The 72,089-nt window shown below is 38.5% G+C and overlaps 1 non-coding gene across 1 annotated transcript; it reads right to left on the bottom strand.

Annotated features, from left to right (window-relative positions):
• Positions 1–342: 342 nt before the first annotated feature.
• LOC131820277 (U6 spliceosomal RNA) lies at positions 343–449 on the bottom strand. Its single transcript, XR_009349571.1, has one exon. It is a non-coding gene; the product is annotated as a U6 spliceosomal RNA (small nuclear RNA).
• Between the last annotated feature and the right edge of the window lie 71,640 nt (positions 450–72,089).

Below are 72,089 nucleotides of genomic sequence, written 5' to 3'. Positions count from 1 at the left end.
GAAAACACATATTGCAAGCCCAGAGCTAATCTCATATTCAATCAAAAAAGTTTGAAAGTTTTCCCCTTAACGATCAGAAAAAAGACAAGTGTATCCACTTTCACTACTCTCATTTGACATACTACTGGATGTCCTAGCCAGAGAAACAAGGAACATAAGGAAATAAAAGACTCCAAAAAAAAAAAAGGAAGAAGTAAAATTTTATTTTTTTGGATAACATGAACTTACATGTTAAAAAATCCTAAAAACTTCACAAAAAATTTTGAATAAACAAATTTAGTAAAGCTGCCAAATACAAGATCAATATATAACAGACAAGAATTTTGTTTTGTTTCATTTCTTTTTAATATGGAATGCTTCCCAGTTTTTCATGTCATCCTTGTTTAGTGATCACGCTAATCTTCTCTGCATCATTCCAATTTTAGTATATGTGCTGCCAAAGTAAGCACAAGACAGGAGCATTTTAACACTCTAATGATGAACTATCTGAAAAAATAAAGAAAACAATCTAATTCACAATAGCATCAAAAATAATAAAATACTTAGGAATAGATTTAACTAAGAAGATGAAAGATCTGTACTCCATAAACTATGACATTGATAAAGAAATTGAAGGAGACACAAACGGAAAGATAGCTCATATTTATGAATGGCAAGAATTAACATTGTTAAAATGTCCATACTACCGAAAACCATCTGTAAATCCAATTCCTATCAAAAATCCAATGTTAGGGGCGCCTGGGTGGCTCAGTGGGTTAAGCCGCTGCCTTCGGCTCAGGTCATGATCCCAGGGTCCTGGGATCGAGCCCTGCATCAGGCTCTCTGCTCAGCAGGAAGCCTGCTTCCTCTTCTCTCTCTGCCTGCCTCTCTGCCTGCTTGTCATCTCTCTCTGTCAAATAAATAAATTAAAAATCTTAAAAAAAAATCCAATATTATTTTTTTACAGAAGTAAGTAAAGAATCCTAAAATTTATATGAGACCATAAAAGACGACAAATAATAAAAGCAGTTCTGAGAAAGAATGAAGAAGAGAAATTACACTTCTTGATTTGAAACTATACTACAAAGCCCTCATGCTCAAAACAATAAAGTATACTGGCATAAAAACAGACCCATAAACAAGTAGAACAGAATTGAGAGTCCAGAAATAAATCCTTTCATACAGTCACCTAATATTTGACAGGGGCCAACATATGTAATGGGTAAAGATAGTCTGTTCAATAAATGATATTTAAAACTGAATAGTCACATAAACAGTATGAAACTGGAACCTTATATCACTCATAAGTCTTAACTTGAAATAAATTAAAGACTTAAAGGTTATGCATGAAACTACATTACATTTCCTAAAGGAAAACATAGGACAAATTCTCCTTGACATTGGTCTTGCCAATAGTTTTCTGGATACCAGACCAAAAACACAAGCAAAAAAAGCAAAAATAAATAAATGGTACTACATCAAACTAAAGTTTCTGCATTGCCAAAAAAAAGAGAGAGAGAATGAAAACACAATCCACAGAATGTAAGAAAATACTTACAAATCTTATATCTGAAAAGAGGTTAATAACCAACAGATACAAATAGAAAAAATATATATAATTTAAAAAATAGCAAAAGGATCTCAATAGACTTTTTTTTTTCAAAAAAGTTATATAAATGACCAACAGGAGCATTAAAAAGTGCTCAACGTAAAAAACTCAGGGCAAAGTCATTATGTTGTTGTTGTTGTTGTTTACCTCTGAAAAACACAGCAAGATATTACTACCTCTTATAATACATACTACCCAAAAATTGAAACTAACAAATTTTGGTAAATATTGGGGAAAATGGGGAACTTATGCACTGTGATAGGGATATAAATTTGTATGGAAAACAGTATGGAGATTATTCATATTATTAAAAGTAAAATTACCATATGATTCAGTAATCCCACTTCTAGGTATATATCTAAAGGCAACGAAATCACTGTTCAAAGACATATCTGCACTCTTATGTTTATTATAAAATTATTAACTCTAAGCAAGAGATGGAAATAACTTCAGTATCCATTAATGGATGAAAGAATAAAATAAGTATGGTAAAAATATACTATGGAATACTACTTAACCATGAAAAATTAAGAAATACTGCCATTTACAACAGCATGGATGGATCTTGAAGGCGTTATACTAAGTGAAATATTTCAAAGATTGTATATATTTTTTAAATTTATGTATTATGATATCCCTTACATACAGAATCTGAGGAAAAGGCAAACTAATGGAAACTTAGAGTTGAGTTGACAAGAGGTGAACCTGGGTGGAATAAGGTGGTCAAAGGGTACAAACTTGCAACTATAATATGAAAAAGTTCTGGGGATCTAATGTACAGCATGATGATCATAGTTAATAATATATACATACATTTTTATTGTGCTTCCCTTTATTAAACTTTGCATATATCACATTCTTACAAGTTGAAAGTTTATAGCAATCTTGTATAAAAGAGGTCTGCTGCCACCATTTTTCTAACAACATTTGTTCATTTTGTGTCTCTCTGTCACATGTTGGTAATTCTTGCAATATTTCAAGTTTTTTCATTATTATTGTATTTGTTATGGTGATCTGTGATCAGTAATTATGACCCACTGAAAACTCAGAACTAGTTTACTTAAGGTATATACATGGTTTTTCTTAAAAAGCATAATGCTTTTGAACAGTACAGTATAGTGATTATTTTTTATATGCACTGGGAAACATAATTTTTTATTTGCACTGGGAAACCAAAAAAAAATAATAATTTGACTTAGTTTTTTGAGATAATCACTTTATTGAGGCAGTCTGGAACAAAACCCACAAGACCTCTGAAGTTTATCTCTACTATACTATATACATAAAAGTTGCTAAGAGAATAGATCTTAAAATTCCTTACGATACATGCATAAAAAACAGTGGCAACTATACAAGATAGTAGATGTATTAACATTTTTATATAGATTATATTGCAATAAAGATGTATACCAATTTATCAAATTGTACAAAATTTACACAATGTTAAAAGTTTGCAATGTTATAAGAAATCATTTCTTACATTTACAAATTATAATATGTCGTTTTTTTTCAATAAAGCTGGAAAAAACTTTTTGTAGAATTAATCTATTTTTCAAAAAAGGAAGTAAGGAAGTAGAAACTGCAACGAACTCTGAAATAATAGAATATAAAATCCATTTTCGTTATAGACACTGTGACAAAAACTATTACTTAGTTTACAATGAAGGAGTACTTATGAAGCATGAAGGATGGCCTATAAATAAGGCTGAAGGAGCTCAGTTTTAAGGTTTAAATTTAAAATCTTCTTTTGAAATACTAAACTGACCACCCATTTTTCCAAACATAAATGTCTTAACTGCATGAATTTATTTCATACAACTCTATAATCTAGTTTCATAAGAAAGCAGCATGCAAATTTTGAATTAGACAGACTTGCTTATTCAGTAAAGGATACTTCACTAAAAATAAATAGAAGAAAAATCAGCATATTTATTATGATAATTATTATTCATAATGAGATTCATATTGAATTAGGGAATATATATCCTCAGAGGGGGTAAAGTAAAATGAAATTTATTTTGGTAAATGTATCTGTGAATAGTCAATACAATGCCTCAATATAAATGAATATTACCATTTTGAACAATTTAATTACTATTATTAGAATTATTATAAGTATAAAAATAGCTATCATTTTAGCATGGAATATGAGACTCTCATGCTCCATGCTTCATCACATCCACACAACAACTCTGCATAATAAGTATTATCATCACCATTTCATGGGTGAAAAAACTGAGGCTAACACATTTAGATAACTGGTTTATGATTACATGGCTAGTAAAGATGCATCACACTAATTTAGGCTTTATGATTTCAGAATTGTATTCTTTCCACTGCACATTCTATTACTCTGTAAATACTTGGCTTGTTTTCATTTAGTTCTTTAATTTTATTCATGTGGTGATGGCTTAAAGCTTCATTTAAAGGAAGCTTAAAAAATTCATTTAACCAAAAGCTCCCAAGAATTAAAAATGTCATGGATCTAATGTAGACATGGATATCATTAGTTAATGGGTAACTATATATTTTCCACTCTAGTGAGATAACAATCAGAGTATTTTTCTATGTTTTAGACTCTCAGTGTTAAAAAGGACTTTGTTAAAATAGAAATATTTAGACAAAGGTGATCAAAAGTCTGGATCAGGTCACCTTAAGATAAATATGAGGAAACTGAGGAAACAAATGGAGATTTGAACACTGAGCTATGATATAATGAATGGTTTAAAGTATTTAGTAGAGCATAGAAAAGCCCTTTAAAGCCTGGTCTTAGCCTAGCATTGCAGCTTCTGGTATATTTGTCTATCTATCATCTACCTACCTATCTATCTATCTATCTATCTAGATATAAATTTGAAAACTTTTTTAACTTAAAGATTTTGAGAAATAGAACATAATCAGCACCATAGAAGATCTGTTTATGATAACAACCTAGCCCCTCCTCCCAGTTTGTTAATATTCTCTCTTATTTAATGTAACATTGTGCAAATAGACCACTACTGATCTGCCGTTATGAATGAAATAGCTATAATCATCTGTGTGCATATCCTGGTGAAAATATTCATTTAGTTCCATGTTGTATTTCTAGGAATGGACCAAATCTTTATTTAAGTTTTTTAAGTTTTCTAAATATTGTCCAACTTACCTCAAATGTTTTTATTATGGGCACTTTCATTCTTTCACATTCTTGCAAGACAATTTTACTGTTGCCCAATATGGTAAGTGTGTAATAGTATGTCATTTTAGGTTTTAATTTATTTTTAATTTAATTCAATTTAATTCCAGATTCATAATAAAGATAAACAGTTTTTATATATGAGTGGCCATTTGGATTACCCTTTCTGTAAAGTACATGCTCAAATCTTTTGATTTGTGTCATACTGACTTCTTTAATAGATTTTCTGAATGAACTTTTAGCTGTGTAGGTCTTCTCTATTTTATTTTGAACTTGTTTTCATTTCAAAATCTTTATATTTATTTTCATAATCTGCTTTTATTTTGCTTTGTCTATTATCTATGTATCTATCTATTTATTTGCAAGCAAGAGAGAGCGAGCAAGTGAGAGCACAGGGAGGGATAGAAAAAGAAGGGGAAAGAATCTTAAGCAGGCTCCACGCTCAGCACAGAGCCCAACTCTGGGCTCTATTTCACAACCCTGACATCATGACCTGAGCCAAAATGAAAGAAATAAAATACAATTAAGGTGTTAAAAAAAAAAGGAAAAAGAATTGGAGGTTTAATTAAGTGAGCCACCCAGGCACCCCTGTGGTATCTTAAATTAGCTGTCATATCTTTAAAGTTCTAGAGTATCCATTTGGTTCATTTATAAAACCTTTCTCAATATCATTTTTAGTTTCAGTTTTTGTTCAATTTGCTTCCCCTCTCATTTCTTTGAGCAGAGTAATCAAGCCATTTTACAATCTTTATTGATCATTTTAACATCATACTTAATCCCATTTTGTCTATCAAATCTTGTTAATGGTTTTTCTTTGTGTGGTTTGTTACATTTTGCTATGTTCAAGACATTATATTTGAAACTCTTATTGAGTAGGGATAATTAAGAGCTATAATAATGGTATGGTCCTCCTTGGCAGGATTTTATCTTATATTGGAGACTCTACAAGACAATCATACTCCAAATTCAGTGATTGACTTTCTCAGTTTACACAGAAGGCAAGGTAGGCTATAGTCTTATTTCTGCTTCTCCTTGTGCTTTGGGGATCTCAACTTAAATTTGGGTTGTACCAAAGTCCTCAAATTTGATTGCTGCTGGATTTTGAATTTTGTTTCTCTAGTATCAAGAGTCTATTAACAACACAGCTCAGTGTGTTTTAGCAGTTTCAAATGCTCTCATAGCTAAAATGGCTTCAGGGCATATATCTCTAGGCTCTCATTGTATTTCGTATTTTGGCACAGTAATCCCACCCTTGATTTTTATAATCATTCTGATATTTTTAACTTTAAAAGCTATTTTGTCTGGATTATTAGTTGTCTTAAGTAGGAGTTTTTAGATCACCATTACTAGAAGCAACAACAAATATACATGAAAATGTCTGCAGTAGTTTATCACATCTTTATGGCTTTGAACTTCCATAAGCTGAGGCATCCTTCTCTAATCACTTAGGCAAACTCCAATTTACCCTTTAAAACAACACAAGAATTGCTTCATTTAAGAACATGTTCAGGGATGACTCTTCCCCACTGTTCTTACCAACATTCCCACACACTCTTTGCTACCCACACCTTGTTTATGAACTTTCATTAGGTATATCAGCGTGACCAGAATTTTGCTCTATTGTATTTTTGTCCTTTAGAGCTTTAATTAAATATGAATTCCATAAAAAGTCTGTCCCTTTTCTTTCAAACTTGGGTTAGTTATTTCTTCTCATTCTTTGTCAGAAGTTACTTTATTAGAGAAACTTATAGCTCTATTGTGACTTTGGAGCCTTTACAGTTTTTTGACTGGAAAAATCACCCATCCCTAAGATTTTTACACAGCTTCCTAGCTGATATTATTCAGAAATCTGTTCAAAACAGACTTTTTCAGGGAGGCCCTTTCGGACCACTCAGTTAAAAAGCCTCTTCTCAATCACTGCTCTTTTTAAAATGTGCTTATTTAGTTCAAATATGCATCACTATTAAAGAAAAACCAGTACGATTTTTTTTTTTTAAAGTTGGCTTACCTATTATCTATCTCTCCAACTAAAATGATTTCTCTGTGCTGGGGTTTTGTTGTTCTCATCTTAAACCAGGCACTCAGTAAATTGTCTCTGAATGATTGAATTGTTTGACTCCCTTGCTAGATTCTCAACTTCATGAGGCCAAGGATTGTTCTATTCAGTTCTTCCTTATCCTCCATGTCTGTTATATTGCAGTCAATTACGTGACTAATGGGAAAAATCACAGAAAGAGTTAAAACAACAGAAAAACCCTGTAGGTTCAATAACATAAAGCTTTCTAAAATTATTTAGCCCAGGAATTGAATACTGGCTGCACTTTTGATTTTTTTTAAATGGTATTGAATTTAATTTAAATGGAAATACTTGAATGGTAGAATAATAAAAAAATTATAAAATCAACTTGCTCCTTAAAGTAAGAATTATATAGGGCATCTCTCCTAAAAGCAAAATTTTCAAATGTCAAACATCTGAAAGCATAGTAGGAGAAGTAAGAGTGTGAATTGTATTTCAATGCTCTTTTCTTTATATTCAGCAAACAGCTTCATTCACACCTTTCCAATTTTTTCAACTCTTTTGACAAAGCCTTAAGAGGAGTTACTGCTGATGACAACCATCACAGCCTAACAGGAGAAATTCTATAAAGAAAAATAATAGCATGTTTTTCCCAAATTGTTAAGGATATGGTGAAGCTCTGTCGGATTCAAAAGAGGAATGTGCAATTCCATGCTATATATCATAATAACTTATTTTAATAGTGGCTTTGCAATTTTTCAGATATATCCATTTACTGAAACCACTATCAAATAAACAGAAACAAACAAATTAACAGGGGTTCGAGACAGAAGTTATCTAATCTAAAAATAGCACATGTTCACAGAATACACAACACATATCCCAAGTACTACTATAGGTTTCAAGTAATAGTCAAAACAATAGTAAAAATGATTCAGACCCTACCAGTCAAATCATAAATGGGACCTTAACTGTAAATCCTTATCTTTAGATCAAAGCGCGTAATTGGGTGCTGAAGATACATTATAGAACTAATATGTTATAGAACTCCTCTGAAATGAGTCATTTATTCCATCACTTTTCCTGCACAGCTGCTGACCCATGTTTTGGTTCCTGGAAATAGCTGCTACCCTGTCATACTTCTTAAAAGCACATATATTGATAACTCTACTCATTCCTCCATTCCTCTGTGACTGTCACTGTGTTAAAATGTGGAATCAGCTGACTCACTTGGGGTGGTAATAAAGTAGATGAGTTTGCAAAGTATTTTGTTATTTCTAAAAATGCAAAAACCAAATTACATTGAAATCATAAGGGGTGTTTCAGGGAGAGCTGTAGGATGTGGTTTCTTGTGTAATCCACAGAGATTAGCTCCAACACATATTTCAACTCTCCTCTAGGAGCAACCTTAGTGGTAAAGCAAGAAGATAAACAGATGTATACGCACCCTGGCACAAAATTATCACTTATGTTTGGCTTCCTAGTCTCCTCGTGTTACTTATTTATCTTAACTTCTCTCTGAAATCAGGGAACACAGAATCTCAATCAGTTGACATTTTTCTACTGAATGACCCAATAGTGTGATCATACCCCTAAGACTTTTTTAAATTATTTCACTCATAATCCCAAATCTGCTTTGCTTCCTCATCTGAGTACACTGTAATTTGATTTCAAAATGAGGACAGTTGTCAGTAATGCCACATTCATTAATCTATTTTACAATTCCATGTACTTAGAACTATGAAGATATGTTAATAACATCCATTCCAATAAGCCACCCTAAATTTATTATCATGAAACAAGACCTCAAGTAAGAGAATTCAAAATCATCCATGTATTTGCAACTTATTGCAATAAAGCCTTTATCAATAGACTTCCCTGTGCACATGGTGGTCAAATTGCTGGTGAAAACCAGCCAGATCTATTACAAGCTTTCTCATGGCTTCTAGGTAACCCAAGTGAGCCTTTATTGATACTGGGAAGGGATAAAGCAGGGAAGGGATAAACAGTGGTGTAAGAATTGGCTAGACAAAAGTAATGACTCTCATTACAAAGTGAGTATTTTAAAGCAAAAGAGCCTGTTGGGTATATTGTTTTATAAAATAGTGGTTTTTTTTATTAACTTTTAAAAATTCAATTAGTTAACATATAGTGTACCATTACTTTCAAATGTAGATTTCAGTTATTCATCCATAGCATATAATAGCTAATGCTCAGTACTTACTGTTATAGCTTCTTGAAAGCAGAATTTTAACCCACTGAGCCACCCAGGCGCCCTTGAAAGCAAACTTTTAGATCACATTTTCTGATTACTTCCATGTAGTACAACACTTTCCTGCTAGCAACCTTCAAAACATACAGTTTGTTAGAGGGATTTCTTTAATAATAAATAAATAGGAATTTATTTAAATTTATAAATATATAAAATAAATAGGAATTTATTTAAATTTATTTAAATATTGCACACTGTTTCATTGTTCATAAATAAGGTAATGATATTATAGCCATTAGTTGGTAGCACTGATATATCACTTTCTTTTTACTCCTCAGTGCATTCTCTTTACACAAAATAGATATATATTTTAAAAGAATCTGAATCTGTGGCAAACTTTTAAAAAACCCTATACAGTAAAGTTTATCATTTTAAGTAATCTCAATTATCTTCCTCAATTGTGATAGTATATCCTTCTATCTAGGCCAGATATTGTATGAGGGATTTGAAGAGACATACTTTTCTAAATTTCACTTTTCTCATCTGCAAAATGCTTATCAGGATCCTACAATAAAATACACTTACAATTTTTAGATGAAAATTTATTTACTTATTTTAAGATTTTATTTCTTTATCAGAGAGAGTGGGCGAGAGAGCAAGCACAGGCAGAATGGCAGGCAGAAGCAGAGGGAGAAGCAGGCTCCCGGCCGAGCAAGGAGCCTGATGCGGGACTCAATCCCAGGATGCTGGGATCATGACCTGAGCCAAAGGCAGCTGCTTAACCAACTGAGCCACCCAGGCGTCCCTTTTGATGAAAATTTAATCTGTATAAACAATATATTTGCTGTAATGCGTGGTTCATGGAAAACATCTTAATTAATTGTAAGCAACAACAGTATTAGAAATTAAGTAAATGTTTCTATAATATTTAAAGTTTTAACACATAATGCCAGTGCTTTGCCTTATTTTCTCAAATCCCTTTACCACTTTCACTGACAGAGTCAAATGTACTTTTTCTACTAGTAGCCAGCTCTTTGTCTTTTGTCAGAAAGATGCCCTTGTGAATTATTTATAATAGAGATATTAGCAATAATAATAATAATAATAATAATAATAATAAGTAGCAATGAAAATGTTAAAAAAAAGTTTTCTTAACTAATTAGGGTTCTTAGACATCAGTTAGAGGGACCACCTCTGGCAAGCAAATTAATCTGCAAAACATTCCCAGAATTAACAAGTCAATCAGATACAGGGTTGTCCGTAGACTGAAAGGTGAAGCAAAAGGACTAGGTTTGGAAAATAGGTAAGGACAGTGAAAAAAATGATCAAATTTTTAGGCAAAATAAATTCTTAGGTGTCCTTTCAATGGAGTCCTGGGCATTATGTAGCAGAAACTCTGGAGATTATCTCAATCCATTGGAATCACCCCGTTTATTAGCTTGCTATTGACAAAGTTATTTACAAACTGTAGAGCAAGAGGTTATAATGTAGAAAACTGATGGTAATGCACAAGATTCTTGTTAACAATAATGCAAGTTAGTGATTTTTCATTAGAAAACATAAATTCTATATCCCAAATTATGGGCCCAGAGCACTACTGCTGCACAACTCTGCTTATATCCCAAATAACCATGTGAACTAGTTTTAATATCTGCTTCTCTTATTACTTTTTGAATAAAAATTATTGACACAAGTATTTTATAATTGTGTGATAATCATATTTAATTTCATGGAGAACAAAACACACTTTAGCATAGCTAGGTTCGTTCACAGAACCAGCCTTGATAACACACTTCTATAAGTTAGAAATGATGTAATAAATGTAGAATATTGGGCACTTGTTTGGTATTCTTTGCCATGTTTTGCACTATCTAAAAAGAGATCAGTGAACTTGGACTGGAGTTAGTAGACATGGAAGAAAATAAAATATTACAGAGAAGAATACTCTGTGGTCCACAACCTAAACGGGCTGGGATTCCCATCATTTGGATCCCTGTAGCTTTACAAAAGTCAATTAAATTTTTGTATCTCCGATTAAAGTTGATCCCCCAGTACTTTTTCAAACATCTCTTGTAAAGTATTGTTTCCCAGAAAAAAAAGGATTTTGCACATGTATCTGCCTTTGTCTCTGATCATGATCTCAGTCAGGATCCTGGGATCGAGCCCCATATCGGGCTTCCTGCTCATTACGGAATATACTTCTCAGTCTCTCTCTGCCGCTACATCCCCCTGCCCCACTCATGCTCTCTCTCTCTCTCAAATAAATAAATACAATCTTTAATTTTTTAATTAAAAATAAGATAAATAAAATAAAAAGTCTGGTCTTACTGCCCCATTTAGCTCCTTTTTTTTTTCAGTTGTATTTAAAGCAGCATGAGAGAACATGAGGCTCTCAAACTTAAAAAAAAAAAGGAAAAAATTGAGTTTTGTTAGGATTTAAGATCTTGTCTGCTAGACAAAAATGTTGGCTTTGTTAACATGTGAAAATTAACAAAAGAGAATAAGATAGAACTCTAATAATTTTTGTAGAAATTAAAAATTTCCTCCAACCCAATTACATACAGACCCATTAAGTAAATTCATTCCAATGTCCCAAACCGACCTTTTCTAATAGTTATGCATCCGTGTAAACAGGGTCAACCCAAGGAATGAATAAATATTATTATTTTTTTCCTGTCTCTTCCACAGTCACATCTGGGTATATTGGTAGCAAGCCAATTATCTATCTTATAAGACATGATATCATAAGGAAGGGTATTCTGTCCATTTGGAACAACTGAAAATCGTTGTAATTTTATCTTGGTGCAGTAACTTGAGATGGCACAGTGTGGGTTATGAATATATTTTATTTTTTTTACTGGGAAGAAGAGATTATAGAGATATTGGTTATCCAAGAGAAACTGACAGGTGTTGATAGTTGCCAGGTCAATATCCATTTACTTTTTCCTTTAATATCAGAAAGCACTGAGGGATTGACAACAAGGAAATTTAAAACAACATCAAATATTTTATTGTCTCTTTTCTAGTTACATTGTAACCATATGACAAAGTATCAGTCGTACAAGATATCATTCTCTTTTACCTCTATCTTTCTGCCAGAAATGTGGGCTTAATAGTGAGAACTCCAACAGCAATTTTTGCAACTGTGAATAAAAAGCCATGAAAACCTCTAAGATACTTCACTTGACTTTCTTAGGACTCTGAACCAACACCAGAAAACACTCTCTGTAGTCTTCTTGTTAAATGAAAAAATATGGTTAAACCACTTTTGACAGTCTACTACATACAGCAAAATGTAAATCTTAATTGAAATATGTCCTCTCAGCTGTGCTTAAGCAACTGAGTCCTGAGCTTTTCAGGTTTTCAGTCTGAAAGAGTACACCTCTGGTGCTCTGAAAGGGAAGAGAAAGGACACCCTGTTCTCCATATAAATTAAAGAAGAGAAATCTGTGCATTTAAGTGGGCCATATAAAATTTATCAAGCAATTATCTCCTAACTCCTTCCTATCCAAATTACCTGATATGCTCTCCCTACTCCTTTAATCCACGTTACTGCCTTTTCCAGGATTCTGTATCACATCACAACATGTCTTCTGTTATTTCCTTCTTGCAAGCTAGTTTTGTTTTCTCCATCTAAAAAAATCAACAATCATTGTGTATTTCAATTCCCATTTTCCTCAAATGCATTGATTCTTCTTATCTATTACTCTTTTCTCATACTCAGTGTCTTTGTCTTTATGGGGTTTGTACTTTGCTTTACCCCATCCTTTACTGCCCTTATATAATCAAATCTAATAACTTCTTAGAGAAAGTTAAAAATTCCTGCATAGCCACACGTGAACACAAAGTCACTGATTTTTAGCAAACCTATAAGATAGTCAGACATCCATTCAATTTCTTTTTTTAAAGATTTTATTTATTTATTTATTTGACAGAGAGAGATGACAAGCAGGCAGAGAGGCAGGCAGAGAGAGAGGAGGAAGCAGGCTCCCTGCTGAGCAGAGAGCCTGATTTGGGGCTCGGTCCCAGGACCCTGGGATCATGACCTGAGTCGAAGACAGTGGCTTAACCCACTGAGCCACCCAGGCGTCCCTCCATTCAATTTCTTAACTGAGTCTCAAATGCATCCTGAGTTCTAACCTAAACCTAAGTTCTACTTCTTACACGTTGTTCTATGACCAAATTCTTTCAGTTCAGTATTTTGTAACATGTAAATATTACTCAATTGATGCTTTGTTTGTGTATTTCTATGAAAATAATTTGAATGATTTATTGTTATATTTATAGATTTATAATCAAAGTTTCATCAGTTGAAGTTTTTGGAAATTTCAGATATAATGATTAACCTAAAATGATACTGCCTCAAATCCCTCTGATATCAAGGCCCAACACCTGATTATAGCCAAACCTGTGGTGGATAGTTCCATGGGAAATTGCAGCTACTTAACACTGATAGCATCTCATGTTCTCTCTCTCATTTTAGAATGTCTCCAACACAACCCAAAAGTGTAGGAGAGTTAATGTCCTCTGAGGACAGCTCTCAGTGAAGTGGAAATAAGAACCATAGGTAAAATTGTCAGTTTTCAGGTCTTCATGAGGACAACTTAAAGAAGTTTCTTAGGACCTTTCAGTAAAAGCAAGCCTTCATTTTCTATCCACAACAATTATATCAACAATGTACCTCTTTGACAAAGTTGCTTCTTCACTGTATCACTTTCCCATTCTTTTCTACCTTGGGTAATCTCCCAGATAAACTAACAGTACTCAAATCCTTTGTCCTACTCTTTGCTCTCAGGATAAATGGAGCCAAAAGTCTTAGATTAATATCAAGTTCTGAATGGGATCTTAGAGCTATTTCTGTCCAGATTTTCATAAACATAGGGACCTTTGAATTATCAGGCTATAAGTAAGTTCTAAATGGAGGGGGCAAAAGCAAAAAGTAGAAATTTTTATGTTTGATTTTTAATCATGATTAATTGACTTTATTGATTATTAAAAATACTAACATTATAAAAGCGTGGATCTTTGTAAAACAATGTCATTATGTAAGAAATAAGTTGCATAGTCCTTTTGAGAATATTAAACCAAGTGTTCAGGTGCCATCTAATTTCTTGTTTAATCCAGAACTTTGGTGTGCATTATCTTGAGGAATAGGATTTTGAAGTCCAGACAGACTAACAGAAAACTGATCGAAATGTGTGTGTTTATATTTCTGCTTTTGTTGTAAAAATCAAAGTGTGATTGCTGGTTTAAAATGGTAAAACTAATAATGTTCATGGACTCTATTATAAATTTTCTAATTGTATGGGAAGAATCCAATAAACATAGAATTAATTGATTTGCAAATCCTCAAAGAGCTACAGGATCAGGTAGTGGTATGTTCTGATTCAACAGCATCATAATGCAGCATTTTATATGTGTGGCTAATAGATATTTTCATGAGTGTTTGCTAGCTAGTCATCCAATACAGAGAAATATTAGGTAGGGTAATTACTCACAGTTCTGTTTAATAAAATGAGAGAAAATTATCAAATGACACTAATAATAATAATCCTATAGCAGGCTAAATAATTCAATGATAATTACAAGTATTAATCCGGCTTTCTTCCCTGATTATGACTCTTCTCTCCTTTATCCTAATGGGAGTAGCAGATTGTCTGCAATGAATTGTGAAAACCCAGCAGTGACTTTGGCAGTGAAGGCCTCCCATCAATTTTGATAGGTTAAAATGATTCTGGTTGGTCTTGAGCAAATGTGCCAATTTTTTTTTCGGTGTGTGTCAGAAAAGAAAGAAGCAATAGTAAATTCTTGCTGTTATTCCATGGAGCCAATAAAATCATACTGCCAACAAGAGGCTGTTGACACCGTAACTGTAGTTAACTGTCTTGAATACTAGGCCTGGAAATAAAATTCCAATATTTCACATAACCTCTTTTTTTTTTTAAAGAAAAAAACAAAACAAAACAAAACAACTATACAGCTTACATATAGGGCCCTGCTATTGTGTAACTATTTTTGAACATGTCTACTGTGTGTGTATATATATATGTATTTTTTTTCTGTGCAATAAATTCATTTGGAGATAAATTTGGATTGCAAATTATTTTGGGGGAGGCATGGTATTTGTGGCTAGTCTTACAAGTAAAAAGGACTAAAAGAAAGAAGAAAAACATTGTTTATTACAGCATATTTACATCTGTCCAAAGTACTTATTTACTATAATACTGACTAATGTATAATACTGTACACAAAGAAAGAAGTTAAATGAGTTATAATTCAGTTGAAGTATAGCTGGCCATTTTAAAACTTACCACTGAATCTTTCTGGTATGAAATGTGATATCTGGCAATCTGGTCCAGTTCATTACATCAGGTCATTTGTATGTTCTTATTACCATTTTGATAGCATAGCACATTTTATAACCCAGACATTTTACAATGGAACTATGATGCATGTATTTTCAAAAGTATAGACATACATGAAGCTAAGAGGTCAAAAAAGATGAATGTCCGTAGTACCATATAGACTCAACAAATAAAAGTGTCCAAGGCTCTGAGTGAGATTTATGAATATTGTATAAGATTAGGCCAACATGTGGTTTTGATATAAATAATCTGTTCTTAAATTAGAATTACAGTCGTTGAGTACAGTGTTGAAAATGGCAGATAGATTTTAGCTATCTTTGCTCACTAGGGAAAATGGAAAAATGTTTAGTTTGGTCAGATTTTCACTTAACTTCTGAAAAATCTTAAGTTTGAGAGAACCCTTCTGAAATAAGAATCGTTAAAGACATAACCCCTTTGGCACAAGTTTTCAAGAAACTTGTTGGATGTTGTAGACAATTATATGGCACGCGTACTGCTCTAGATGTTTCATGCCAATAATATGTAATCCATACCAAGGCGACATATACATATAGAGATGTTCCTCAGCTTACAAGGGGGCTATGTACAGAGAAACACATAAAAAATTGAAAATGCATTTAATACCCCTAAACTATCAAATATCATAGCTTACCTTAAGCTTATTTAAACATACTCAGAACACTTACATTTGCCTGCATTTGGGAAAAATCATCTTAAGCAAAGCCTATTTTATAACAAAGTATCAAATATCACATGCAATTTATTAAATATTACACTAAAAAAAAGAAGAATGGTTATATATAGAATGGTTGTAAGAATATCAGGTGTTCACCCCTGTAATCTTCTAGCTGACTGGGAGCTGTGGCTCACTGCCGCTGCCCAGCATCACAAGATGGCACCACCACATGTCACTGGCCCAAATTTATAAAGACCCAAATTCAAAATTCAAAGTACAGTTTCTACTGAATCACTTTCACTTTCACATCATTGCCAAATATATCATAAGTTGAATCACTGTAAATCAGGAGCCATCTTATTTGAAAGGTAAATCACAGTCACCCATATACACACAAAAAAAGGCCTTCATGTAGGGCCATCTATGGATCTCTAAACAACATAGCATGACATATCAACGTCAAAAAATGGACGTGAAGGGGACAATTGCTTTGCGTCAGTACTCTGAGCAGTAACATACATGGCCTTACTCACCTAGCAGAACTCCAGAGCTAGCTGATGGCAAGGAATTTTACAAATGTTTGCTGAACAGATGAAGCACTATTCTTTTTAAATTAGTGTGCATATCTGTTTTCTAAAAATATGTTAATTTATTTTATTGACTTATTACAAAACCAAATAATTTCCTCTTATTTAAGTGGCAGGTAAACAGAATTCTTTTTAATTTAAATCAAATGGCTTTTTAGGGAAAATATACTAAAAATTCTGAAACTTGTATTGCTTATGAATCTTTTATTGGAATCCTTATCAAGTTGTATTTTTCAAGTTTTTCCTAAATAATCTTCAATGAATTGAAAATATTTTTTGGATTTTATTCAAGGCTATTAACACACAATTTCACTTTGTTAAATATAGTGCTAAACTTTCAACCAAAACGTTGTTTCTTTTTTTTTCCACTACCACATCCTCCATCTACTGACTGGATTCTCTCCCCAACTAGCACATATATACCATTGTCTATCTTTAGGATAAGTAAGGGTCATCTTTTGTCTTTATTCTATTCCTCGTATGCTTCTGAACTTGTTGAATTTTAATATAGTCACACCATAAGCATCACATATTTGATTCCGCTTTAAATAGTAAACAGTGCACAACCAGAGCATACCTTCAAAGCTATCAATAGGCTTACTCTGATATATTATTTTTGTATTTTTGTAAATTAAAATAATTAAATTATAGAACAAGAGTTTCAGGTGGTAGGTATTGTAAGTTTTACCCAAACTGACTTTTGTCAAACTCGTTTTTGTCATCATATATGTCAAGTAGTTTTCTCGGGTTTATTTTTAGAATATCCTTGTATAATGAATATTTACACTGATATCTAGTATAAAAATCTTGCAATTTATTTTAGAAACATTAAGATATTGAAAATCAATCTATTTCTTTAATTCATTGAAGACATTTTTGGCTTGTTTCTAGTACTTTCTTACTGGTTAAAAAATAAATTTGAAGTAGTCTGAATTTCATTATCATATGGCACTTGCCCTTTGAAGAATACAAAGACGATATTCTATATTAGCTATCTGAGAAGAATTTATTTTTTTAATTTTATTTATTTGTAAGAGAGTGAGTGAGAGAGAGCACAAGCAGGGGTAGCAGCAGGGTGAGGGAGAAGCAAACTCCCGGCTAAGCAGGGAATCTGTTGCAGAACTGAGTGCCAGGACCCTAAGATCATGACCTGAGCTAAAGGCTCAGGCGTTTAACTGACTGAGCCACCCAGGTGTCCCAGTCTGAGAAGAGTTCTGTATGTTATTCCTATTAATATGCAGTTTAAAGTCTAGGTAATTAACTTAATATTTAAGTGGCTATTACATAGATAGCACTATGTTCCAGGCAGAGGGTAAGAAAGAAATATTAAATCAACCATATTCTATGCATTCTAAATAAAAATAATTAATCAATCATAATAAATCCTTCTATTTATGGAATATCAACTTATAAGCTTTCCTCCATATGAACAATGCCAAATACCAGAATAAAGGGTCATCTAATACAAATAAAGGATAGAATTAAAGAATTCTGGTAAGCCATTTAATTTTGAAAAATGGTGTTCTATTGTTGCTGAGTTGTGGTTTTCAGTTACATAATATCTGATAAGTGTAGAAGTAACATGAGTGTTACGTGAGATGAGAAATGGTATATAATTAAGATATTTTTAAATGTACAGATAAATACAAATTTGTAAACATAGCATTATGGAGGAATAAAAATAAATGATAGCTACACACTCTAAAGTGAATAAATCTTGGAAAGCTAATAGAGAAGTAAAACAAGGACAGTGCAAAAAGTATGGTACATTTTTATGAAGTTCAAACAAATTCTGTGAAACCATAGATGGACTTAAAGATACTATTATGTATCAAATATTGTAAAAATTAAGCAAGGAAATAGCAAACATAAAATAACCAAAGCATACAAACTTGGGTAGATACAATAGGTGTGATCATGTTCTACTTCATAAAGAGATGAGTTAATAGATAAATAAAAGTAACTAGACTTTTTAGAAGTTAATAAAACTTTGCCTGTTATTTCTTAGTCATATAAAATATATGGTTTTCTAACAAAAACGTTTATCTTAAAAATATTTAAAAATAAATTTCAGGCTACTCATAAGGTTATATTTACTTTTCCACTGAAGGAAAAGCTGGTTGTTGTAGTTGTAGTTGTTTGTTTGTTTTAGTCTCCTTCTAGTTTTTATTATTATAATGTGGAATGAGGAATGTTAGATTGAAAAGGGAATTATTTTATAGACAAAAATCATTACTTGATTCACCTCCTGGTACAGCAGATGGAACTCCTGAATATATGCCCTTTTGCCTTACGGAAGAGTAACAGTTACGCTTACTTCTGAAACATACTTGGTGGTGGCCCTAAATAGTGACACCATAGTAAACATTTTGAATATTTGCAATTAATTTTTATAGTCATAGGGCTCCAAAAGGCACTGCTGGTATCGTAGCAGGTATTTCAATAAAGCTTAAAGTTGCCTGACTGTTAAAAATATTAACAAGGCACAAAACATGGCAGAAGTATTGTCCTCAGATATTATTTTTTCCATATGCTCCTGATTCCAGACATGACAAGTTATTTTTTAAAAAATTTTTTAATAAAAGATTTTATTTATTTATTTGACAGAGATCACAAGTAGGCAGAGTCAGGCAGAGAGAGAGAGGAGGAATCAGGCTCCCTGCTGAGCTGAGAGCCCGATGTGGGACTCGAACCAAGGATCCTGGGATCATGACCTGAGCCGAAGGCAGAGGCTTTAACCCACTGAGCCACCCAGGCGCCCCCATGACAAGTTATTTTTGATAGATATATATACAATGTATTTTCCAGTTATAAGAAAAATGGTTCTGCTATTTTAAACCTTTTTTTAAAATTACATAATTTTTTAATTAAAATTTTATTTTTTAATGTTTTACTTTTCTTTTCTTTTTTAAAGATTTTATTTATTTATTTGACAGACAGAGATCACAAGTAGGCAGAGAGGCAGGCAGAGAGAGAGAGAGAGAGGGAAGCAGGCTCCCTGCAGAGCAGAGAGCCCAATGCGTGACTCAATCCCAGGTCCCTGAGATCATGACCCGAGCCAAAGGCAGCAGCCCAACCCACTGAGCCACCCAGGCGCCCCAATGGTTTACTTTTCAATATACTACTTAGAATATAAAACCTATTCCATTTTGTAAGAAGTTTAACCATTTAAAAAATGGTAATTTTCTCATTGTGTCTTCCCCTCACATTGCTTTATTTTGAAAAAAAATTTTCACAATAAACATAACTGATGCTTTCCTTCTGATGGTCCCTCTGTTGGTCATAGTGTATATGAGCCATGACAATTAGTTTTACAAAATTTATTGATGTTTGTTGATATGTTTTATCATAACTAATTTTCCCTCCCTTATCTAGATTCCCCAGCTTTCAGACAGGTGGACACTTCAATAAACCATACCCAAGGGTTGTATCAAGTACTTCTTAGACATTCTCTCAGATCCTTGAGGTCTAATTTTGCCTAGGGATTTGCAATAGGTTCTGCCAGAGGCACCACTGTGACAACTGATGTCCATGGTCTATCTCCTGCTAAGCTAAAGAGGTCACTGGTTTCCAAGTTTATCTATACAATTAATGCATTCCAGCAAGTTCTTTTTTTTTAATATTAACAAACTTATTTTAAAGTTTATATGGAGAGGCAAAGACTCACAGTAGTCAACATAGTGTTGAAGGAGAACAAAGACTGAGGACTGACTTAAAAGTTTACCATAACGATGGGGTGCCTGGGTGACTCAGTGGGTTAAGCCTCTGCCTTCGGCTCAGGTCATGATCCCCAGGGGCTTGGGATCGAGTCCCGCATTGGGCTCTATGCTCAGCAGGGAGCCTGCTTCTCCTCATCTCTCTCTCTGTCTGTCTCTTGCCTATTTGTGATCTCTATCTCTGTCAAATAAATAAATAAAATCTTTAAAAAAGTTTACCATAACGATAATTGTAAGCAAGATATTGTAATACCACAGAAAGACTAGATTAAAGCAACAGAATATATATTATCAATTATATTTTATATTTAATATAAAAGCAAAAGCAATACAAGAGAGCAAAATACAATCTTGTAAACAAATGGTTCTGGAGTAATGGTGAAGCTAAATGTAAAAATATAAAATAAAATAAATTAAAAATATAAAATAAATCCAGGCAGATATCATACACTCTTCACAAAAATTAACTCAGATTGGATTATAAACCTAAACATGAAACATGTAGAAGGTAATATAGAAGAAAATTTAAATGACCTTGGTTTTGGCAATAACTTTAGCTACAAAAGCACAAGCCCTGAATTTAAAAATGTCTACTCTGTGAAACACAATGCCAAGAGAATGAAAAGGCAAAGCACAGACTATGAGAAAAAATTTGCAAAATACACATCTGGCAAAGGACTGTTAATCAAAAATACACAAAGACCCCTTAAAACTCAACAATGGGGGAAAAACCTGATTAAAAATGAGCCAAAGACCTTAGCAGATACCTCACAAAAGAAAATATTACAGATGGCAAATAAGCATATAAAAAGATGCTTCACATCATATGTCATCAGGAAAATGCAAATTAAAACAAAAAAGAGACACCAGTACATACCCAGAATCCAGAGCACTGACAACAGAACACGAAATGTTGGTGAGGATGTGGAGCAACAGGAATGTTCTTCCATGTCTATTGAGAATAAAGAATGGAAAACAACTTGGCAGTTTCTTAAAAAACTAAACATATTCTTGCCAGATGATTCAGCAGTAGCAGTTCTTGGTATTCATCCAAAGAAGATGAAATCTATACCCACAAAGATGTCTATAGTAGTTTTATTCATAACTGACAAAAGCTTGGAAGCAACCAAGATATCCTTCCATAGGTGAAAGGAAAAATAAAGTGTAGTATAGGCAAACAATGGAATATTATTTAATGCCAGAGAAATGAATTACCAAGCCATGAAAATATATGGATATAAATATTTAATAAATATTTGATTTTAGGCTTCTACCAGTCTATCAATAGTATTAGTATATTTTAACAGTGAATGCTCAGCATTCATGAATTTACCTAATAAAATATTTTGGTCTCAATATTTTAAATACTTCAACCTCTATGATTATATTCCTAATAATTTTGAATTGGGGTAAATAAACCTTAATTTTTTGTAACTTGTTTCTTATTGCAAAAGAGATCAATGAAATTTTAGAAAATACAAATTTACAAAAAAAAAGTTTAGTTTACTATTGCCAAATAATTTAAAACTTTATCTTATATTCAAATACATATATTTTTCTAAATTGATTTATATGCTACTAAAACCAAAAACTTTTAGTTATACTAGATTTCATATCATGCAATCAATGCCAGAAATCCATCTGGCAATGATTTGTCTTAAATAGAGTTAAGATGGGTGTTATTACAATGCAAGATGGAAACAAAGATAGTATAACAATTGGTGTTACATAACTTTTCCGTTTTGATCAAGTTACTAATCTACAAAAGGCTTTTATCAGTGACAGACTTGGGAATTTAACAAAACTTTTAAACTAGCATGTGCGACTCATTCCTAGAAAACAACACAAGAAAACAACACTTTATTTAGATTAAATCATGACTATTTCTCCATTTGAATAAAAAAGGTCGCAACCCCAATAAGTTTATTGAACATGAAAAGTTGAAATGCTATAATGCTCCTAAGGAATTAAATGATCCAGTCATGAATTACAAAAAAAGGATATAAATTACCAAAGTGTTTGTATAATTGGAATGTACAACTGCCCATTATCGTTCAATAGTGTAGGCTTGTACAAGAACTCTATAAAAGAACTCCACTTCTAAACTGTGGAACATATGTTCCCTTTCCCCCTATATACAACTATTAAGCCATTCATTTAGCTTTTAAAATATCCACTTAATACAGGCTTTTTACACATTTGAACAGGCAGCAGGGCTCTATTCTTATTGCTTACATCTGAAGGATAGACGTCTAGCGTAAGAGGTAAAGCCCATAAAGGAGCCCAATAATAACAACAAAATACAGTTTAGTGAGCCCTTACAATCTGCCAGCTACCTTTCTGAGAATACTTCAATTAATAAAACATATAAAATACCTGACCACAAAGAGCTTACATTCTTTTGAAATATAATAGTGAAATAAACCAATAATAGAGGGGCACCTCGGTGGCTCAGTCCATTGAGTGACTGCCTTTGGCTTGGGTCATGATCTCAGGGTCCTGGGATGTAACTCCCCAGCACGCTTTCTAGGCAGTGGGGTGTTTTCTTCTTCCTCTGCGCACCCTCCCAATTCTCTCTCTCTCTGTCTCAAATAAGAAAATAAACCAGTAATAGAATAATGATTGATGGTTGATGGTGATAAGTGTTACAAAGAAATACAAGAAAGGGAAAAGCCATTGCAGAATGCTGGGATGAAAGTTAATTTTATTTTGTGTTGGGTGGTTATATCTCATTTAGGAGATATTATTTGCACAAAGACCCAGGAAGTGAAGGAGAGTTTTATACAAATATTAAAGGAAAAGATTGCTCTAGGCAGAGCAAGTAAGTATATAGACTTTGTGTGAACAGCTTGTCTGTTGCTTTTGAGGAAAAGCAAGGAGGCCAATGTGGAGTTCATACTGGTAGAGAGAGGAAGAATGTATTGATGTATGACCTTCTAGTACATTGAAACGCCTTCAGTTTTTATTTAATATGAAAGGGGAACATACCAAAAGACTTTCAACAGCAGAATAAAATCATCTGACTTGATTTTTAGGTTAAATTGCTGTACCAAAATAAATTTGCAGGGAGAAAGGAGTGCAGTATGTGTGGAAGTGGGGTTATCAATCAAGTCAATAATTCAGGAACATATGATGGTGTTTTTAGCATGCTGGGTGTTAATAGAAGTGGTGAGGTATGGTTTTCATTTTGTATATATTTGGATGGTGAATATTCTGGTGAACGGGATGGGGTATGTGCAGGACAGACAATATCAACATTTATTTTACCTGCACAAACAGAAGGGTGGAGTCTTCATTTCCTGATATGGAGAGAACTCTGAGTTCAAATGTTCTTCCTCATTAAATGGCATAGTGATGATGAGGATTTAGTCAGACAGTGAAAGAGAGCAGTAAGCAAAGTGTTAAGCGGTAAGACATTATAATACATTTGAACATCAAAAAACGTTGTGTTGGATCATCTGTTTATGTGAGTAAATAAATAAATAAAGCTTCCTGGGGTTCTGATAGAGGTAAAGAAGACTGCTATATGATCCAAAGGGGCACGTGCACCAAATGTTTAAGGCAGTAATATCCACAATAGCCAAACTATGGAAAGAACCTAGATGTCCATCAACAAATGAATTTATATATATATATATATATATATATATATATATATATATATATGCGATGGAATACTATGCAGCCATCAAAAGAAATGAAATCTTGCCATTTGCGTTGACATGGATGGAACTAGAGGGTATTATGCTTAGCAAAATAAGTCAACCAGAGAAAGACACTATCATATGATCTCCCTGATATGAGGAAATGGAGGTGCAATGTGGGGGGTTTGGGGGACAGGAAAAGAGTAAATGAAACAAGATGGGATCGGGAGGGAGACAAACCATAAGAGACTCTTCATCTCACAAAACAAACTGAGAGTTGCCGGGGTGGTGGGGAGGGTAGGGAGAGGGTGGTGGGGTTATGAACATTGGGGAGGGGATGTGCTGTGGTGAGTGCTGTGAAGTGTGTAAACCTGGCGATTCACAGACCTGTACCCCTGTGGCAAATAATACATTATATGTTAATTAAAAAAGAAGAAGAAGAAGAAGACTACTATAAATCATATGCTCTGGTGTTCAGCAAAGAGTGTGTAATCAGGCATATTTTATTAAAGTAACCAAGTAAAATGATGGTCGAAAATTGGAATAACAGAAAACATAAAAATCAGAGATTTTAAAAAAAATATGGGACAGTGTAGAGAATATAGTGAATGATATTATAATAGTGTTATATGGTGACAGATGGTGGCTATATTTGTAGTGATCATAGAATAATGTATGGAGATATTGAAAACCTGAAACCAATGTAACACTGAATATCAACTATACTCAAATGAAAAAATAGTAAAAATTAAACATTTTAATTTAAAAAGATAAAAAGAGGGACAAGAATTTGAAAAGTCAATTTCAAAAAGAGTAAGATGAGGCTAAGACATACTCTGAACCTTGAGGAAAACACCATTTTGAAAATTCTTCCCATTTTGAGAAAACTCAAATGAATCAGTACCATAAAAGAACCCATTTTAACTGAGAGATGTAATGAATGCTCAAGAAATAATTTTATGACAGGATAATTCCTCCCTCTGAAACAGCATACAGAAACCAGGGGAAACACCTGGAAGCAAAATAAGCTATACTGAAAATAAGAATTAGGAAAAAGATAAATGATGAAAGATAAGAAAATTAGACCTGCGACAAAGACCTAGTGAAGAGAATTTTTAGCTTGTGGTTTAATGTTTTTGAGGATAATCTAGAGTTCATAACTGCCTTTAGGCAGACTGGTTGTAGGCAGTTTGGGCAGACCCCTAAGACAGGCCTACTTTGGGCAGGTGGTGTTGGAGGAGGCCATTGGGCTGGACAAAGACAAATCCAACCATTTGACTAAAGTGTCTGTGAAGATGTTGAAGTCAGATGCAACAGAGAAAGACCTGTCAAACCTAATCTCAGAAATGGAGATGATGAAGATGATTGGACAGCACAAGGACACCATCAACCTGCTGGGTCCTGCACACAGGACGGTCCTTCGTACACTCTCATGGAATATGCCTCCAAAGACAACATACAGGAGTACCTGCAGGCCCAGAGGCCTCCTGACCTGGAGTACTGTTACAATATCAGCCACAATGCAGCAGAGCAACTCTCCTCCAAGGACCTGGTATCCTGTGCCTACCAGGTAGCCTGAGGCATGGAGTACCTTGCCTCCAAGAAGTGCATACACCAAGACCTGGCCACCAGGGAAGTGCTGGTGACAAAGGACAACATGATGAAGATCTCAGACTTCAGCCTTGCCAGAAATATCACCACATCAGTTACTATAAAAAGACAACCGACAGTGGACTGCCTGTGAAGTGGATGGTCCCTAAGGCCATGTTTGACCAGATCTACATCCACCAGAGTGACTTCTGGTCTTTTGGGGTGATCCTGGGCAAAATTTTCACTCTGGAAGCCTCCCATATCCTGGAGTGCCTGTGGAGGTGGTTTTCAAGCTGCTGAAGGAGTCATTTGATGGATAAGCCAATAAGTGCACCAGAGAGTTATACACAATAATGAGGGGTGGCTGGCATGTGGTACCTTCGAGCTGCTGGTAGAAGACCTGGATCATACTGTGGCCTTGACCTCCAACCAGGAGTACCCGGACCTGTCCTTGGCCCTGGAACAATACTGTCTATGCTTTCCCAACACCCAAAGCTCCACCTGCTCCTCAGAGAAGAATTCCACCTTCTCTCATGTGCCGTTGCCCAGGGAGGCCTATCTGCCCTGACACCCAGCCCAATTGCCAATGGTGGACTCAAATGACTAGTATCCCTATTACTCCTGTCCAGATTCTGTCATAAGCTGTAACCCTTACCCCCCACCCTCCCTGAAAGACTCACTGCCTTCTCCTTTGTCCCTTTCCTACTGGCAGGAGCCGGCTGCCTACCTGAGGCCTCCACCCGTTGAAGTTCACCTCTCTTCCCCTTTCTCTTCCTCCTCCTTACAACCTGCTCATGAAAGAAAGGCACAGAGAGGCAGGTACTTGCTCGTGGCTACTTCCTTCCCTCCCATATGTTGGACCAAGACCCCTCCCTGTCATCTGGTACTGCCTGGACGTCGAGGGAGTTGGAGATGAGGCATGCCAGTGAAAGCTGTCGGAGCTTTCCTGTTTTGGTTTTGTCTGCTTAGCATAACATGTAAGACTGAGTTCTGGTGGCAGGGACCTAGTCCTTGGGGCTATAGCACTAGCGAGGGGAGGTCAACTGCTCTGGGCCTTGGCTAAGAGCAACCCCTGCTCCAGAGATATGGTGCCAAGGGCTTATTAATTTTGATACTAATTTGCTTTTCTGACCAAATACCTGGTATCAAAAGATGGGAAGGCAAAGACTGGAAGCAGTGTTGTGACCATTGGGTCCAGCCCCAAACTATGAAGAAAACACAAAGTGTATAAATCTGAGTAAGTATATATTTACACACCTTTTTAAATAGGTTGTTATCAAAGATTTAATCAATGGGTAATATGCTTCTCGTGGCTGGGAAGCATCAGTTGCCATATATTAAAAACAAAGAAAAGAGGTGTCTGGGTGGCTTCCTCCATAAGTGTCCCTTCTTTTCAGGTCATGATCCCAGGGTCCTGGGATGGAGCCCCACATCAGGCCCTATGCTCAGTGGGAAACCTGCTTCTCCTTTTCCCTCTGCCCTGCTTATAGTTCCTCTTCCTGTCTCTCTGTCTGTCAAATAAATAAAATATTTAAAAAAATACAAGAAAGAAAAAAATGTTTTTAAAAGGTCTTTTTTTTTTTTAAATTTTCTAGGGGTGCCTGGAAGACTCAGTTGTTTAAGCAGATGTTTGCCTTTGGCTGAGGTCATGATTCCAGTGTACAGGGATCCAGCCCTGCATGGGACTACTTGCACCCCAAGGAGCTTGCTTCTTCCTCTCCCTTTGCACGTGATTCCCCCTGCTTGTGTGCTTCTTCTTCTCTCTCTCTCTCTCTCTCTCTCTCCTGCTGTCAATAAACAAAATAAAATCTTTTACTAAATAAATAAATAAACAAACAAACAAATAAATAAATAAATAAATCTACTTTCACTCTAGGTCCCTTAACAAAAATTGGTACTGCTTTATTTAAAAAAAAAAAAAAAGATAATTTAGAAAGATGCTTCCAGAGTTAAAAAGCTGTTTTGTTTCTTTGTCAGGATTAAATATATAAGTGCTTTAAAAAGTAAAAGAAAATATATGCTATATTAACACTAATCACACTATAACTTTGGTGGTTATATCAAGATAATGAAAAGTGATTTTAAAGCAAATTTCATTATCAGACATAAAGATCAATTCAAAATTACAGAAGAGTAAAAGGATGAATTCATCAGGGAGTATAATAATTCTTGACTTTTAATACTTAATAACAGGGCACCTGGGTGGCTCCGTGGGTTAAGCCGCTGCCTTCGGCTCAGGTCATGATCTCGGGGTCCTGGGATCGAGTCCCACATCGGGCTCTCTGCTCAGCAGGGAGCCTGCTTCTCTCTCTCTCTCTCTGCCTGCCTCTCTGTCTACTTGTGACCTCTGTCTGTCAAATAAACAAATAAAATCTTTAAAAAAAATACTTAATAACTGATTTGGGGATATATAGGGAAAAACTAAGAACAAAAATCATAACTTCTACCTTAGAAGAGAAATGGAAAAAAATTTCAACACCCTTATTTTAAGATTATATAAGATTATATAGACAAATGGTCATCAAATTGGTAAGATATGTAAGACTTGAACTAAATTATCAACTAACTAGATATGCTTGATATTACAGAACACTCCCAACAACTGCAGACTACATATATCTTAATCCATGATTTTCTTTGCAAAATCAACATTGATAATGTTCTAGTCATACCGCCGTGTACCAGGAAAGAAGTAGCATATTTCTTGAAAAACACAGCTATCAAAGCTCCATTGAGAAACCGTAAAGATGGAGAAGGGATTTGCAAATTATATATCTGATAATGGACATCTACTCTGATTATTAAAAAATGAATAAAAATAAAAAACCTTACTAATAACCAAACAGAGTATCCAATTTTACATGTGAAGAACATTATTGAAGAGACATGTCACCAAAAGTATATGGATGGCTTATAAGCACATGACAAATTTCTCAACATTTAGACATTGAAGAAATACAAATTAAAATCATAATGAGACATGCTTACATATCTATTAGAATGGCTAAAATTATGAAGGCTAATTGTACTTCGTCTGAGCTCGATTGGGAAGCAACAAAAAATCTAAACTGTTGTTGGCATATATCATGATACCACCACTTTGGAAAATAGTTTGAAAATTTTTTTAAATGCAAAATATGTTGCAGTTACACAAATAGCCATTTTACTTCTAGGCATTCAACCAAGAGAAACAAACCCTATGTTCATACAAGGACTTGTATATGAATTTCATAGCAGCTTTATTTTTAAGAATTGAAAACAGTGGAAATGTTCATCAATGTCCATCAATAGAGCAAAGACAAATTATGATCTTTTCATTAAAGAGATTACTGTTCAACATCAAAATGAACTATTTACAATTGGAGATTCTCAAAGTAATGATGCTGAGAAAAGAAAAGCCAGACAATGAATAGTATATACTGTGTGATTCCATGACTATAAAAAATCAAGAAAATACAAATTTATATATAGTCACAGTCATCAAATATATTGGTGTGATTTTAGTGCCTTCTTCTGTGCTCCCATAGCTTCCTCCACTTGGATCTCCGAGCATTTGTTACACCATGTGAAAATATGAACTCTTTTTCTTTATTCTGTATTACTAGAATAAGAATCCTTGAAATTTTATGGACATTTGAACTCTCCGTTATTAGCAGAAATTCTATCACACAGTAAGTTTCCAAATATAAAAGCCAGAGTTTTACAATGACTTCTAAGCTTTTACATGATCTAGCCACTCATTTAACCTCTGTGACCTCTTTCCCTGCTACTCTTCAGTCACTCACAGTGGCCTCCTTGCTATTCCTCAGATATGCCAGGCATGATCCAACCTTATGGCCTTCAAGATAGCCAATTCCTTTGTCTGGAGTGACCTTATTGCTGATAGTTCTGGGCAAATTCATCACCTTTCCATACCTTTGTTCAATTGTCAGCTTCATTGTAACTACCCTGATCTTCCTATTAAAAATTTTAACTCCCCATCCCCTGCCTAGCAATCTTGATTTTTCTCACCCTGATCGAATTTTTCTTTTTCCCCATTGTACTCATCATTTTTGAATGCACTATGCAATTTTTATTAAGGTGTATAGCTTTTGATTGTCTCACCCATTAAAATAAAAGTTCTACAAAGCCAAGTATTTCATTTACCAGTGTAGTCTGAAGTAATATCTGCCATATAATAGGTTCAGTAGACAACTGGTAAATTTCAAAATAAATTAATGTTGAGAGTATACTGAATTTCATAAGTCATTTCAATATTTTTTCCAAAAAATAAACTATGTAAAACATACTTTATATTTACTTTCAAAATATTTTATAGCATATAATGGACAATATACATAAGCCTTAAAGAAACAATCATATAAATAACCATTTCATACCTGCTTAAAAATTGCATAATACCACACTCCTAGATCCTCTCTGAACGCTCTAAAATAACCCATCAAAGGAAATACATTTTTAAAAATAACAGAGTTTTTGGCAAATAATTTAATAAAATTAAAGTTTCATTCATCTATGTAGATCATAATAAATGTTTTTAATAAGCATGAAATTATAACTCTGAAGTGTGCTAAAATGAAACCACCTGCGAAGGGTGAGAGAACAAAAATAAACATCATTTTTCCAAATAAGAGGAATTTATTGCCTTTGAATCAAAGCATGTGGATTTGTTCAAACTGGCAATAAAGGATTATGGAAACACAAACCATAGAAAGTCAGATTTTAGATTTCTAAAAGACTTCGAAGTGAAGAGTATACATTTTTTAAATGCTACATAATGCTACATAATGACAAGATGACAGGTTGTGACAAATAGCATTTTAAAAGCTCTACTCATAATGGAACGGAAGGTGTCATTTCCCTATAATTTTATATATATCATTAATTTACTATATCTGGATACAACATATTACCAAACAGATGTTCATCAAAGACTAAATCATTTCTAATGGAACATAATAATTTGAACCTACATGTATTAATCATTTTTTTCGATCTAACATTTATAGTCTCGCTAAACATTTTATCAGTTGTCGACAAAATTCAAATAAAATAGGATAAAAAGTCGTGTTTGGAAAAGTAGATTTTTTTTCAAATTTGCATTTAAATGAAAATATTTGCTGATATTTTTAAAACTTTAAATGTAATTTTATATATATCTGACCTATCAGATGATATAAAATTCTTAGAGAAAATATGACATATTTTTTTATCTTGGTTGAAGGTATTAATAAAGAGCAACTGTTTGTATTATTTGTATTGTGATATCTTAGTTAATAAACATGAATAACTGGTATAAAATATGTTTTTTTAAAAATTTTATTTATTTACTTGACAGAGATCACAGGAAGGCAGAGAGGCAGCCAGAGAGAGAGGAATGGAAGCAGGCTCCCTGCTGAGAAGAGAGCCCACTGTGGGACTCAATCCCAGGAACCTGGAATCATGACCTGAGCTGAAGGCAGAGATTTTAACCCACTGAGCCACCCAGGCGCCCTAAAATATGTTTTTTTTTTTATATAGAATTATAGTTCTTGCCAAAATATGGAACTAGCTGGAACTGAATGCCTCCTTCAAAGTCCGCTCTGGAGAAATTATGCAAGTGTAATATGGAACTATTTCAGATATTAACCAAAAACAAAGAAATGATGATAAATTCCTTAAAAGACTCAAAGTTGCTCTTGACTGGTATGTTTCAAGCTCTATTCCTGGTTTGAAGACAGGTTTTAACAGGCCTGTCACTGTAGAAATCAGCTGGATGTTTAGAGGCTATCAGAACTGTACAAAAACCTTAAAGGGGTAAGGACTTGAAAATCCTTTAGAGAGATTAGATCCCTAAGGCATTATTCCTCCACACATTTTCCTCCAATCAATTAAGACTGATGGATGAGGGGCACCTGAGTGGCTCTCTCATCACGTGGGTGGTGGGTTAAGCCTCTGCCTTCATCTCAAGTCATGGTCTCTGGGTCCTGGGATCCAGCCCCACATCGGGCTCTACTCAAAAGGAAGCCTGCTTCCCTCCCTGCTTGCCTGCCTCTCTGCTTACTTGTGATCTCTCTCTCTCTCTCTCTTTCTCTCTCTCTGTGTCCAATAAATAAATAAAATCTTAAAAAATAAAGGCTGATGGATGATAAATTATGAAAACTGCTCCCTCCAAATGATGCTTCTTCATAAGGATTTAAGAATTTAAAATTTTAAGAATTTAAAATTGAAACTTGATCATAGGATTTATCTTATAGAATAACATCAAGTGAAGGCAGTTATTATTAGTTCTTAAGTATTTGTGATTCTGAACTCTTGGCCTCATTAGTAAATTTATTTTTAAATTCTCCCATGGAGTGGTGATTGGCCTTCAGTCTTTCATTGATGTACATCATTGGGTCAAATGAGATGTGTGTGCCCAGAACTATATATAATCTTCTTTGTATTTCACTGGAGATGGCATTTCTGAGTTTTGTTCAATTGAATTTGGACAGATGTTTTAATAGTCACTTCTAGAGTTGGCCCTGGAGAATATCTTCCTTTTTTTCTCTTCCCGATTCTCTGAAAAACCTAATTCACATTATCACAGTGATATCACAATTCAAGTTTTTCCAAGCACTATAGCTGCAAAATAGAAGGAAGCTACTCAGAATGTAATACTATTGTGAATGATTGAGAAAGAAAACATTATTATAATTAAGCTACCAGGTTTCAATGTATTTTATTGTTGCTTAGAAAATCCTAGCATACCCAGACTTTACAGAGATTTGATGATCCGAAGAGGAGCTGAACTCATGGACCAAAATAACTATGCACATAAAAAGTACAATTACTTACCTAAAAAAGATGATGTGGTTAACTTTATATGGCAATCCAAGTGTTATTGGAACAGGAATATAAAAAAAAAGCTTAGGGGCGCCTAGGTGGCGCAGTGGATTAAGCCACTGCCTTCAGCTCAGGTCATGATCTCAGGGTCCTGGGATCAAGTCCTGCATCAGGCTCTCTGCTCAGCAGGGAATCTGCTTCCCTCTCTTTCTCTCTCTCTCTCTGCCTGCCCTCCTTCTACTTGTGATCTCTCTCTGTCAAATAAAGAAAGAAAGAAAATCTTAAAAAAAAGAATGACTGTACTTTTAAAAAATAGCTTAAAAGGGGCGCCTGGGTGGCTCAGTGGGTTAAGCCGCTGCCTTCGGTTCAGGTCATGATCTCAGGGTCCTGGGATCAAGCCCCACATCGGGCTTTCTGCTCAACAGGTAGCCTGCTTCCCTTCCTCTCTCTCTGCTCGCCTCTCTGCCTACTTGTGATCTCTCACTGTCAAATAAATAAATAAAATATTTTTAAAAATAGCTTAAAAGTATATGATAAAATAATGATATACATATACAAAGAAAAGATACTATACTGTGAATATAAATTAAGTGAAAATTGTTGAAATAAAGAATACAATAAATGGAGACTAAGATGAATATAGCTGTAAAATGAATAAATGAGTTGGGAAAAACAAACAAACAAACAAATTAATGACTTCTGCCCAAATGCAGCAGAAGAGAAAAAAAAATAAAGAAAATATTTAAATAAGTACTGAGATAAATTTTGGAGAATTAAAGAAAGATAAAAGACACCAGACTTAAAATGATGCCAAACATGAGAAATCGGAAACAAAACAAAACAAAAACCACACACAAAAAAAAACCACTCATATACATTATGGTGAGTTTTAAGAATATCAAAAACAGAGAAGAGCATAAATGATGCCCAAGAGAAGAACAGATCACCTAAAATGTACAAGAATAATACTGACAACAGAATTCTCAATAGTAATAGCATATAAAGGAGACAGCTGGGTGTTTGTATAGATGGAAAAGATATTTGAAACTAGATATTATACATCAACCCAAATTATTTTTTTTAAAGATTTTATTTATTTATTTGACAGAGATCACAAGTAGGCATAGAGGCACAGAGGCAGGCAGAGAGAGAGAGAAGGAAGCAGGCTCCCCGCCAAGCAGAGAGCCCGATGCGGGACTCGATCCCAGGACCCTGAGATCATGACCTGAGCCGAAGGCAGCGGCTTAACCCACTGAGCCACCCAGGCGCCCCCATCAACCCAAATTATTGATTAAATTTGAGAGCACAGTAAAAATACAATGAAGCATGTTAGGTCTTAGAACATTTATCACACAGCGACACACATTTTAGAAAACTTCCTTGGAGGACAGCTCAATTTAGATAGAGAAAACAGAATTATGTACTCAAAGGCACATTTTGAAGGAAGGATTGAATATAGTCTGCACTGCAAATATTCTTTAATCGTATGTTCTGAATTTCCTAAATTTAAGAAGTATTTGTTTAAATATTTATCTTTAAATAAACCCTAGGAGACTTTTTCTTGGATTCTGGAAAATCAGTCCATTGGGATACAAATCTTTTTGCCACTGATGGAAATTGCCTAATGTATTGTTACAGCAATTGTGATTTGCCAATACATGGGTGATGTGTGTGTGTTGTGTGTGTTTATTTTTATTTTTGATGGTTTTACTCTTCTATGAGATTTTTAAGTAGACATAATTTTAATAAATTATGATTTGTTGAAATTTATCTGAGGTTATATATAATAAAATGAAATTTGTGTGAACTAAAGAAGTGCGTCTCCATTTTTTTGTTTTAAGAGTAGACTGGTCTTTAAATATTGTCCAAAGAAGTACATTATATTCATTATTAAATTTGATAATATACAATAAAGTATTTATGGGCATATGGAACCATATCAAATTCTACTATTAATTCATATTAATAATTACCATAAGAGGAAAAAGGGATATTTTTCAAAATGAAAATTAGCATATTCTTCGGAATATGATATAGTGTTATTCACTGAACAGAGGGAACAAATGTCAAAGTTTAACACAGTTTACAGAATGTTTTAACATAAATTGAAATTTAAATCTGACCAAATTTCACAGTTTTAAGTAAAATGGTAGCATTTTATATCCTTGAAAAGTGGTAAGTGACCCAAAACATTGCTTAGAAAAACAAATTTAACACTACACTAGTCTGCGATGGTTAAGTGATGGTACAACTTGCCATTGTGTATCATCAAATGGTATATTTTTTTCTTTTGGTCTTGTCATTATATTTTATTTTAGCCATTCTGGTAAGTGTGTAGTGATATCTCAGTGTCATTTTAATTGCATTTCCTTGATGTCTAATTATGTCAAAATATATTATTTTGATGTTTAATGTTCTGAGCTTTCTCAGTTCAAGACCATGAAGCCACTTGGGAAAAATACAGTTGCAGATGCACTCATAGACCAACTCTTATTTAGAAATAAGAAGAAACATTACTACCCATTCCAACAAAAAATAGACTTGTTATGCAGTAGGGATTTTATAAATTACCTGACACAACTTATATAGTAAGATGAAATGGGACAGGTGGCTTCTTGCAGCTATATACAACATCATTTTAATTTCAATTTTCAGTATAATTTTTCCAAGGTATACACAGAATATATATTTAATGTAAATTGTGAACATTTTAAACTCTGTATATGGAAATTAATCAATCTTAAGTTTATAACAATCAAAATTAACGGAAGTTTATTTAAAATTAGTTAGCTTTCTCTGCATTGCAAGACAGAATAATCAAGAATTGGTAAGAAAAAAATAATCTCTGTAAAATTACCGGGGGTGCATTAATAAGTGTTCGGTAACCGATCAAACTCACAATTTGGATTGAATGGCAAGTGATTTTTAAAATCTGGAACTCATTGTCAATTTTTTTTTCTTCATTGTGTCTTAATAAATTACTCTGTTCATTTGCATGGAAGTGAAGAAAAATGCATGACATTTCATCTCAACACTAACACTTTTAACTGGCAACTCTGAATGTACTTTACAGCAGTGTCACAAAGTAAAGATCAATGATGTTTCATGAAATATTTGTTATAATTCTCAAGGAGATAGGGAGTTTGTGCAAAAATGCAAATCACTTTGCGACTAAACACATTGTTTATTTCAGCTAATTTTAAGAAAGTATGCTAAGACTCTCTCAAAAAAGGAAGCAATGATTTAGGTTTTCCTTCAAACTCCTTATCTAATCCTGAACCAACAGCACATAGTTCAAAGAGCAACTAATTGGAGCAGCTCCAATTTACACGTTTCCTAACAATGCTTAATTTAGTGGAATTTCTGTCCAATTATGTTAATTTGGTGTAGTGAAAGACAAACATTCAAAAAGATCATCCTTAATTTATATAGATTGCCAAACTCTGCATTTTCTGAATGACGCCCAGGAACGTATTTTCAAAAACAAACAAACAATGGCAGAACCACTATTATGTCATCTCTAGGCAGAAAGTGACTCAGAGCCTACATTACTCTCTACCTGAAAGTATACTGTAGGCACTGAAACTACTACCCTGAGTCTGTGCTATCAAATTCCTTAAGTTAGAAAGTTTTAAACCCGTCTGTGTGGGAGTATTTCATTTACAGATAGAGACTTGGTTGTTTATACATTTTCATACTTGATTTTTAGGGTGTAATAACTATGTTTTAAAATTCATGGTGGTGGGACGCCTGGGTGGCTCAGTTGGTTAAGCAGCTGCCTTCCGCTCAGGTCATGATCCCAGCGTCCTGGGATCGAGTCCCACATCGGGCTCCTTGCTCGGCGGGGAGACTGCTTCTCCCTCTGCCTCTGCCTGCCACTCTATCTGCCTGTGCTCCTGCTCTCTCTCTCTCTCTAACAAATAAATAAATAAAATATTTAAAAAAAAATTCATGGTGGTTTTGAATACTGTTGGATAATTGTGCTAAAATGGTATATCCATTCCTCCTAGGAAACAGAAATTATAGAAAGGTAGTGCTTTTCAGATCTGACATCTTTGAGTCATTGCAGTTTCAGTATAAATGCAATAGGAAAAGTGACATTCATGTTTATGATATTTTCTATAAATAAATTAGAATGTACTGGAGGCCTGATATAAAGTGGGATGCCTAAACTTCAGTAAGATCTTGTTTTCAATTCAAAATAAATTTTATTTTTTATTTTTTTATAATGTCCCTCAATTTCAGATAAGTACCCCCCATTAGGTCCACTCCATTTTTTTTTTAAGATTTTATTTATTTTATTTGACTTATAGAGATCACAAGTAGGCAGAGAGGCAGGCAGAGAGAGAGGGAAGAGGAAGCAGGCTCCCTGCTAGGCAGAGAGCCCGATGCGGGGCTCGATCCCAGGACCCTGGGATCATGACCTGAGCCAAAGGCAGAGGCTTTAACCCACTGAGCCACCCAGGCGCCCCCAAAATAAATTTTAAAGTGAATTATGCACCTCTAAGTTCAGAGACAATAAACATCAACCAACACAATTAATAAGTTCTATTTCTTGAAATTTCGGGAGCATTGATAGTCTCATCTCCTGGAAGAACAACAGCTAAAATTTTTGGTCATGGATTCTTGCTAAAATATCACTTTCCCAAAGAAAATTAATCGAATTTTCATTGATTGTTATTGATCATGAAGAATATAACAACCACGATAAAAAGAATAGGAAAACCATGATATCTCATCTGTAAGGGCATGTGGAAAGTAGGAAATGCTAATAAAAATAACTACCATTATTTCCTAAGTTTACATAATATAACAGAACAAAAATATTTCATAACAATATTTTCTAGGCTCATTCTGATAACTCTTTTCTACATTCAAATTTAAAGGTTGAGGCATGTGATATATATTACACAAAAAACATCCCAAGGAATTTGTTAAAAAAAAAAAAAAAACTCTTAATAAAGGACAAATGCAAAGGAATTTTTTTCTAATTTAATTAACAAATTGTGAATCGACTTACCTATTTCATCACAGTGTATCAGGCACCAATAATATTTTTTAATCGTCATACCTGATGCAATAGTTACCATCTTTCAGACATACTGATCAGGAACAAGCAAATAAACAAGAGCACTGTAGCTTAAGATCTACCTGCATAAATATAGGACTACTTCAGACAATCTCTTCACCACAACATAGCAATGAATAGAAATCATACATGCTCTGTAATGGACATACAGATGAGATAGAAGGGGATGGGTGTTAATATATGCAGAATCTTTATTAATTACATTGTAAAACATAATATGGAAAAACAGAATACAATTTTAGAAATACCCAGGTCACCATCATTGTTTTATTTTTATATGTGTAGATAAGGAGTTTAATAAACAATCCATGACTATTCAACTTCTTATATTTTGTAAATTTTAGCAAAAGTAACAAACCTAGCAACTAGAAAATTGTATCGATCTGCAAAATACAGCTTTGCCAGTATGGTAGAGGAAAAGCAAAACAAAATAAGTAAGAAAAGTTTAACATTTCACAAGAGTTTTACTTTTATTTTTTTATTTATTATTTTTTATTTTTCATTTATTATTTACTTCTATTTTCTACTTTATTTTAATGAAAATGTCATGACCATAACATAAAAGCAGAATTAAACCAACATGAGAAATTATTTTTTCATAAGTTATAATAAACTAGCTTGGTGATTCATTCAAAAATTATATTACAAACTTCAGTGTTCTTGCAGTAAGTATCACTGCATAAACAAATGAGTCAGGAGTCATAAACTAATGATGATTCTAAATGTTATTTAGAGAGACATTCTGTTCTTAATATATTTCAAATATTCTACACAAGGCAAAGTGGATCCAAGTAATCTGTAGGCAAAATAAGATTTTAGAGAAGTATATATTTCCAACAGTATTTATAAAATATTACCTTTATGTAAGGCATCATCCTGGACTTTGTGGAGAACACACAAAGGAGTAAGAAGTGGCCCTTCAAGAAACATATACAATATCAAGGTTTAACATGAAGCAGCATGTCTTCTCTAAGTAAAAACACATTGTACCAACTGACTTTACTGAAACTTTATATTTATTGCTCTCGTTTTAGGTCATAGTGTCCTTCTGCATGCAGGCTGCTATAACGGACATGATATAGACTGAATAGCTTATAAAGAACAGGAATTTATTTCTCACAGTTCTAGAACTGAGAAGTTCAAGACTAAGGAAGGGGCAGATCCAGGGAGAGCCCACTTCCTCATAGATGGCTATCTTCTCACTGTAAACGTACATGATGAATGAATCAAGAGAACTCTCTGGGGTCTCCTTTAAAAGGACTGTCATCCCACTTATGACCTAATCACCTCCCAAAGGCCCCTATGTTTTAATACTATCACTTCCAGAGTTAGATTTCATAATATGATTTTGGGAGACACAAACATTCACACCATAGTATATATAAACAAAAAAAGACACAAAAACAACAAACAACAAAAATTATTTTAACTACCTATTATTTTCAACTACATAAAATTTTAATTTGTTTCTATATAATATTAAATAACTCATTTGAGTGATTCACTTATATCCAATGCATCTGAGTGCAATTAAATTTGCTTACCCAACATATCCAGCAGCACATTTCTTCAGACTATCCCATTCCCCACCTTACAGGATTTACCACAATTAGAAGACAGGGGATAGAGGATAGATAGATAGATGTATACGTAAACACACTTGTACATACACATATGCACAATTTTCCCTGTTAATGATACTCATGCAAATAAAATTGAAGCTCAAGGAAACCTGTCTTGTGTGTTACTTAATATCCAGTTTTTAGGGGCGCCTGGGTGGCTCAGTGGGTTAAAGCCTCTGCCTTCGGCTCAGGTCATGATCTCAGGGTCCTGGGATCGAGCCCCGCATGGGGCTCTCTGCTCGGCGGGGAGCCTGCTTCCCCCTTCCCTCTCTCTGCCTGCCTCTCTGCCTACTTGTGATCTCTGTCTGTCAAATAAATAAATAAAATTTTTAAAAAAAAAAATATCCAGTTTTTAGTCAACATCCAAAAACAAATAATCCAATAAAAACCTGGATAGAAGACATGAACAAGTGTTTCCCCAAAGAACACATTCAAATGTTCAGTAGATACATGAAAAGATGTCCATCATCATGTATCATCAGGAAATTGCAAAGCAATACTAGAAAGACATACCACCTCACACCTGTCAGAATGGCTAAAATCAACACTACAAGAAACAAAAAGTGTTGGAGAGAATGTGAAAAAGTAACACTTGTGGGGGCTGCCTGGGTGGCTCAGTGGGTTAAGCCTCTGCTTTCAGGTCAGGTCATGATCTCAGGGTCCTGGAATCAAGTCCCACATCGGGCTCTCTGCCAGGCATGGAGCCTGCTCCCTCCTCTCTCTCTCTCTACTTGTGATCTCTCTCTGTCAAATGAATAAAATCTTAAAAAAAAAAAGAAAAAGTAACAATTGTGAACTGTTGGTGGTGATGCAAACTGATACAGCCATATTTGAAAACAGTATGGAATTTCCATAAAATTTAAAAATAGAAGTCCTTTGTGATCCAACAATCCTGTTGGTGTGTATTTACCCAATGAATATAAGAAAACTTATTCAAAGGGATGCTAGCACCCCTATGTTTATAGCAGCATTATTTGTAAAGCTAAGATATGGAAAGAGCCCAAGTATCCATCAATTTATGAACAAATAAAGAATAAGTGGTATGTATATACAATGGAATTTTAATCTGCCATAAAAAAGACTGAAATCTTGCCATTTGCAATAACATGGATGGAACTAGACAGCATAATGCTAAAAGTGAAATAAGTCAGTCAGAGAAAGACAAATACCTTTACTCATATATGGAATAAAAGAAAAGGAAACAAACAAGCAAAGGGGAAAATAATAAGACATAGAAAGAGAAACAAAGCAAGAAACAGACATTTCATTACGGAGAGCAAACTGATGGTTACTTGAGGGGATCAGAAAGGAGTGATGGATTAAATAAGTGATGGGGGTTAATTAGAGCACTTGTCATGATGAGCACTGAGTGCTATATGTTATATTGTACACATGAAACTAATACAACCATATATGTTAACTAACTGGATTTCAAATGAAAACTTTTTTAAAATCCCAGTTTTTAGCTCACATTCTGGCTTACAAAAGGGATTTAGTCAGGAATTTGGAAATTAGTTAATGAACAAATAAGGGGTGAACAGGCAGTTGTTAGATAAAATTACTATCCTTTCTGGCATGATCTTATACCTTTTATCTAGAATTATTTTTAGCACATTAGACTCTTCTTATTTTATTTTGAGTCATTAAACAAAAATTTCCTCAAAAGACCTTAGACTCCATCCAATTTGAGCAACACTGTGAGAGAGGAAATGGTGTCAAGGAGGAAAAAAAAAAAAAAGATGAAACTACATGTGTTTACTAGTGAATGCATAGTTCTTCCACAGAAGAAGCTCTAAATGGTCATGGCTCCAGCTTTATATGTGTTCAGTCATATGTTCAGAAGTAGGTAACACTATCAAAAAATATAAAGCATCTGAGATTATTTTCCCTTATTTGAAAGCTGGTGTATGAGTCTGCCGTGGTTTCTTGGGTGTTGATAGAAGACGCAGACTCATGGTTCAGAAATAATATAGTTTATTATTCACAGCAATAGAGGTAGCCAGAATATTAACAGTATTTGTGTGTGTGTGTGTGTGTGTGTGTGTGTGTGTTTGTGTGTGTGTGTGTGTGTGTGTGTGTGTAGGGGTGGGAGTTATATATCAGTTCTGAGCCTCAGTTCCCACAAAAAGAATCAAAACAGAGGCAGATAATATTTGCAAACACAACAGGTTAAGTTAAAAAAAAAAAGATACTATTTCTGTCTTCCAAGTCTATTCAATACAACCATCTTCAAAGGATGGTCTAGAACAAATAATAAATGCAGAAATGTAAGCAACCAATTGAAAAGTGTCTCCCAAGAAACACACTTTGAGAGTCTTCATTTGACAAAAATACTATAGGATATTACATGGATCAGGTGCATTGAATACTGGAAGGTTAAAATTACAAGGGACCAAATATTTTTAAGCAGTTCTGGCATCCAGTAGAGTTCAAATAGGTTTTATAAGATTGAGGAAAGAAGCCATCAAAACCTGGGCCCAGGGGCGCCTGGGTAGCTCAGTGGGTTAAGCCTCTGCCTTCGGCTCAGGCCATGATCTCAGGGTCCTGGGATCGAGCTCTGCATCAGGCTCTGTGTTCAGCAGGGAGCCTGCTTCCCCCTCTCTCTCTGCCTCTCTGCCTACTTGTGGTCTCTGTCTGTCAAATAAATAAATAAAATCATAAAACAAAACAAAAAACCTGGGCCCAATTTTCCCAAAAGTATGATTCTGATCCCAAAAGTATGATTCTGATTCTAGTCTCTATGATGTTATCCCTTGAAGACAATGTCTCTAATTGACTTGAATTAGTTTACTAAAGAGCATACCCCCATTTGTTGTAGGAGATGAACAATATTTTAACCTATGCTCACGTAAGTAACTTGGTGCATAATCCCTTTTCTATTAAACCATAGTGCAAGGACCAATGCCGCGTTTTTGAGAGAACCCCAAGCTATTTTTCTAGAATGGCCGTATGCCTATATATCAGGCGTCCTGTTTTCACTCCCTTTGTGGAGCACCTACCCTGGAGGTCATGTAATAACCAATGACCAAAAAACAATCAAAAAGCCCAAACATCCAGGTCGAAGTGCCATCCCTGCCTGGAGATGAGTAGACTGCTCAACAGATCCCGGGCAGGCATCTCAGACCAGGCCTGTGCTGGGGAAGCTGGTTGCTGGCTTTGGGCGCAATCAGGAAGCCAGCAAACTGACTGGAGAGTGCAGCCAGGGTTAACAGGACTGATGACCTTTTCGCAGCCAGGCCATGGGCGGACACCCGCTCAGGGAGCCAGGCTAGGAGTCTGCCCAGAGCCGGCGCTGGCCACGCTTGCAGCCCCCCAGGGCTTCGGTCCCGCGCCCCAGCCCGGGCCGGCCTCAGGAGGGAGGGGGGCGGGGGCGGCGCAGAGAAGGGGCTTTGCTAATTGCCAAAGCGGGTAGTGAGCTCGGGGAGGACTCAGGAGGGATGGGGGCGGGGGCGGGTCGAGGGCGGCGGGAGAAGGGACTTTGCTAATTGCCAAAGCGGGAAGTAAGCTCTCGGAGGATGTGGCGGAGAGTCTGGGAGGAGGTGGAGCGGCTGGCGGAGGAAAGGCACGCAGCGCCGCGGTGCTGTGCTGCGGCCCAGTCGGGACTGCAGGACCCACCGGACTCGCCGTCCGTGGGCTCCTGCGTGAGGCCCTGCAGTCCCGCTCCTGCTGCCTGCTGCCCCTTCCCGCCCCAAGGCTTCTCCGAACCACCCTCTGCGCACAGGTAAAGTTACACCGCGCCGCGCCCTCACCAGGAGCAGAAAGCTGGGGACGCGACCTGGGGGCGGGGAGGGGGGTTGTCTAGGCCCAGCCTCCCAGGAACCCCAGGGCACCGGGACCACCCCGGACGCTGGGCCGAACCCGGGTCCGCATGGGGTCGGGCTGGGGACAGTGCCTTGCGAGGTGCCCCCCACCAGCGGGCGCACTAGCCCCCATCGTTGGGCACCCCCACTCCCGCGTGCTGAGGACCACCTTCCCTCCCCAGCCTTGGCCCCGCTGCTTTTGTTCTGGACTTGGGATCCCAGGTGGAAACTAGACCCTCAGACCTCCCTGGCAGCAAGGAGGGCAGGGAGGGATTCTTGGTCTTCTGCCCTGGCTCTTCCTCTCTCCCCATTCACAAGCCTTCTGGCTTCCCTTTCCTCTCCTCATTGTCAGTTTTATTAAATGGTTTTCTTCTGCATGTTGACCCGAAGAGCTATTTCATGAAAGAATATACACGAAACTGAGTCGGAGCCCACCTGTGAGAGCCCACCTGTAGAGGCCTTTCTTTAGAATGGTCTCTGGTTCTAGCCTCAGTTCAGAATACTGCATGTACCTGAGGACCTAGTCCAGATGTTTCTTTCATCTCTGACTTGAATTTGAAATCCTCCTCAGACTTCAGCTTCCAGGATTTCTCCAGTCCTTGCTCTCCCACTGTCTTGGTGGGGATCCGCCATGAGTGTTGAACCCAGGAATGAATGAATGATATATACCACAGATCGCTGGGGCTTTGTCTTGTTTTGCTGAGGTTGGAAAGGCTTGGGAGAGACCCCCTGTATGCAGATACAGAGCAGCATGCAATTGCTTAGATAAACGTGATCCCCACTATATTGCTTGGGCATTGAACATTTCGCCCTTAACCTGTGGCTTGAGCAGTTAGGAGGAGACAATCTGGAGGTGAATCAGAAGATGGCTGAATCCACATGGTGGTGGTCTGGGTTTGGGAGATTTTCCTGGAGATTCAAACGAAAGATCTAAATTCTTCCAGTGGGGAGTGGTAAACATTTTATGGATGGGAGATGGAAAATAAATGGTCTGGTTAACCTTTCCCTCCCCCTCAAAACCCATTATTTGAAAAAACAAAAAGAGAAGTGAAGGGAGAAATCCTCCCACTCCCATCCCCACTCACCTCCATAGCCACCTCCTCTTCCAAGAACCGAACAAACAAGGTGCCAAGAAGTGTTAGGTACCAGCAGTGGTCTCAGATCTCATTCAAGGATCATGGTGAAAGGCATTCAGAGATTGTGGGGGCACAGGGATCCAATTAAGGGGGACAAGTTTAAGGTTTGCCTGGCCCCCTAAAAATTAATGGCACTAGAGAAGATGAGTTTTGGGAACTATAGGTTAATGGATACAATGTGTAAAAAGCTTCAGTGAGTCATGGTGGGAAGAGGCCATGAGGGCAGCAAATACAGTCTTAGATGATGTTATTAATAGCACTACAGGCTCTAGATTTCCTGTGGTGGCAAGACCAGCCCGGCCAAAGTGGATACTCACAACCTGGAACAGAGGGTCTTGGAGATCCCAGCACGTGAGTTATGATGAGAAGGTAAAATGATAGGAGGTGTCCTTTGGAAGGGCTGTCTCCTTGACTTTAAAAGGGAGAACCCACATCTGTAGGTGAAATCTTTTTGGCTACAAAGAGGGCCGAGGCCTCCTAAGGTCAAGGTCTCCTCGTCACTTGCAAAGATGTTGAAGAACATATTCAGACATTTCAAAGATGTCCTCATGTCCATCGGTTCCCACTCTGGAATTCTATCAATAAGGTGAGAGTTCCTCTAGTTGCAAAAAAGATCTAAAAAGACGTCCCTTTCTCATGTAATTTCTGTAACCTCCAGGGCACACCCACCTCCACCTTCCAGCTCTGTAATGAAGCCACAGCTGGTGCCAATTTGTGGAACTCCTTAAAGGCTATTCTCCCTTATATACCCCCGGACCAAGTTCCCATGCTCCCTCACCTGATTTCCTGCACTCACCTCCCACCTGGTGTGTTCACACCTGCAAGTGCCTTTTACCAACCCCTTTGCCAAAAGGCAGCCAGAGTGACCTTTCAAAGACCTATCAGTTCCTGGCATTTGTCTCCATAGAAATCTGCACTGATCTTCTAACAAATTCCCAGTCCTCCAAAGGCACCCATAATCCTCGCATCAGTTTCTTCATAGCCCTCCAACTGACTGATGCCTGTTCTGCCCCATCTCTCTGCCCTTCAACCACACTGCCTCCCTCTTCCTGTGGAGACCCCTCATGGCGCCTGCCTCCAAGCACAGGTGATTCCCATTGATGGGAAGACCCTCTTCCTCTCCCCTATCTCCCCACTCCAGTTACTCCCAGTTATTCCTGAGCTCACAAGCCCCATGGTACACACTCTCCATGCAGCCTGCTCTCTCTTTTCTAGCACTGGCCTCCGTTTCTAGCTGTGGTTGTGTCATGGATGTCCCTCCCCAGCCAGCCTCCAAGCTCTCCTTCCCTTTAGCTCCAACACCTGACACAGTGCCTGGCACGTAGTAAGCCCTGGCTAGCTTCTAAGAGCCTCACTGAGGGACTGAAAGCATTTTAAAAACGTCACCACGTAGGCTCCAAACTGTAGGCAGAAAAATCTTTGCCTGGATTGACATTTTAGAGACGTATTCGTCAAGTTGGATATGTTCACTGACTTTACCTTGTAAAATTAAAAAAAAAAAAAAGGACCTCTGTATCGCTTCGCATCTAACGAAGGCACATGTATACTATTAGACCACGTTATGAGCTTAATGGAAGGAGACAAGATGTTTTCGCTAAGAAAATGTATAAGACTGTTGAGGTCAAGTGGGAGGAAACAGTCCGTTTGTTGGAGCATTGCTATCTTACTCTATCACAGCCACTCATAAAAATCTGACACGGGGTGAGTCAGAATTGTCTGTCGGAGATGAGTCAGATCTTGCTCATGTTCCTACAGACATGAAATCCAGGAATGAAGAAGGAGGCTTTGAAAGCCTGGGTTGAGGAGGCGGTGTGGTTCACTGCGATGAGCTAAGTGCCCAGGGCCACCGGAGGACATGCGGGCCTGTGTCCTTCCTTTGTTCTGGGGTCCCTCTTGCACCATGTGGTGAGGCTGGTGGCTGGGAGCAGCTCAGGACAGGACCCGGTGGCATCTTACCTCTCCCACCCTCCTGTGGGCTCCAGTGGGCTCCAGTAGGTCCCAGGGGACAGCCTGCCTTCCTTGCAAAGCCCAGTAGCACTGGGAGCAGAAACTGGGACCAAAGAGTGAGCACCCTGTTTGACAAGCTGGACCAGCCACCTCTTCTCCAGATGCAGGGGGAGCCCTGGCATGCTGACTCCTCCCTTCTCCCTTTCCCCTTTCCTCTCTTCCTCCCTCTTCCCTTCCCCTCTCTCCTTCCCTGGTGGTGCCCTTTCCCAATGCCCACTTCATCCCTTTTCCTTTCTACATGCCTGTCTTCTAGAGTTTCTTCTCTTTCCTCCCCATTACTTCCCTTCATCTGAATCTCCTCTTTGGTCCCTTTGTCCCTGCTCTCTGCTCCTCCTCCCCTTCCCTGGCCCCTGTTCCCCTCCATCCCGACTGCAGGCAGAGCTGGACTAACATGCTCACTTGCTAGCTCAGCCACCCTCCAGAGAATCACTCCTTGGTGGCCACCTTCCTGACCCCCTGGTCCCTTCTCCACTTGTTCAGATATTGCTCTGAAGTCTGAGGAGGACAGAGGCGGGGCTGCCACAGAATCAGGCCAGAGGAGAACCAAACCATGTGTCCACACTGTCCCCCAGCACTGCTGCTCTGAGAGCTTTCAGAGTCCTCAACAGGGTTAGGATTTAGGGGCTTCTTCAGAACCGGGAGTGAAAACAACCATAGGTCAAAAGAAAAGCTATGGCCCCCACACAAAAATAATAATCACAAATGAAAACTATGTAAACTCTGAAGTCCCAAAGTCGAAGAATTGCCTTGAATCTGTCGCCAGAAAGCACCCAAGGCCTCACTCTCTGGGTTCTGGGTGCCCTGGGAATGGCAGGAGGCTCTGACATGCTCCTGCCAAACGATGGGGGCTAGCCCGCCCACTGGCGGGGGGGTGGGGGTTACTTCGTGCAGCGCTGTCCCCGGCCAGACCCCTGGCGGACGGGGTGCAGGGAGGCGTCCGGGGTGTTCCCGGTGCCCTGGGGTTCGCGGGAGGCTGGGCCCCGACACCCACCCACCCCGCTCGTGCTCGTGGCCCGGGTTTTCTGCTCCAGGTGAGGGCGCGGTGCGGTATCACTTTACCTGTGAGCAGAGGGTCCTCCGGAGAAGATATGGGGCGGGGAGGGGCAGCAGGCAGCGGGAACAGGACAGCGCGGCCTCGGAGGCTAGGCTGGAGCACGGGAGCGCAAGGGCGGCGAGTACTGTAGGTCCTGCAGTCCCGACTGGGCCGCAGCACAGCACCCTGGCGCTGCGCGCCCCTCCTCCGCCAGCCCCTCCACCTCCTCCCGGACTCTCCTCTGCATCCTCCTCGCGCTCACTTCCCCCCTCAGGAATTAGCAAAGCCCCTTCTCCGGGCCGATCCCGCCCCGCCCCCGCCCCCCTCCCTCCTGAGTCCTCCGCGAGCTCACTTCCCGCTTTGGAAATTAGCAAAGCCCCTCTCTGCGCCGCCCCCGCCCCCCTCCCGCCTGAGGCCCGGGCCCTGGCTGGGGTGCACGGCAAAGCCCAGGCGGGCTGCGAGCATTGCCAACGCCCACTCTGGGCAGCCTCCTAGCCTGGCTCCCTGAGCAGGTGTCCTCGCGCGGCCTGGCTGCAAAAAGATCATCAGTCCTAAATGCCAGCTGCACTCTTGGGTCAGTTTGCTGGCTTCCAGATTGCGCCCAAAGCCAGGAACCAGCTTCCCCAGCACAGGCCTGGGCTGAGATGCCTGCCCGGGATCTGTCTGAGCAGTCTCCTCTTCTCCATGCAGGGATGGCACTTCGACCTGGATGTTTGGGTTTTTTGTTTGTTTTTTTTGGTCATGGGTTATTACATGACCTCCAGGGTAGGTGCTCCACAAAGGGAGTGAAAACAGGACACCTTGATATATAGGCATACGGCCATTCTAGAAAAATAGCTTGGGGTTCTCTCGGAAACGCGGCATTGGTCCTTGCATTATGGTTTAATAGAAAAGGGATTATGCACCAAGTTACTTAAATGAGCATAGGTTGAAATCGTTTACTGAGAGTAAATATGTAAAATAGTTATATTTTAACTATAAATCTATCATCAATCATAAATCTATTACACGAAGGTTACAGGCAATTGAAATGCAAGAGCACTCTCTTCAGGGTTTTAAATAATCCGTGTCTGTCTTGGCACATGAGAATGCAAAGATAGGAAATGGTTTGTAAAAGATCATATAATAGCTTTTACTAATTCTATTTATTTGACAGACAGAGATCACAAGTAGGCAGAGAGGCAGGCAGAGAGAAAGATGGGGAAGCAGGCTCCCCGCCAAGCAGAGAGCCTGATGAAGGGCTGGATCCCAGGACCCTGAGATCATGACCTGAGCCCAAGGCAGAGGCTTAACACGCGGAGCCACCCAGGCGCCCCCAGATGAAATACATTTCTGACTTAGAAACTCCATATAGAATTTTTTTGTCCATGATGACAACTGAAGAAAATGTGTCATCCCTAAACCTAACCTTAACCCCTAACAACGCTGAAACCTAAGCTGACCTTAAAGCCCAAACTAGAACCCTGAATCCCAAACCTGAAATGGAACCCAAAGCCTGTACCTGAGCCCTGGATCCAAGCCCTGAACCACGAACCCAAACCCTAAACCAGACCTCCAAGTCATGAACCCTGAACCCAAATCTCAGCATGAAGCCAAACCCCAAATTTGACCTTGAACTTTATCCCCTAAGCCCTGAGTCTTAAAGCCTAAATCATAAACTTAAAGCCCTAAACTATAACTCTGTTCCCTTGTCCTTCACTCTAAATCCTCACCCTAACACTAAACCCAAAGCCTGATCTAGAACTCTGACTAAAACCTGAACCTGAACCCAAATTCAAACCCTTCACCACACTTTGCTTATGCACTTGCCATTGATGGATATTTGCAGTTTCTACCTTTTGATTCTTGTGAACATTGTTTGGGTTGGGGGCTAGGGTTAGGGTCTTGGATTAGGGTAGGGTCCAGGCTTGAGACCAAGTTGAGGTCAGAGTGTGGGTCTGCATCAGGGCCATGTTCAGTGCCACTCTTTGGGTCAAGGACTGTTGTAATTCCACATTGTTTCCAATTCATTGTTCCTTAGCTATTTGGGGGGAAGTTGGGGGGTATTGGGCTCCATGCAGCTTGAATTTCCGGAATGAAATGGCGTCAGCTGGACCCCGGGAGGGAGCAGGACCTTCCACTGAAGGGTGAGCTCCCACAGTCCTGCACTGCCTTCCACCGCCTGCAGAGGGCGCCAGACCGCAGCTCCCGCCCTGAGCCCAGGCTGCGCAGCCACAGCTGGGTTCGGAGCCCCGGAGCCCCGCCTCTTCAGGACCCACTGTGGAGACTTCTGGAGAATGTGGGGCGCCTCCCACCCTGACAGGACAAGCTGAGGAGGGTGTGGCTCTGCAGCCACACTGACCGGACCCGTTGTGGAGGACGCGCCCACACTGGCAGCAGTCCGACCTCCTAAGGACTCTGGAGGAGGTGAGGAGAAGCCGCCTGAGTGGACTGTCAAGGGGTTCGTGGTCTCAGGACCCCACAGAGGAAGGGCGCCCTGTGTAGACACTGGGGCTTCCGTCGTTTTGTGTGAGGAGACGTGGCCTCCTGCTGTGCTGTGCGCGGGGCTGTGGGGTCCCCCCTTTCTGGGCTCGGGTGCTCCTCGGTCCTTGTCTGTGTTTGTGTGCTCGCGGATTCGGTTCCTGGGGCTCCTCAGATGGTCTGCAGTCAGGGAGCGTCCGCCTGCTTCGGTGCTTGTGCTCCCCCCACCTCAGCCCTGCGGGGTCCTTCCCGTGTCCACACCCACTCCAGGCTTGTGCCGAGTCCCGAAATTCAGGAGCCAGAGTGAGGACTCTGTAGACGGTTTTGGGGAGAGTAGGTATTTTCCCAGTGTGGGTTCTTCCCTGAGCACAGTGCCTCCCCATCTCCGTGTGTCCCCCTCCCTGTCTGTCGTCATTGTTGCAGGGCTGTCAGAGGACAGGTCTGTCACCTTCTTGGTTCAGGGGCCTCCCGGGTATCTTGCTGCCTTGGATGCAGGTGTAAATGAGATCGTTCTCCGTAGTCTCTTTCTGATGGTTCCTTCTGAGCACGTAGGAGTGCCACTAATTTGTGCATATTGATTTTTTTCCTTGCAAGTTCTTGAATGTATTAGTTCGATTTGCCTTAAACTCCATCTGCCAGTTATTTGACCAGCAGCATGGGTTTATTTGGGAAGAGCAGAGAATGGCAGTCTGGGCTGAGCAAGCTACGGTCCCATCACAGGCAAGTGCGAGAAACAAAGGAGAGGAACATTATTTCATGGAGGAGGAAGAAGTTGGGAAGGGTGCTTGAAGGAAAGTCCCCTGGAGAAAGGCAGAGTGATGGAGAATTCTCACCAGCTGAGCTGCAAAGCTCCTACAAAAAGTCAGGAGATGAACCTCCGGCTTCCCCTGTGGGGCCTGGAATTGGTGAGTCTCTCCTGTGGGGGATTGCAATGTGGGGTCTGTAATGGGCACTGAGCACCAGGCGCCCCCTTCCAGCCTCCCCTTCTGGCATCCCCCGTCCACTTTACTGGGGCTTCCCTTCCTGCTTTTGCACAGTTCTAACCAGCTTGTGGTGGAAGGTTGTGGAAAACTGAAATTCCAAGTCCACTGCTTCTACTGCACCTGAGATACAGGGGTCCATTATTTAATCCTCCCATGAGTCTCTTGCTAACATGTGTCCTCTCCATGTTGGGTGACCTGGATCTGGGAGGGCTTGGCCTCCATCCCAAAGTCTGATGTTCTCCCTGCTTCCGTGTCGTCGTGCTAACATGGATGTTTGGAAGAGTCATTTCCTCTGCGGTGATTTCAAAGTGCAGTCAGCTTGTTATAGCAGCACAAATACGTGCTGTCTCCACACTCAGATTCCCCAGCCGTCATTTCTTTACCACGTTTGCCACTTCACACGGGATGCTTCAGTGTGTTTGATCCCACACCAGGACAATGTCCTGCAGAACCACCACATAACCTGAAATGAGGAGATCATTACAGAACCCATCCAAGGGTTAGTGTTAGGGACCAGGGACATGGCAGGACTAACCTGAAGACCCCATGGAGAGCTGTCTGGGTGGCTGAGTTGACAGTGTACGTGAGGGTGTCTGGCTCTGGCTTTGTGTCCAGGAGTCAGCTCTGTGTGGGTGTGTCCTCAGCTGGGCATGCAGATTTCTGCTCCTCTGAATCCTTTCCGGAGTTCCAAATGGCACAGTTTCCTTCTGGGCGGCAGGCTGAGTCCTCTGGGATTGCCCAGGTGTCCCCAAATTGTAGGGCACCTACTGCAAGGCCTTAGGGGTCAGAATCCTGAGAACCAAACCAAAGGTTATGGTTAGGGCCCACCACATGGCAGGCCCGATCTGCCAGCACTCTGTCCATCTTTCTGGGGGAGGGGGCAGTCGAGGGATTTGTTCAGGGTGAGTGTCAAGCTCCAGGTTTGCATCCAGGGGCCTGCTGAATATGGGGGTGTCCAGAGGTAGGAATGCAGATTTCAGTTCCTCTGAATCCTTTCTGGGGTTCCAAATGGCATGGTTCCTTTCAGGGTGGCAGGGTGAGTCCTATGGTGTTCCTACTGTCTTCAATCTCTGAGGCTTTGGAGCCAGGCCGTCGGGGACAGACCTCTCAGGACAGAATCTAGGCTTAAGAGTTTGTGCCTATGGGCATGGCTGCACTGATCTGAAAGCACTGTGGCGAGGATCACAGGGGTCTGAGTTGAGAGCATGGTTCAGGATCAGTATCAAGGTCTGGGTTTGTGTCCAGGGGACCGCTGAATGTGGGGGTGGTCTCAGATGTTCAAGACGATTTCCCCTACTCTGAATCCTTTCCAGCATTCCAAATAGCCGGTGGCAAGCTGAAATCTCTGGGATTTCTCAGGTCTTGCCCTTGCCCTTGCAAGGGCAAGATACTTTTTACAGTAAAAGAATTCACCAGATGAGCTGAACAGCAGAAAAGACACAGCTCAGGAGTAAATCAGTGAACAGGAATATCATGCCAAAATCTTCTTTGAGAACACACTACAGAGCAAGGGAAGATAGGAGAGAAAGCTGAGATATAAAGGACAAACCCTCCAACTTTCCAACATCATTCCCTACTTGTTTATTTCCATTGCTGTCAGCTCCTCCCCAGTCAAAAATAAGTCACCTGAGCCAGCCTTTTTTCTTCCTGAGTTTGGGGCACTGCAAAGCCCACCAGAGGGGCCAAGGGCACCCCTGTACCTGCTGAGCTGAGCCCATTTGTACCCCAACATGGAGAAGGTACCAGCCTGGCCCTCTGGTGCTCCATGGTCTGTGGCAGTCCTTCCTTCTGGACCCTGCTTTGCTGCTCTTCCTTCCCTAACCCTGGTCTCAAACTAGGGATTGCTCCTGGAGGAGGAACTCAGGGAGATGAGGCTCAGGAGGGCCTCCCTGCCTGGAATCTCCGTGTGAGGAGTGCACAGCCAACAGATTTTGCGCAGGGACTTGCAAAATGCAGAGAGGCAGATTTCCTTTCTCTCTTTCTCTCTCTCTCTCTCTAGCCTCATACCAACCGGGAGTTCTTAGAACTTTCTTCAGTGACTTCTAGGTGTAGCTTGGCCACTATTTCCACAGAAAGGCCACTTGAGCATGATCAAACCCACGTATAAGCAATTACATTAAAAAAAAAAAAACAATAAGCCAATGCACACAGACCTTTGACAGCAGCACAGGACGCTCAAGGGACCAGAGTTCCTACCTTGGGCAATAGTGGTAGAGGCCGGGTTCTGCCACGCAGGTCCCTAGACCTTTGGCAGTTTCCATGATTGCAAATCCAGACATTCAGAATCCTGAGGGGCAACATACTAACCACAAAAGAGCAAAAATTCATCAGGATTCAGAGAGTGGAAATCCATTTGTACTGGAAAAGAAAGAAGTAGGCTTGCTGTGAATCCAGCAGGGAGGACAGGCATAGATAAAGGCTGGTGTATGGGTCACGGAAACTATTGTTTCTCAAGGGTCATGCTGTCTCTGTAAAATGCTATGAGGACTGTCTCTTGGGGAACTCCTGCTTTCCTACCAGTGACGCCCCCAGATTCTGCTTTGCTAGTCCCATGGATTCCTGGGGATACCCAGTTGATAAGCTACGCTGTCCTCATGACAACACTTGCTAATGGACTGAATGTGTGTGTCTTGTCCCAATTCAGATGTTGAAGCCCTGACCCTCAAGGAGTGCCATCAGGAGGTATGGGCTTTGAGAGGTGATGAGGTCATGAGATTGGAACACTTGTGAATGAGATAAAAGCACTTCTGAGAAAAGACCTGAGAGATTGTTCTGCCAGCTGTCATCCATGCAAGGCTACAACAGAAATATGGGCATCTATAGATAATGAAGCAGTCTCTTGCTAGATATCAGATCTCCCAGGATCTTGCTTTTGGACTTCTCAGTCTCTAGAACTGCAAGGAATAGTACATGTTTTGCTGTTTCAGCCACCCAGTCTGTCATCATTTGTTGCAGCAACTTGAACTGAATAAGGCAGAGCCCAAGTCCTGGTTAATCCCTGCTTCTACTCATTTCCCCTCAGAAAGAGCTTCTAATCCAGAACTGACCTCTGCTTTCCATTCACGTGCTTCAGACTCCTTCTGTGAGAGCCCAGACTTTGTAAAAGACTCTTCCCTCATGGCAACCAGCATTCTGTGACTCCTGAGGAATGTCCTCCCTGACTATATTGAGTCAATCAATCTGATTTTGATTCTGGAGTCCCAGGATCAAGGACTGCATCAGGCTCCCAGCTTCATGGGGAGTCCGCTTCTCCCTCTGACCTTCTCCCCTCTCATGCTCTCTCTCTCACTCTCTCTCTCTCTCTCAAATAAATAAATAAAAATCTTTTAAAAATCTGATTTTAACGGACCATAAGCTTGTTCTTGCTGGTCTTTGGAAGATTAGGCATTAGCCCTTCGGAGAAAGTTCTGAATGTCTGCTTCATGAAGGGGTGAACTGTGTCCCCAATGTCTAATCACAGATGCTGAGACAAATCCTCCCAGGTGCTGGTTTTTCAAAGCACTTAATGCTTTGGCTTTGAAGTTCCTCACTTGACAGTTCTGCTTTAATCAGTTTGTGACAAAACAACCAATTGGTGGTGGATGCAAAGTGCACTGATAAAGTTAATGTCAGGGAACAATTTTTTGAGTATCAAGCATGTGCATGTGTGTGCACACACATATCCATGTGCTAAGCATTATGGTAAATGTCTGACAAGAACTAAAACATCAAAATGTCAGGATACCCCATTAGCTGATATTTTTATTATTCCTACATCCTAAACTATGAAAATCAGGGTCAGAGAATAAGAAGTGGCAAAAAGAATCAAGATTTGAGGCAGTTCGATTTCACAGCCAGCCTTGATCAATAGGCATGTACACCTGTGTCTACTTTCAGCTCTGTGTAACCTTGCCATAACCTTGGATAAGCCATTCATCTCTCAAGTTCAGGTTCTTGGTCCAAAGAGGGAAGGGGCACAGGTTGAGTACCTCCGGTGGGACTTCCTGGCAGGCTTGTTCATCCAAGCATTCCTGTTTCAGTTTGAGTAATTGAATCAAGTCTTTGTTTTACCGAAGGCCAAGCTTGTCCAGTGTGTCCATGCCACCAGCCAACAACATTTGTCCATGCCATGTAACAACTGAGCAACGTTCATAGGAATGGGGGGAGGAAAAGATGTCCACAGGTGTTGACAGATGTTCTGCATGGAGGGACAGGAGCTGGGGCCATCACCTGCTGTTTCTAGTGGCCTTCTCTGTCGAGTTAAAATAAATGGCAATAATTTGCAACGACAGGGATGAAAGTAGAGGGTATTATGCCAAGCGAAATAAGTCAGTCAGAGAAAGACAATTATCATATGATCTCACTCATATGTGGAGTTTAAGAAACAAAACAGAATCATAGGGGAGTAAAGGAAAAAAATAAAACAAGATGAAGTCAAAGAGGGAGACAAACCAGAAGAGACTTTAAAAAAAAAAAGATTTTTATTTACTTATTTGACAAACAGAGATCACAAGTAGGCAGAGAGGCAGGAAGAGAGAGAGAGGAGGATGCAGACTCCCCAGGGAGCAGAGAGCCTGATGTGGGGCTCGATCCCAGGACCCTGAGATCATAACCTGAGTTGAAGGCAGAGGCTTTATCCCACTGAGCCAGCCAGGTACCCCTCAGAAGAGACTCTTAATCACAGTAAACAAACTGAGGGTTCTTGGAGGGGAGGGGGATGGGTGGATGGGGTAACTGGGTGATGGACATTAAGGAAGGCATGTGATACAGTGAGCACTGGGTGTTATAAAAGACTGATGAATCACTAACCTGTATGTCTGAAACTAGTATTATATGTTAATTAATTGTATTTAGATTAAAATTTTCTTTAAAAATAATTTTAAAATAAAATAAATAACAATCAAATAATGATCAGAGTTATCCAGCAGGGAGTATCAGATCTAGATGTCAGTTAAATTTAAGGGGCTTGCCGAAGTTTAGGAGAGTCACGCTAGGTCATTTTCCTGTGTGGGGAAGTCTTCAGGGGCAGTTCCAAAGACAAAGAATATTAATATTTCTCCTTCCCCCATTCCTCCTAGAGCCAAAGATGTTTCCTCCACTCACCCACTGGCCCTGTATGTAGGTGTTGCTTTCTCTCTACCAATCAAAAAATCAGTGAGTAACTAGAACTTCACCTTTTCCAGTATCCCCCTACCCCCGACCTTTTGTCTTTAATGGCCATGGGCAACAGGGACAAAGACATTTTTTAAAAACTTACAGAGATCTATTATGCTCTACTACCTTGGCCCGCATGGGCCACTGCAAAGGGATTCTGTGAACCGTGTACTCAGATGAATGGTCATTATCTTCAAAAAGGCAGGGGCAGTGATAGACACAGGAATCAAAAAAGCAAGAGTTAATGGACCATCAGAATAATGGAGTACCAACACTTTTTTGTCCTTGGCTTGAATCCTCAAGGTCCAGTGTCTCAACAGAATTTTCATTTTGGTCTCATCTGACTCACTTGTCCACCCCTGGGCCAGTTGGCAGTTATACTGAGAACTGGAAATTTTCCTTAGAAGAGAGAAAGAGTATTTGTCAGGTAAACCAAGGAAATGTCCATTATAGGAAGTTAGGCCTTTTGTCGTGGTACTCCATTAGCACCCTCCTGACTGTTAAAGAAAAAAAAAATTTGTGACACCCATTAAAGACAGTAAGGAAGATTTTATTCAAGGGATGCTACTACGATGGGATTTTATTTTATAGTATGGGAGAGAAATCTGGCTCAGCTCAGACAAATGGAGATTTACAGCTAAAGAGCATGGTGGGGGTCACTGAATGTAAAATTAAGATGGAACATCAAGGGTAAGGATGAAGGGATTCTGGCTAAACCATCTGGACAGTAATATTGTTGAAGAAAGGCTAGGGTCATAAACTATTGAGATCAGGGGATAAGGAATTTTTTAAAAGACTTATTAATATATTTTAGAGAGAGGGAACAGGGGTAGGGGTAGAGGGAGAGGGAAAGAGAATTTTAATCAGACTCTTCACTGAGCATAGAGCCTGAGGTGAGGCTTAATCTCAGGACCGTGAGATCATGACCAGAGCAGAAACCAAGAGTCAAACGTTCAACCAGCTGCACCAACCAGGTGCCCTGGGAATAAGGGATTTGATCAGATATTAAGCATTATAGATACTGAAGCACCTGGGTGGCTTAGTTGGTTAAATCTCTGGCTTTGGCTTAGGTCATGATCTGATCCCAGAATCAAGCCTGGCATTGGGCTTGCTGCTCAGTGGGGAGTCTGGTTCTCTCTCTCCCTCTGCTATTCCCCCTGCTCAGGCTCTCTCTCTGTCAAAATAAATAAATCTTAAAAAAAAAAAAAGAGTGGTAAGATACCAGGGGTGAGAGATAAGGAATTTGATCAGATATGAAGAGTAGGATAGGAGATTGCTGAAAAATTGACTAAGCAGATTTCTTGCTAAAACTGGGCTAAGTGGGCGGAGCCTGAGGTCAAGGCTGGACAGAAAGAGGACTCAGAGGAACTTGACTCCAGTCTGGTCAAGGAGAAAATCTTCATCATCCATGACCATTGTATTTTCTGCAGTCACACATTTTACTAATTCTTTTATCAGACATTCAGTGAACGAGAAACATGAACACAGCAGCAATAATATAACAAATGTAAGTGCTCTAGCAGAGACAAAGGCAGTATAGGAATCCACTTCATCAGATTTAGAATATGCATGACTCCATGACTGAATTACTATCACTGCTTGACTGTTGAGATTAAGATGTAGTACAGAGGATCAGAGGGAAGGAAGGGAAATCTGAATGGGAGTTATCAGAAAGGGAGACAAACCATGAGGCACCTTTAACTATAGGAAACAAACTGAGAGTTGCTGGGGCGGGAGGGGAGTGGGAGACATGGAGTAACTGGGTGATAGGCATTAAGGAGGACACGTGATGTGATGAGCACCAAGGGTTATCCACAACTGATGAGTTACTAAATTCTCTGAAACCAATGATGTACTATCTAATGGCTAATTGAATTTAAATATCTAAAAAAGACACTTAAAAAAAAGATGTAGCATAACTCACAATATCCTTTGAGTGGAAGAATGTGCGGACTTTCCACACCTCTGCTGTCCAAGTCCCATGGCTAGTAGCCACATGTGGCTAATGACCACTTAAAAGGTGGCCAGTTCAAATGGAGAAATGCTGTAAAAGCAGGATAAACACTGGCTTTCAAAGACATATTGTAACCAAAGGTCAGAGAGTATTGCCACCCTCACATCACAAACATCGCATGACTTCTACAGCTAATGAGAGTGGGACCCAAGATGGGAGAGGTCAACCTGAAAGTCCAGGATGTCAGAAAGAATATGGGGAAGAAAGAGTCACAATCCTGGAGTGGATGGGCTGAGGACTGTCAGATTGCCTTTCTTTTTTTTTTTTTTTTTTTTTTTTTTTTGGTGATTCTGTCTGTATACGGACAAGGATAATTCACTGGAGATGACATCTGTATGCCTCACCTTTTCAAGGGAAAATTATGAAAACGCATATACACCCACAGCCATAGTTTAATTATATTTGAAATGTATTCAGAACTACTCCAGTCAGTAAATTGCATATTTTCACATTTAGCTTCTCAATTTTCTCTTCGGCACCTCCCATTCTTGAAATGCCAACACAAATCCCATCTCTTGACTAAGGACCATAAACTACCTCACTATCAGAGTCTACACAGTTCATTCATTCATTTGATTCATTCAAAGCAACCTAATCTTGAGTGATGTCTTAGGCGCTCTTCTAGGGACTGGTGACACGGTGAACAAAATAGGTAAAGATCTCACTTTCATGGAGCCTATCTGGTATTTAGGGGAAAATCTTTCCTTATCAACATAAAAAGACTTATTATGGATGTTGCTTAGAATTTCAGTTTTTTTTTTTTTCTTGACAGTATCTCAGGTGATCATCTTTGAGGGGGTTCTCCTGAAAAATACCTTTGGGGGGTGCTGACTCGACTTTCTGAGTCAGACACTTTCCTAAAGACAGGGGTCACAGAAAAAGTGACAACTGTCACTCTTGCAGTAAGAACAGGGATCACAGTACTTGAAACAGAGATATGCTGCTCAGCTGTCAGAAAGTCCACAAGGCTCCAAATGTGTGTGGCCAACTAATGGAACCTGTAACTCAGAGGTTGTCATCCTGAGAGCAATGGGAAATCCCTCTATTTAAGGAATCTCCTTGACGGAAGCTTGACAATGGCCTTGATTTACTTACTATGATGTTTAGGTGATTATACACATTAAGAAAAGTGCACAAGGCACTTACATTTCCATGATACCATCAAAGATATTGTTGTTTTATTAAAATGTTACATCTAGAGCTGTAACGTATAGAGTAGTTAAGTCAATCAGTATGTGGTACAGGTGAGACTATTGTAACAGCCATACTTCCATAAAAAAGAAAAATTTTTTGTGGTTTCTGATCTAGGAATCAGCCAGTGAATAATTCTATATCAGTGTCCAGTTACCGGGCTAAACATGTAATCTATTTATATTTCTGAGGGTAAGCTGAATTGTGATCACTGAGCCAGCTGTGTTCTAGTAACTACTCATTTACCCAACATAACAGATATAAGAAGGTAAAAGGCTTCTAAGGAGACTGGTTACTTATATTTTGAACCACATTTTGGCAGGTATAACTTGCAACTTGTGCTTAGTGCTAAGATTTCTGATATTTACTTTCTCCTTCCTTTGGCAAGTCAAGTTAGTTAAAAAGTAATTAGAGTTGAGTCCATTGTTTTTCTTAAATGTTTACAGAGATATAGAACTCTCAAGTTTCTTTACTAGACAGGATTAGATCACATTAGTGATAAAGATCAGAATGATTTACATTGCTAAAACGAGAACTTCCTGTCAGTTTGGAGAAAGCTCATTTTTATAACCAACATATTGGCTGGGCTAGAGATTAATGAGTGCTATGGGTGGGGTGATGAAAGTGATATATTCAATGACCTGTGGAATTTGTTCTGTAATTTCCCCACTCCTCTGGTCAGCAGAGCGTCTTCTTCAGTACCCAGCACTGCCCATAACTGCATTCAGAAAATCACTCTCCAAAAATGGTTATTTGTTTTGCCTTTTTGATAATTTTTTAAAACATTTGATTTATTTACTTGTCAGAGAGAGAGAATGAGAGCATAAGCAGGGGGAGCAGCAGAGGGACGGGGAGAAGCAAGCTTCCTGCTTGGTGGGATTGCACAAGGGCTGAAGAAGACAGAATGGGAAGGGGACAAGGAGAATAGTGGGTTTCAGATTCTTGGGAACAAAGCCCACATTTATTTCTATGTTTATCTCACTGCTCTAAACCCAGGTCACAGCACAGTGCCTGCAGCAGAGTCATGGAAGTGCTCCAGAACTGATAACTATTGCTATTTATGCTACTCAAATTCCTCCACAAAGGGCCAAGTGTCATAGCTTCTCCCAGTTCCCCACACTGAACGCAATGAAGAATCAAACTATCGGGTTAAGGATGGCGAGGGGCATTTAACAGGACCCAGATCACAGGAGCCATATTGTATTGCAGGACCAGGGGTCTTACCAGTGACTAGGTATTCACTCCTCTTGAGAGGCTAGCTCCTTGGATCTCCCTCTTCAATCCTCTGAACCCATGTCTGGCATCAGAAACAAAAGTAAACATAACGTATCGCCCTCGTTTATTTTTTACTATTATTTGTTACAGAGGAAGAGAGAGATCACAAGCAAGGGGAGCAGCAGGCAGAGGGAAGGCAGGCCCCCTACTAGAGCCTGGTATGGGATCCAATCCCAGGACCCTGGGATCATGACCTGAACCAAAGGTAGATGCTTAACTGAGTAAGCTACCCAGGCATCCCTTATTGTCCTTCTTTAAAATTTAATGTATTCTCTCTCCCTCTCTCTTTGTCCCCACTCTGTCACTCATACTCACACAATCACAGAGTCACAGACAATAGCAAGGTATTTCCCATTCTAATTCGCTAAGGCACTATGAACTTAAGCTCAACAGAATCACTTTGCCAGCTGCTGCTCTACCGTGCCCTGATCCCTGCTCTATCCCCAAGCTCGATCTGTAACTCAAGTGTCATGGTGGTGGCTCTTTCTGCCCTCCCTCCACAAGGCTGTCATCAGCACACTCTTCCCCGTGGCTCCACTCCCCGGCACTGGCTGCCTTTGGTCTACTGGTATGCCCTCTCCTAGAGCTTTTCCACTCTCCCTGAGGGGAAGACAACCCTTACTTCTCCCCTGTGGCTGTCACGTGTCCGCTATATATTGTGACGATCAGCCCAATTAAGAGATTGGGAACTAAAAGACCGGCTTCTGCTTATGGATAAAACTAACTCTGGGGTTTGGGACACATGACAGCAGCACATGGTGGTAGAACTGAGATGGTTAGGGAGTTAATCTGCATTTTCACATCTGGTCAGCAGCAGAACAAAGAGGACACCCCAGATCTCCTATCTCCCAGAACAGTACTCTTCAGGTAACTTACAGCACCATCCTTCTCCAGCTTTGGAAGTGGCACTTTTCCAACCCCAAAGTCTTGATTCTAGGCAGCACTCCGAGAGATACTCCCTCCAGAATCACCCCTGGCTGGAAGTAGTGGTTGGCCAAGGCCTCTCAAATATCTTCCCTTCAGAGTTGCGCTTGCATCAAACTCAAAACTGTGGCACGTACGGGACTTTCCTGTCGGCCTCTAGCTCTAATGACCTATTGGACTTCAGAGGTGCTCTTTTATACCCACTTACCTTATAACATCAACGTGTGACTCCTCTAGAATTCTCTCCATGGTTTTTCTCCTGTACTAATTGTTATGGACTGAATTGTGTCCCCACAAAAGTCATATGAAGAATTCCTAATCTCCAGTGTGACTGCATCTGGAGATAGGGCCTACCCAGAAGGGGGTACTGAAGGCTTGGTGAGGTCACAGGAGTCCTAATCTGCTAGGACTGGTGTCCTCATAAGGGCCCTCATAAGGGCCCCCTCTCTGGGGGCCCACAGAGAAGAGGTCATCTGAGGGCACAGTTGAAAAGATAGTGATCTATAGACCAACAAGAAAATGCTCACTGGAGACCAACCTTGCTGGCACCTTGATCTGGAACTTCTGGCCTCCAGATCTGTGAGAAAATACATTTCTGCCATTTAAGCCCTCCAGCCTGTGTTTGGTATAGCATCCTGAGTAGACAAAAATATACTGATAAAGCCTTCTGTCAAGCTTGGGAGAAACTTTCTATACACTGTGCTCCATGCTTTTGGGTCTAACCCTTCTCTCCATAGCCATTGCTAATATTTGAGCCAGAGAAGTCATAAGTACTAGCAATGTTGGAATTGGATAGGGGATCAATAACCATCTAACACAGTATCCCCAGCTATGAAGAATTAACACACAGACACACAGACACAGACACACACACACACACACACACACACACACACTACAAACATGGTTATCCCACTTAATTACATTGGTGATTTCTTGATACCCAAGCCCACATGCCAGCTCCCCTTCGGAGTACTAACCTCACTATCTCCCTGTGACCTACCCACCTCCATGCAGACCTAGGACCTTATAACTCAACTCCTGCTGAGCTAATGACAAAAGTTTATGATTCAGTTCCTATCTCTCCTGCTTTATTCATGACCTCTTAAAGTCTAGTGACCCATCCTCCTCTTCTTTCTAAAAAACAAAACAAAACAAAACCCACTGCTTCCTGGGAACCTTTCAGATTTTTAAAAAATTTTTAAAATTTTTTATTTCTTTTCAGCATAACAGTATCCAGTGTTTTTGCACCACACCCAGTGCTCCATGCAATACGTGCCCTCCCCAGTTCCCACCACCTCATTCCCCCTACCCCCCCACCCCTTTTAAATCCTCAGATTGTTTTTCAGAGTCCATAGTCTCATGTTTCACCTCCCCTTCCAATTTCCCTCAACTCCCTTCTCCTCTCCATCTCCCCTTGTCCTCCATGCTATTTGTTATGCTCCACAAATAAGGGAAACCCTATGACCATTGACTCTCTCTGCTTGACTTATTTCACTCAGCATAATCTCTTCCAGTCCCGTCCATGTTGCTACAAAAGTTGGGTATTCATCCTTCTTTCAGATGTTTTTTACCTCTATAATCTACTGGAGGATAACAATGTACCAGAACCCTTGAGTGACCATTAATGCCTATTGGTCACATCGTGTATGCTACGTAGGACCCTATTCTGTGTTCTTAACAATCATGGCTTCGACTCGTTCTGAAGGTGGACTTTAACTGGAGTCTATTGTGCAAATACCTGAAGCAGGAAGTCCCCTGCCCAGTGAATGAGGCATGCAGACTTCCAGAGGTCTTGAGGTCCTCTCTTCAAATATACACATTCACTTTGAGAAATCAGGATTCCCACCCAAACGAGAGACAAATGAAAAGAAAAAAAGTAAAAAAAGAAAAGAGGAAAAAAGAGAGAGAGAGAGAGAGAGAGAGAGAGAGGGGAAAGAAAGGGAAGATGAAAAATAAGGTTCAGCCCAGATGGGCCCCAAAATAAGATTAATGAAGTAGACAAACAAAAAGAGATAAAAAGACTGATACAAGTATATGACAAGAGAAATATATATATATATATATATATATATATATATATATATATATACACACACACATATATGTATATATATACATGTGCAAATAAAGAAAGAACCTCGTCAAAAAGAACCACAAGTGTAAAATTTATATGCTATCAGGACAAACACAAAAAACACAGAAACACTGGTGGAAGAACATGGGAAAGTTCTTATAAATTCTCAGTGTGTGCGAGGAAGGTTGTTTTGATTCTTCCTGGATGTATCTTGATATCTTTGTTAAAGGACTCAACTTTCCTAAGATAATGGGGATTAAAAATTGGTTTACCTATAGGGGTAGTATTGATTGGGGAAAGGGGACTACTTTAGAGTTTAACTCTATATGAATATTAGAGGATAAAACTAAAAAGGAATAAACTAGACTAAACTAAAATTTTAAAAAGGGAATTCAAAAAATAAAAATGCAAAAGAAAAACATAGGTGTATGTATCGAAAAGTTAGGTTAGAAAGGTATTTGGAATTTGATGTACTGTACAACTCGCTGTGATGGTAAATAGGTTAAAAAAATTACCTATGTGTAAAAAAAAAAAAAAAAAAATGAACCGGAATAGTGGGAACAAGTGAACAATACAAGTTTTCCTATGAAGTAGTGGTTGTTCTCTTGTAGTCGTTTTTTTTTTCTTTCTTGGTTTGTTTTCTCGGGGAGGGGCCTGCCACGTGGGTTGTCAGTCAATTATGAGTGGCTGCCTTCGGCTCAGGTCATGATCCCAGGATCCTGGGATCGAGTCCATCTTCAGTCTCTCTGCTCAGCAGAGAGCCTGCTTGTAACTCTCCCTTTGCCTGAAGCTCTGCCTACTTGTGCTCTCTCTGTCAAATAAATAAATAAATAAAATCTTTTTAAAAAACTGGAAGGGCTTCTCAGTCACTCTTTCCTACTATCCCCATTTGTACATAAGGAAAGGCAGTGCAAACCTGGAGGGAGGATCCAAGAATAAAAATGAAAGAAAGAAAGAGAGAAAGAAAGAAAGAAAATGAAAAAGAAAGAAAATGAAAGGAGAACTGGATGAGAGACTAGAACCAGAGCTTCACCAAAGTATAGCCTTCCAGGAAGTAGAAAATGGGATGTTTGCTTCCAGCTTGGAGAGTATTGGAGCTTGGGTAAAAGAAACAAGCAAAATACCAATGATTACGAGGCTCTGGAGGAATGGGGTGGGGTACCCAGGTGACCAGTAGGTTACAAACACTGATTCTACCCATTTTCATTAGAAAGAAAAAAAAATACCCTGCAGTTCATCCTCTTCATGCCCCTCCCTCCTGAAAAGAGAGTACAAAGCAGTGACTCTCGAGGTACATAAAAATGAGTGAGACATAAACCAACAATCACAAATGTTTCAGAAAAATCAAGCCACGGAATAAAAGAACAGCTTTAATATGTTTTATCCTTTCTTTCAAGAGAGAATATGCACCTAAGGGGGGGAAAAAGTGTTAGACATTAACATCAATGTAATTAAATTAATCATATGGATAAGCCAGAATATCTTATCATGAAATGAGAGCAGGCAGTTATAAAAATAATTAACCGATATCTTGGAAATACAAATAGCAACAGAAGTAAAAAGAAACCTTTCAAAGAGATGGGTTGAATAGCAGAATGAGCACTGCTTAAAACCAAACCAGAGAGATGGAATATCAAGCTAAGGAATTCTCTAAGAAGGCAACCCAAGGAAGTAAAAGAAAAAACCTCTGAGTGACAGGTAAGGAATTACAGAAGACAGACCTAAAAGTTCCAGTAGAAGTCTACAGACATCCCATCGGTTTGTTATCCTTCCTGCTTATCTTCTCAGCCAAAAGTAAAGCACCTTAGCGCCGTTGGACATTTTCCCAGTTATTGTTGGCTTCTGGCTCAGAGGCTCAAGTGCTGGTTTGGGCCCCAGTTTTCCCCCAGGATTCCCCTACCAGCACCTGTGACTTTTTCAGACAGCCTCCTCAGGAAGCCCAGGACAACCAGCAGCTTCAGCGCTACCCAGTCCCTAGCACTGTGCCTCCTAAGCTAACACTTCGTTACACTCTACCCGTCGAGAGCCGGTCCGAGGCGACGCCCCAGGACTCCAATGAGTCCAGCTGCCAGATGCCAATCCAGCGATGAGAAAGCTCCTGAGCTCCAGAAAGCCACATGGGGACGCTGAGCCCCAAGACCCCTGCATCATGGTCCCGCCCCTCCACGCAGACCCCGCCCCTTTATCAGCCAGGCTCTGTTGGAGTGCGGGGCCTTGTGGGAGTTGTGGTCCCCGCAGGGCCTCCAGCCTCCTGCGGGAAGGTGGGGCTGGCAGCTGGAAGAACCCGGGAACCACAGCTGCGAAGGACGAAGGACGCCTCTGCCTCCCTGGGAACTCAGGCTCTATGGCGGCCAATTAGGCAGGACCACGTGAGTCTCCAAAACAAAGAGCAGGAGCAGGCTGGGCGCCTTCCCCTAGGCCCGCCGCCCTCCTGTCCTCCCACCCTCTCGCACTCCCTCACTCCCATGAGCCCCCTCTCAGGTTTGGGACTTGATGAGGGAGCAGGAGGCTGACTGAGGAAAAAGCAAAAGCTGGCACCTTGCACCCCCTCTCCACCCGCTCCCCTCTGTAATATGTGTAACATTCCTCAGGCACCCCTGACCGCCATAAACGAGAAACAAAGAGTTAACTTGCAGAGCTCACAATCCTGCAAGACAGGCATCTCCCAACTATCTTGATGTTAATGGCTTGGTAAAAGACAACTCCTCTTTAGCATATGAAAACTCCCTTGAAACCTCCCTTACCCTCACCTTCCCCCAACCACAGATTTCTTAACCTGCAGCTCTTCCTGCCCACAGGTGCTGTCCCCATGCCTCAATAAACCACCCTTTTGCAGCAAATATGTCTCAAGAATTCTTTCTTGGTCATCAGCGCCGGACCTCAGCCCACTGAACCTCGACATTAAAGAAATACAAATGAAAATCATAATGAGACATGCTTACATATTTATTAGAATGGCTAAAATTATAAAGGCTAATTGTACTTGGTCTGAGCTAGATTGAGAAGCAACAAAAAATCTAAACTGTTGTTGGCATATATCATGATACAACCACTTTGGAAAATAGTTTGAAATTTTTTTTAAATGACTACTAATATCACCTACATTATTTTAAAGCCTGTTTAAGGCTTCTGAAATACATAGGTTTTGTAAACACTTATTAAGCATCTTGTATATATCAAACACTTTAAAAATCTCTGCTTTAAAAACAAAACAAAACAAAAAAACTCTACCTCAATGGAACTTTGAGTCTGAAAAAGATACAGGCAATATACAAGGCAACAGATAGAATAATTACATATTTGATTATATACTCCGAGGATGTCACATTAAATTGATATGAAAATGATGAGAAGGATCTGGATTTCTTGTCAAAATTTTTTGCCTTAAAAAGAAATTGATATTTAGGGAAAGTTGTTACTGAAAGAGGTCCTGTGTCAACCAAAAATGTTAAACCATGATCTGACTAAATTTTCCAGTTGTGATCATTGCTTTGTTTAGCTGTCTTATATTAAGACTGAATTTAGTAATTCAGTCTCAAATTTCAGTAAGTCTTTTTTTAATGATTTTATTTATTTATTAGAGAGCGAGAGGGAGGGGCAGAGGGAGAGGAAGAACCAGACTCCTTGCTGAGCAGGCAGCTGATGCAGGACTGGATCCTAGTACCCTGGCATCATGGCCTAAGCTGAAGGAAGACACTTAACCAACTGAGCCACCCAGGCACTCTAGACTGTAAACTTCTTAAAGGTAAAAACGTTTATTCTTCTAGTAGTTCCACAGACATTTCTAACATCCATAAGAAAGCATGTACTGATGTAAAATGCCAGCAAATCCAATTATTTAGAAAAGAAAGAAAGAAAGAAAAGATATATCTGGATAAAGAGAAAAACAGAAAATCTAATAATACATTGAATTATTAGAGCAAAGAGTGGAGGAAGAGAAAATAAATATGAAATAGAGATTTCCACTAAAAGAAAAAAATTGAATAAGGCAGGAGATTTAGAAAATTATTATGACAGACTTGAGAAAAAAATAAAATGGGAATTTTTAGAAAATAGCAATGAATGAAAAGGTAAATTGCTCCTACCTCTATAATATTAGCTGTTTGTTGTTGTTGTTGTTGCTAATTTACCTATTTAAGCTAATAAACAAAGAAAGGTTTCATTTAGGGATAAGGTTTCTATATATATATATATATATATATATATATATATATATATATATATTTTGCATTTAGGGATAAGATATATATATATATATATATATATATATATATATACATATATTAATTTTCATTGTTATAAAATGTGTCACAGGGCGCCTGGGTGGCTCAGTGGGTTAGGCCGCTGCCTTTGGCTCGGGTCATGATCTCAGGGTCCTGGGATCGAGTCCCGCGTCGGGCTCTCTGCTCGGCGGGGAGCCTGCTTCCTCCTCTCTCTCTCTCTGCCTGCCTCTCTGCCTGCTTGTGATCTCTCTCTGTCAAATGAATAAATAAAATCTTTTAAAAAAAATATGTGTCACAGAAAGTGTTTAAACTTTAAGATACAGATGCAACATGTAACGAACTACGTTGTTTGAACGTCCAATTTGTAAATGCTATTAGAGGAAACTTGGTGGAAATGTCCTTATGTGGTTGTGTTTCTGGAACTAAGTATATTTATTAATAAGGAATAGTTTAAAATTATGAAATGACCAGGAGTGGACAATTTTCCTAATCCTATCAGCTCTTTGCAGCTCTTTTATTAGCCCCCTTCAGGAATATCAGTTTTATTTATCTAATTAAATTTTATATTAATGTGCTTTTGACTTTTGGCCTTTCTCTTCCTTCTGTTCTTTTTTTCCCCCTAAATTACATGTTTCTGTTTAACAGCTACTATCAATTTTTTGATATGAATTCTCAGCATCAATTTACTAACTCCAGAGATGAAGCAGCATCAATATTTAGAAGCGAAGAATACAAAGCCTTGGGCATCTGGATGGCTCAGTCAGTTAAGCATCTGCCTTTGACTCAGGTGGTGATCCCAGGGTCGTGGGATGGAACCCCAGGTTGAACTTTCTGCTCAGCTGGGAGCCTACTTCTCCCTCTCCCTCTGCCTGCAGCTCCCTTTGCTTGCGTTCTCCCTCTTTTTGTCAACTAAATAAAATAAAATAAAATAATGTAAATAATACAATTATTTATTTATTAAAATGCATTTATTACACAATACATAATGTACTGCATAATTATAATAATGATTAAATAATTTATTAAATATTTATATTAAATATATCGATTTAATTAAATAAATATTTTTTAGAATTTAAAATATTTCAAATTTAGATTGTTAAATATTAAATCATTAAATTAATAAATATCTAAACATAATTAAATAAAATAATTTATTTATTAAAATGAATAAAATAATGTTGTCATTATCTGAGCATGTATTTTTAAATAGTCTAAAAAAACCATCTAATACAGTCTAAATACATTGAGTTCAGATATTTATACAAGTTAACCCAGACACTCAACCCACAGACAGTTTCAAAACATTTGTTTTTATCTACTACTCAAAATACGATTGTAATGTATTTATTTATAACTTTGACATAGCAAGGAAACTTGGAGGAAAAGGAGACATTTGCTTTTAATATTTGAAAATTATTTTGTTGATTTAAAAACAATAAAAACCTTAACACATGAGCATTTCTTCTTAAAAAACACTGTGAAGTTTCTGAGTCACATTCTATTAAAAGTGCTGATAAAATGGCCTCAGTTACTCATTTAAATTATCAGCTGAATGGGTAACAAATGAAGTAGAGAGCTTTTTAATTATTTATGAATGTATTGCTTGTGGATGGAGTGCCACATAGAGTTACCTCTCTTTTTGGCTTTGTTTTGTGAGCAGCAGTGGAATCTATGAATGAGATTAAACATAAGGACATTCACAGAAATTCTTAATGAACTTCTGGGGAAGGGCAATAAGTGCAAGGAAAAACTGCAGCAAGACTAATTACAAATTTCAAGTGGTCATCGCTTAATTATAGAAGCTTTTAAGTTCAAGTAATATATCTTTTTTATGAGCCTATCATATTGTATTAATTACCACAAACTGCACTCTTGAACACTTATCTTTTCACATATTTCTTATTCTTAGTACTTAAAATTACCCTTATGATTGATCAGTAAATGGATTTTACTGACAATGCATTTATTTACATAAATAAATAATGCTGTTTATATATATAAAAACAATTGAATATGTGTATGTGTTCAATGAAATTTTTTTTCAAATTAACATCTTAATTCTACCACATAGGTTACAAATAGATATAGACTTTATAGATTCATCAAATATTTTATTCTCAAATTTATATCTCCTTTGTGAAGTAAATGAAACTGTATATTTTAAATATAATCCTATCACATGTAACAGTTACTAGTGCATCCCAGGACATACATAGGTCAGGTCCTACTCAAGGCATCACGGATAACTGGATTTAACTTTCTATCCTGGGAGTCTTCTGTATATTTCTGTGGCTTTTATACTACAATCAGGAGGAAGAATTCTTTTGCTAAAAGCTTCCAAATCACTATGTGAGTAGATTATTTGTAGACTAGTGATATAATATTATAGTTTAATATGTAAAGCATGATAAAATAAAATGCTATTGCCATATTTAATTTGTTCAGTAAAGCATTCATTTAGTTATCAAGCATTCATTTGCTTTTTTTTAAGATTTTATTTATTTATTTGACAGACAGAGAGCACAAGTAGACAGAGAGGCAGGCAGAGAGAAAGGAAGGGAAGCAGGGTCCCTGCTGAGCAGAGAGCCTGATGTGGGGCTCTATCCCAGGACTCTGGGATCATGACCTGAGCAGAAGGCAGAGGCTTTAACGCACTGAGCCACCCAAGAGCCCCAAGCATTCATTTTCTTTATACAGAAGAGATAGAACAATATTATATAGTAGAAAATACAGTAAATAATCTAGAAACCTTGATCATTTTGTTTTGGCAATTTTAGAACATAAAATTAGCTAAAGCTCAAGTGCAAGTTATATTTGTATCATAGGAGGAAAAGTTAATTAAAAGTTTGTTTATTACCATAGTTTAACACTTCAACAAAATGATAACGAGTCAAAAATTAATGAATATATGAAGTATACAATAAAAACAATAATCTTGAGTGTACGTGACTCACTGTAGGTATTGATAGGCTAGAAATCAAAGGGAAAGTATCTATAGGGTTTGTTCAGTTCCATGCTCATCAGATTAATAGGCTTTCTCATATTGCTTCCTTCACCACATTAATTTGTCTAATGAAGTTTTCAAGAGTAAAAGACAGTGATAGGTTCATGGCTGGAGAGAAGGTACAGAATCTAAGATAGTTCAGCAGTGCTTATTATTTAAGAGAAAGACAGCATGGGAGGTGAGGGGTGGAAGTAAAGGGATAAGAAGAGAGAATCTTAAGCAACCTCCTTGCCCAGCACAGAGCCTATAGGGGCTTCGTCTCATCGCCCTGAGATAACAACCTGAGCTGAAATCAAGAGTCAGATGCTTATCTAATTGAGTCACCCAAGTGCACCATTTTTTTTTCCTGTATCTTTATTTTCATCTCTTTCTGTAACTGAGTTTCCCTTCAAAATCAGGACTTGCATACACAATCTAAATAATTATTTTGGGATTTGATCACGTGGAAGAGGAGAGAATGAGAAGAGCTAAGTGGTCCAGGAGAAACATATATGAGTTCAGACTGAGTGGATTATGATTGTGGACAACTGAGCATCAATCCTAATGCACAGAATACATCTCAGAATTATTTTCCTGAAACAAGAAAGAATCTGTTTAACCCACTGGCTTCTGCATCCTATCCACAGTGGTTAAAATTCATCCCAGAAGTAATTAATGTCCCTGACTTTTCTATTACTGGGCATGAGAGAGGAGCTGAGTGGGCTTGGTCAGTGTCCCACCTAATGAAAGGCAGAGCAGATTCAGGCAAAAAAAAAAAAAATTATTAGTTCTTTCCAAATTAGATTTAATGGGATTCTATTTTTCATTCATGAATTCATTTTACATTTTATATTTTATCGATTTTTCTAAGCTTTGGCCAATATTCACTGCATTTTTGAATAGCTTTTATCTATTATTGTAAATCATTTTTCTGCTACATTTGTTTAGTCATGGTTATCCATTTCTTCTTCCAAGTTTTTCAGATATGTGATATCAATTTCCAAATAAATTATTTAAAATGTTTATTTTTTATACTAAACTTCTATGAAAAACATTGATATATGTATTATGGCATATTGTTCCCCTTTCAACTTATTTTTTAAAATGTGAATGTGCCTTGGCAAATATATATTGTTTCTTTTTATGTTTATGTAGATTCTTCATAATTTTCCCAAGTTCATTGGCTTATGGTTTCTATTTTTTAAATAATTTTCCTACTGCCAATTAATAGATTTTTTTCCATTACCTTGTCTAAGTTGCTATTGCCATTATAAGTAAAAAGCATCTGGAAATCTATATCCCTGTCCAGTTTCCTCAAATCACTCATTATTTTCAGGATCTAGTTGGATTTTCTTACAGGTTCCAGGTGGACAAGCTTTTGAACTGGTGCTAATTATTATTTCTGTTTCTGGCTTCCTGCATTTACCAGCTTAGGGATCATTTTTAACAATTATGATGAAATGAGGCATCCTATTCTTATTCTCAACTTCATTAATAATGATATTAGTGTAACATGTCCTACAAGATAATAATAGATACATGTAAAATAATTTCATTGACCAAAAAAGTGGTGGAAAATGTAAATAAAACACAGTGGCAACCAACTAGTCATTTCAAGTTGAGCTATTTTTTTCCCCCTTTATCTCCCTGTCTCTTTAATTTCCTGTAGCACATTCCTACAAAGTATTTTAAGGTGTTTTATATGCACATACATAGAGATCATCATGGAGTCTAAATCTAATAATTCCTTGTCAGTTTTAAA

The sequence above is a fragment of the Mustela lutreola genome, chromosome 17, assembly GCF_030435805.1.
Source record: "Mustela lutreola isolate mMusLut2 chromosome 17, mMusLut2.pri, whole genome shotgun sequence".
Lineage (NCBI taxonomy): Eukaryota > Metazoa > Chordata > Mammalia > Carnivora > Mustelidae > Mustela > Mustela lutreola.
The sequence above is the reverse complement of the archived record's forward strand: the minus strand, read 5'-3'. Positions and strand labels throughout refer to the sequence as shown.